The sequence below is a fragment of the Falco biarmicus genome, chromosome 4 (assembly GCF_023638135.1).
Source record: "Falco biarmicus isolate bFalBia1 chromosome 4, bFalBia1.pri, whole genome shotgun sequence".
NCBI classification, from domain to species: domain Eukaryota; kingdom Metazoa; phylum Chordata; class Aves; order Falconiformes; family Falconidae; genus Falco; species Falco biarmicus.
In genome coordinates, this window is record NC_079291.1 from 12,433,233 (window position 1) to 12,504,926 (window position 71,694).

The window sequence follows — 71,694 nt, forward strand, 5'->3', positions numbered from 1 at the left end:
TGCCCCACTTCCCCAGCCATTGTCCCTAAAGGAGACGAGTCAGAGTCCCTCACATAAAGAAAATGCTGGATGTGGGCGATTTCTTTCAATGCATTGTGTGTGGGAGCAGACTCTTGTGCCTCAGGTTTTCCTCATTGTTCACATGGAAATAAGCCCACCCAGGTCACTTACAGAATGCACTGAGTTTTCGCAAATACGCTGAAGAAGCAGCACACCCCCAGGTTGATAATTAGAGTAAATTAATGCTGCCAGGATGCTTTTGTCACCATTTGTCTGACTCAAGACAAAAGGCAGGGGGTCACATCCTGAAGGGAGAGAAATTCTTTGTAAGCAGCATTTAAGATGACGGAGAAAACAGTAACATCTGCAGAGGAACTATACGTTCCCTGAGTGTGCAGGCTTTATGCCTCCCACAAATACCTATTGTATCCTCCTTGCTATCATGACTCAAACAAGTATACGGAGGAAGGGACAAGGAGTTATTAAGTCCTGCAGAGGTGATTACTCATTCCTCTAGCTTATATTTGAGATAAATGCTAGAAACTCTGAATAGCTTGTCAGGCTGCACTATTGTTTTTGCAGGACATGAACTGTGATAATTCAAATGAGTTAGGGTTTTCTTTACTTTTTTTCATTTCTCAGGGCTATTTTTAAAGCTCTCCCATCTTCAGCCCGAAATAGTTCTTACCACCTCTGTCCTGTGTCCAACACATTTAATGAGTTATTGAAGAAGCAACTATTTGCTAGCCTGCTCCCTCAGAAAAGGCAGCTTTTGTTACCACTCTGCGTCGCCAAGGGTCTGTCAGCCTCCATCCTCCACCAGCTTTTGGAAACGACTGAACTTCAGCCCTGTGTGAAAGCAGACAGCTGCTGAGAGCCTGCCTATGTCACGACGACCCAAGCCCATGGGAAAGGGCAAGCCTGCCCAGGGTGGCATGACACGGGTGCCCCATAGGACACCCGTTCCTCTGGGTTCCCTCGCTCCCAGCAGCTGGTACAGCAACTTGAACTTCAACACTGAGTTTCTACCTGTATCTCACCCTAGACATCTCTGTCCTCACAGTCTGTCCTTCCTGAGGCAGATCCCCCTGTCTCAATACAAGCCTTACCTTTTCTTCCTCTCTCTTTCTCCTTCCTAGATACAAACCCCAGTACCCAGATGAATCGGAAACACCATTTTCTTGGACAGTTACCATGTAAATCAAGGGATTCAGATTTCTGTTATTTACTATCCCACTAATCCTGCACCATCTGCAAACTTTACTAGCAAATAAATGCATGCGTCTGTGTATCCTCAGCTCAGTCATTGTTTAAAAATACTGGATGTTGGATGAAGAACAATTCCAGCCCACAGCGTAAAAAACCTTTAGCACTGATGTCTCATTTTGGGTTCTGTTGTTGAAACAGTTTCTCATCTGATATGTAACGCAGTCCTAATCAAAATGGCATATGGTGCTGCGCCCGTTGCCTTGGAGACACCCAAATGTGCCCTGCCAGCACAGATGCCATGGTCTCCTCAGGAAGGGAACAAATTTGTCTGACTATGAAACCATGTTAGCTGGTGATCGTTACACTCTCTGCTCCTCGCTCCTTCTTGGCAAAGACTTTGTTTAGCCACTCACCCATGCTTCAACACTCACAGAAACTGGCTAGGAAAAACCACAGACAAGCCTCAGAAAAGTCCACTGGAAACTGTGCGTAGCATCACAGGAAAAAAAAAGTCCTGAATAGTTGTAAAACTCTGCTCATGGCTCAAATGACTCAGGCTTAGAGGGGCTAAGAACGAGCACCGAAGGTTCAGAGAGCTGCTTGGCTCATCCCCTCGGCCACTTGAGCAGGAGTCGACCAAGCTCATCTTAGCTGGGAGGTGCTTTGGGAGAGGCGAGGAGCCGTGGTGGGGCTCTGCAGGGGACAGCCCAGCTCCTCCCCACCCGCTTTCACACCTCGTAGGCAGGACCAGGGTGAACGCAGCTTTTCCTGCGCCATCCCCAGCTCTGCGTGTGCCCTGAAACTGCAGCTGGATGACTTCTGGGAAGCACAGTGGGTGCCAGGCAGGAGCATGGAGCTGCACTGCCTGCGATTCACGTTAGCACAACTGGTGCAGTCAGCATGGGTGCAGCACGCCCCAGAGAGCACGATTGTGCTCTGAGACCTTTCCCGAGACAGAAAGCTTGTTTCCTACCTCTGTGTGTGAACAAGCCAGACGCTGAGGGCAGAGTCTCCTGGATTCACTGCAGATGTGCCAGTGTCCAAGCGCAGGGGGCATCAAGCTAAAACGAGGCTTCATTTCCCTCAAAACATCTCAGCAAACCTCTAGCTCTAACCCGCAGGATCAGACAGAAACAAGGGAAAAATGAACACAAGCTGATGCAAAGAACATTTCCCTCTCCCCCCCTGCCCTAAAAAAAAAAAAACAAAACAAAAAAAAAAGAGAGAAAAAGCAACAATCTGTTTCTTTTCCTGGAAGGAGTTACTAGCATATGCTTGACTCAGATCCACGAAGACACTGTATTGTCTGTGCATATACCTTTGCATTAGGGAAAGTCCTCTGTCACCATGATGGTAGGATGGGAGAAAACGTGTGTGTTAACACATGGAGTAATCAGGGAGTATTTAATCTGAAGCTTTGAATTGTGGCTGCAGAAAATAGGGCCTGACCAACATATGGGCTCATGAATCTTTCCTGACAGCCCTGCAGTTACAGAAGCAAGAAGTGAAGCCTCTTCGTTATAAACTGGTCATGAATAAGTTTAGGCTGACAGTTAGAAAGTTTCTAATGATCAGATTAATTAAGTTCAGGGAGCTTTCAGACAGGAGGAAGGGAACCCTCTGTTGCACCCCAGTAGAGCAGTGTAAGAGAGGGGAATCTTGAAAGCTTGGAGCATTCGCCCTGTCCATGCCCCCAGGGATTGTTTTGTATCATCTCCTAAAGACAATACATCATCATAAGATGATACAAAGCAATAGTCCTGGAGCCAAGCTCCTCGCAGGCTTTGAGTAGTACGGTCAGAAAGAAAGGTCAGATTGTCAGGAGCTGCCTTGCTCCAAGCTGTAGGTCCTCTTCCAAGGGCCGTAAGGACACCAAATTTCCTGCCTGAGCAGCGATCCAGGGTTGTTGGCAGTGCCTGTGACCTTGGGCACTCTCATTCTATGGCATGGCTCTGGGACTTCCTTCTGCCCACAATCTCCGATTTGCTATAGGATGCTAGAATGTGTTTTGCACCATGCAGCGTGTGGATGCTTTTAAGTGTCATACTGGAATAATTGTCCTATGACACAATTGCCCACACTGACGCTTAAGTGCAACTCAGATGGTCCTTCAAATACCAAGTCATGGCACTCTGAATGAGGACTCAATGTAACTCAGCCCCTTTCCATGGACTCCTCTGTGAATTAAGATTTTCTCACCTTCACCTCCAAGCTTACACCTGTTAAGGATGTCACATGGTGTCACAGTGCTTAATAGTAGCTCCTGTCTCAAGCACTGGTTAGTCCTCACAGTAGGAGACTGGTTTGAAACACTAAATAGAGCAGTTTTCTATCCAGCAGCAGTGATTTTCGGGAATTTGTTAGTAAAAGGTTGTGGAGGAAGGTGGCATGAGCAGAGTCAAAACGCTGAACAAATGCACAGACAGTAGAACAAAAAAGAGACACTAAGAGGAACGGACAGGCATGTCTCCTCTAGCACCCTAATCCCGCCACTGTAGATGCTGGGGAATTGCAAGAGGAGGGACTAAACTCACATCCTCTCCCTACACATCATCTCCCATCGGCAGCATCAGAGACCCAGACAGGGGTTAGACGGGTTGCTGGTCTGACCCAGCAGAGCACCACTTGTGCTCCCAGCAGGGCTGCCGGCAAAGTCTAGTGCAGTTTGGTGCCGATGAGAAAGGTTAGCGCAGCCACAACCAAGCAGTCATTGCTACCTGCCAACTGATTTATGCATGCCTTTGCTTTCTGAAGAGCAACCAACACTATCTGGTGAGCAGGGGGGACCAAGGAGAACAAAGGGAGCCAGAGGACCACATCACTGAGGGACCGTGCCCCACTTCTTGTGAAGCTATGGGTTGAAGAAGCACACCAACCCCCACATTTCCTGGTGTCCATCCCTTGTGCCCCAACACCTGCCTCTCACTCAAACAGAACCGTGGCACTGTCAGCAGAGGCCAGGCACACCCACTGCACCAACATCTCCCCTTCCAAGGTCACGTTCAGGTGGCTGGGAGTTGAGGAAGCCTGCTCACATCTGGGGTGAGGACCTGCATGCATCGCCAGCAGCAGCAGCTTGCCAGCCTCCCCCTGGACCCTGAAAAATGCTTCAAGCAACCAGAGAAAAAATGATGCCACTTTCAGCTAGTCAGATTTAATTTACTTCATTATGCCATAAAGTCTCTGATTTTTTTCCATTCTCTGCAGAGGCTTCCAGGATGAGCTAAGACTCACATGTGCAATGTGTATGAGAGGAGCAGCAGAAATAAAACAATAACAAACAAACAAATCCCTTTAAAGTTATTCAGGGGCTCCAGAGAGAAAAAGAAGGAAGAATTAAAAAGTCCACAAGCCTATTTCCTATTCTTTCTTTAAATCACCTTTATATAGCATCTGACTGCAGTAACACAGCTAGCAAGGGTCTGTTCTTTTGTTTGATGGCTTTTGTAAATATGAGGTTCAAATAGTGCTTCTAAAAAGTCTTGGCTGCTGAGTTACCATGAAAAACATTCAGATGTTGTGCCCTCCCACTGTGTGTCCTTAGGTAAAGCTTCAGCTGATCTCAAAAGATAATATTCTTTCATGCTATTTAAATATGAACATTATTACTCTTTCAAATAATTTTCATCAAAGCACAGCTTCCTGATGAGATCCAGCCATATAAAACTTTTTATCAGCAGCACAGTTCCCTGAAACATCACCTGCGCTCCACAAGCAGCCCAAAGCGACACAAGGGAAGAACTCGAGCTCTGCTGAGGGCCATGATAAGCACCAGGTCAGGGTCTTCCTCACAATAGGTAAGGAGAGATGCTCCCAGTTACAGAACAAAATATCCTGAAAAATACCCTCATACCAGGAGACCACTGGGAAAATGTTAAAAAAATACTTCCTCTGCAATAAGAACTGGGTCAATGCATCTCACAAAGGAGCAAGTAGCTCTGTGCTGGTGGTAATGGCATAATTTTTAGGCTGGTGATCAGCACAAATAGCTGACTGTAGGCAGAAGCCTTCTCTAATTCAGATGCACATAGTGGTCTGAAAGCTTTTGGGGGAGGAGGGAGAATTTGCTACAAAAACGTACCTGGAAACCACTCAGACTAGCTTAAGATTGCTGAAAGAGACATGAGGAAAAAATGACCAAGTCTTCATTTACTTAAAACAAGAATATGACACAGGGGTGACCTGCACAAAGTGAAGATTGAGTCAAATTCCCACTTAAGGACACCATGAACTGCAGGTTGCACAGCATCCTTGCAAGAGTGAAGCCTGTTACGAGTTTAGGGAAAAGGAGAGGGTGTGGGTACATCACCAGCATCCACAGGACCACTGCCTGTGTCAAAGCAGGGACGGGGACTGTGGTACTTCAGCACAACTAGGGATGCCGCACTTCAAACAGGTAAAAGCAGGTCCTTCTGCTCCAGAGAAGGAAATCCCAGTTTGAACTCAAAAGTACCTGAGTATGATATACAACAGTATACGCAACTTCAAGCTCGAAACATTAAAAACTACTTCCAAATTATAAAAAAATATATATATGAAGAACCAAAAGCTGAAGACCTGAAACGAGCAGAACCCACCACATAGCCAACCCTGCAATTTGCTCCACTTACCACTTCTTGCTTGTAAGCTGTACTTACTCATGTACCCATAATGCTGTGAACAGAAATTTGCACCTTTTCATCTTGACGAAAGGCAGGCACAGGCATCTGTTATTTTCAGATGCACCTTAACAACATGAGTAGGGGGAAGGAGAGAAACATACAGGGCTGGAAACATTTAAGGGGCACTACAAGTGAGGTGAGACAGAATAGAGCAAATCCAGCTGTAAACCAGACCAGATTTGCCACAAGTCCATGGTCAGCATCAGTGGCACAGAAGTTCAGAACACTGTGTTATCTACTACTAAGACCTAGGTAACTACAAAATCAAGTGACTTGAAAATGTCATGGTCACCAAGCAAACCTCGACTGCAGGACAGTCTGAATACTAACTAGCATTTGAAAACCAGGATGATCAGTAAATCCAGAGGTTCCTCTTTCAGGTCTATTACATCTCAAAAAAATAATTTAAACACATTCAGATGCCAAACACCGCAACAGACATGTTGAGACAAGCACCAGAAGTACGTAAATATAGATCTTTTTCGAACAAGAAAAACCAGGCATCACCAGCAAACCACTTGGCCCAGAACAGCAGCTGGTTCACAGTAACAGCAGATTTAATGCCTTTTAACTACAGATTATGCTAAGAGGCCCAATCCTACTCCTAGAATTGCTCTCATCTCCTAGACTTTGCAGCACAGAGACTCAAACTGGGTTTGCCGACTATTGTTATCGATTTAGGGAGTATGGCAATTATCTGCTAAGCTCAGCAGTAAACCAGGTACATTTCCCCTCTCTGCCCCCAGTAAGTGCCCTATATGTTCTGCATGAAATAAACTGAGAAAAATGCTGGGACTTCACATTAAGCTTTTCCAAACAGCAGGTCCTATTTCTTTACACACTGCTCCACAAAGCAAATTAAAGAAGCATATCCTCAGTTCAGCAAAGCACACCTTGGTCAACTATAAAGGCAAAAAAGTGGGTAAGTCTGTCCATTCCCTTTGTTTGCCACTGTTCCTTGCATGGAAAGGCAGCTCAGCAGCTTTCGTGGTTTGGCTAAGCCTTAGGAACAACCTTGTGAAGTGCTAACGTTGCCATCGTGTGGTAACCTTCAGGAACAAAACTGTACTTCCATAAATTTTCTGTATCCCCATAGCTTTAAAAAGAAAGGACGAATCAGCACAGATGGTCCAACACTCGGGGACTGAAAGGACAGCAGACTACCAACCATACAGAGCTGCCGAAGGTTTCAGAGGTTTCACGAGTAACTAGAAAGGGCACCAGATGCTCCCAACGTGGAACACGCTGCCAGAATGACACAGCACAGGTACCAAAGATGGCTGTTATTGTTTTTCTTCTCCCCTTTCCTCCAAACTAATATGGTACCTACACAGAAGCACTTGATAGCAGACATGGCATTACAGAACCAAGTTTTTTTCTAAGGCACATAAAGCCCTCTCCCCCAAACGGTGCCCACCCCCTTCCAGGGTGCAGTGCCAGGGCGGCCACTGCCGGCCACAGGCTGGCAGCCCTCCCACCAGGCACCTTTTGTTCCTGTGTTCAGGCAAGTGGCAGCTGCCAGGCAGGTTACAGCGCACTTCGTACAGGGGAAAAGCTTCACAGACCTCCGTAGGTGCCAAGCGGTACTGGTGGGAATGAACGCTGGATAAACTGCCGGTCAAAGCCAAAGTTATTCTTTGGAAGCAAGTACCTTCAATCCCAAGCAAGTAACATAGAAAAAGCATTATGATTAAGGCACATCTATTCTCTACGGGCACCTTTACCAATTTTCCTCCAGTCTTATGTAACCGAGCTTAACAGAAGTACATAAAAACCCCAAATAACCCTAAGGAACACATCTTTCACCTTAGAGGACCTCAAGGTCGATACACCTTTCAAGTTACAAGTTTCAGAGTAGGTGGATTTAATCACTTTAAAATCAAATTTAGTATCAAGATCTCCAGATGCTTGAACATGGGTTTTAATCCCAATTTGCATCATTGCAGACTTTTTTTTCCTGAGCTGCTATATTCACTTGTATAAACCTTGTGCTTGAAATCAATTATAAATAGCTCAAGACAACATTATATAGTTTTAAGCGTTTGAGCATGAAGATGCTCAGTTCTGGCTAAAATAAGCAACACTAGCCACGACGTAACAGCACACATTTGTAAAAGCACGTGCTTACCAATACACTTGACAATATGCACAAGTATATATTGTATATATAGATTAAAAATATATGTATTTAATTATATATTTAAAGGTCTTACAACCTTAGTTTTTTAAAACACATTCTCCCTCCTCCACTTTGTATTTGACTGTAAAAATAATTTGCTTTTCCATTACCAGATCTCAGACTTCCAGTTTCTTCATTCAGTATGAAGAAAATACATCCCCTGCCAACAAGCTACACGGGGGAAAACAGAAAAAGATGGATGCTGACATTAAGATATGTAAACATTATTTTATAGTGCAAAAACTAAATTGAGCACTTCAGTGTTTCAGATGGATTGAATAATTTTTAGGTCACACCCCCTTTTACTTAATGGCACTTTTATGCTGCATAATTTAAGGAATTGTAATTAGGCTCAGGTCTTGACATAAACCCTGAACTTTAAACATGTTGAAAAGCAAGCATGCCTAACACAAGTCACCATTTCCAGCTTGTTAGTATGTTGTAACCACACCTACAGGACAACTGTGGTGTTAGACATCTGAAGTAGACAAGTATTCCAAAGGTCACTACTTAAAGAACAGTGTAAGTTTTTTTAGAAAATATGGAGTAATTTAAAGCATTTGAACAACAAATCTGTCACTCTTAAATACTTGACGTTATTTATATTCTAACCAGAATACACACTTTGTTTATGCCTTAATTCATAAGAGAAAAATTAAGTGTAACTATTTATCTTTCACGCTCAAGACTGTGCAAATAATTTTGTACATTCCCAACCACTTCAATGGACTGCTTTAAAATGTCAGGATCCGACCTGTTTCAAATTACTGAGTATAAAAACATTTCAATCAGCACTAGGTACAGAATACTGAGCATATATGGTCTTCTTCACAGAATGCAACAACAAACACTTCCACATGTTCCTGAGAAACACTAGAACCCAACACTTGGATGTTAATAAATGAGACAGACAACAATTCTTGGTCAGAAACAAAAGTGAACTTATGATTACAATTTAAATCAGATGTTTAACCATTTGTTAATTTTAAAGAATCAGAACAAGGACACAGTCATACATAACAAGAAGTTCACTTTATTTCTGCGGCTTCTGCGCCTTCTCCGGCTTCTGCGCCTTCTCCGGCTTCTGCGCCTTCTCCGGCTTCTGCGCCTTCTCCGGCTTCTGCGCCTTCTCCGGCTTCTGCGCCTTCTCCGGCTTCTTGCCTTTTTTAGAAGACAATTTCTGGAGCTTCTTCATTTCATGCTTGATGATCCTGTTTCTCTGTAAAGAAGGAAAATGTTTATTATTCATCAGAATGAAAATAGCAATAGCTCAAATATTATGCCTTAATGTAAATTCTAAGATTTCAGATTTTTCCCTTTTTGATAACTACCCCTTGCTAATCAATTATATTTATATTATACAGTCAAAAGATTTATCACGTATTGCATTTAAAATGTCAAATTCCACCTAATACTGTTCTGATCTACCAAGTGGACATCATTTTGGCTGGTGACTTGGGCACCCCAGTATTTCATATGTACTAACTTTCATTATAGTATGAAATACTAACAGCAACCCATCAAGAATATCTGATTTCATCAGTGGGCAATTCCCTTCTCAGCTATAACCTGGAGGACTGACACACAGATCACACTGATTCAAGTTTGATCAACTACTGAACAGAAAGTGGTGGTCAAAGCAGCATGAAAAATTCAAGGCATTCACATACTTTGTGTAACACCATAACCCAAACCAGCTATAAAACTAAGGCTACTAAAATCTGTATGCGACTGTGAAGTGACATCTACAGGCATTAAAACCATAAGAAGACAACACTCAAACACTTACCATTTTCTTTGCTTTCATAACCTTGTAGCGATCAAAGTCGGTCATTTTGGCTTTCTGTTTGAAAAGAATCAGTCATGAAGTTCTAATATATACTTATAATATGCAAGCAGTAAAACTCAAGTGTTTCAAAGCATTCCACAAGTAACTCTGACCATCTCCAAACTAGGTTTAGCTGCACATCGGGAACTAGTGCACTATTTAAGGCCTTTGCTGGGAAGTGATGGTGCAGAAAAAACCAGGCCGTTATAGAAATGACTGAACAAAACCACATTTACTGTTAAAACCCAAGAAGTTGAAGCTGATAGGCAATGTATGCCTTGTCTATCTTTAATCTTAGCCTGCAATTGAAAACTCATAGTTTATTAGATTGCACCTAATTCTAATAAGCAGAGGCAGTACAACGTGTGTTACTCATACAGTGAAAGCTGTACCTTTTCTCGGGCTTCAATCTTCTTTGCCCATCTTGTTGCTGCCCATTTTTCATTTATATTTTCCTTCTCCCAGGCAAGTCGCACACACTTCTGACGAGCACTGCATTGTAACAGTCACAAAATTATATTCACTGTCCTTATAAAAAAAAGGTCTCTCCAACATTAGCCCGTCAAACTTCATACAGGGGAAAGTCACCCTTCTACATTACTTCAGACACTTTTAAGTCAATGCTACATACATCTCTGTAGCCTAATTAAAATTTTGTTGCATAAATGCTTTGCTGGGACTGACAGACAAGCAACTCCAAAAGGCACATTTGCATACTATTCCTTGCACTGCTTCAGAACCAGAAATGCAGTAATTTGTTTCTAAATTACATAAACTCATATAGTAACTAAGCTGAAGAGAACAGAGTGAGTTCAGCCTCCTGCAATTCCAGGGTAGTTCTGTAGGCAGGGAACATATTTAATGTCTGAAGGTGACCTAAGCAGTGGCAAAAGTGAAGCTGGACAGTATTTGCTGCAACTGCTTCCTCCAGCACCATCCATCCCACAACTATATGCAACTTGCCTAGGCCAATGTGCTGTTGGCTTTGCTCATTAGCAGCGGCCATCAACCAATGCTGGTAATGAAAATATATGCAACTGTGATAATACAGATTTTTACTGTGCACACATTAATCCACTGACTTCGTGTTGTACAAATTTTCTGGATTTAGCAAGCATCAGATCACATAATTCAGCCATCAAGTGACAGCACATTTTTTTTTTACCCTGGTCAACGAAAGTGCCAATGACTCACCTGTGTGGGAATTTGAGAACAAAGTCTGTCAGCTGCATGCACTTGAAGGGCATAGCCTGCCTTCTGACACCACTGCAGGGGCCATCAACTAGTGCCTGAAAAAGGAAAACAAATGTGGGGGCTTCCTAACAGTTTTCCTATCATACAGTTAGACAACAGCTACTTAGTAATATATGAACAGTGTCTTGACAACAACGGTCCAAAATTGAAATAAGCATTATGCAGACAAAACCCAAGCATTAAGTCTTGCACACACAACCCAAGCTCTACAGAAGGAATTTTAAAGGCTCATCTTTGTCTTTGGCAAAAAAAAAAAAGACCCCAAACTGAACTTTAATAAAGCACTGAGAACTAAGATGAAATACGTATCTTTTTTTCCCCAGGTTCTTTACCAATATTAAGCAAAAAGAGTCTCCTAGCGCAAAAATTTGTTTTGAACATACATTAATTCCATTCCATTCATAAGTTTTAGACTCCAACTGACATCACTTGTCCACTTCTACTCCTAGGAAACATAGCAGAGAGGGGAATACATCGTTTGCCAGTGACAAAAGCTCGCTACTCAAAGTTTCAAATACAACAACAGCTGTTAAATCCCACCTTTTTGTCAACTACTTATTTCTTTGAAAGTCCTATTCACAGAAAATTTCCTTTAAAATCGATACACTCTTGCCTTAGCATACAAGCTTCTGTTAAGGCAGAAAACGGCAAACGGCACTCATAGCTTACCCTGTTTTGGTCAATAACATCCACAATGGCCACCAGCTTGCCAGCATGCGGCCCAAAGGAAATAAAGGCAACTCTGCCGATCTCGACGAAGCGTTTGAACACCTGGGAGCAGTAGGAATTGACAGGAATTAGGCGACAACGTACCTACGGCCATCGCTAGACTCAAGGCTGCCTCACAGCCTTTAAAACTGCTTCCAAAGCTTTCCAGCTGCTCAGAAACCCTCCGCTGGGGCCGAAGCCCCGAAGCCCCACGGTAACGCTCCCAACGCCTTTCTGCCGGCGCCGAGCATAAGCACCGAGCCCCGCGGGCCGCGAAGCGCCGGGGCGGCCGCGCCGGCCCCGAGCGCTCCAGGCCCCGTCCCCCGGCCGCGGCCCTGCTCGCCCGCCCGGTGCCGCACGCGGGGCCGGGGCCAGGCCGCAGCCCAGCGCGGGGGAGGCGGGCCAGCGACCCCCCGCCGCCCGGCTCCCCCCCGCCGCCCGGCTCCCCCCCGCCGCCCGGCTCCCCCCCGCCGCCCGGCCCGGCGCTGGGAGGCAGCCGCGGGACGGCACGGGCCGGGGGGGGCAGGGAAGCGGGACGCGAGGAGACCCCCGGGGCGGGGAGGCCCGGCCGCCCGCACGTACCATGATGGCCGCCCGCGAGCAGAAAGGGAGGGGCGCTGCCGGCGGCGGCCGGAAACCGCCTCTGAGCCGCGACTGCGCATGTGCGGAGGCGGGGCCCGCGCTGCGCCCCTTCCACGTGCGGCGGCCACGCGGGACCTGGCGCGCGGCGCGGCCGGAGGGGCGGTGCTCGCCGGGGTTCGCGCCGCGCGCGTGCGTGCGAGCAGTGTCTTGCTCGGTTGCTATTGGCACTTGAACGGCATTTCCCGGAGTGAAGCTGCAGCGTGAGCAGTCTGCAGTGCATGTGGAACCGACCTGTCCGACCTAGAGCAGAGCTGCAGAGGTGGCATGCGGCATGGAGAGACATTCCGCGGGGTGACTCGCCGAAGGGCACCCTCACAGTGGTGCAGGATCCCAGCCAAGGCGTTTTACACGGAGCTCCCTGCAGCTCTCGCTGGTCTTGCTACTCTGCCAAGCAGCACTGCTGCTGAGGGAAGGCAGGCGGTTAGGGCCCCGTGGACCATCAGGGCACGGCAGAAAAGCTCCGTGGGTGTATGTCAGCTCACTGGCTGGCTTTAATATACGTGCATCAAGATACTGATGTGTGTGCGGATCGCATTTTGCAGGATTTTCACTCGCATAAACGTCAGCCAAAACACTTGCAATGAGAAGAGGGGCTTTGAGGGTAGCAAAGTGTAAGCAAAATGTACTGCGGAGCACTGCCAGCACACAGCTCTGGCCTTCATTCTTCTGGCTCTTCTGTCAACAGTGGAACAAAACAACCCAATTTACCTGTCTAAAGCATGGTGTTTATTGTTTGTACGGGTTTGCTTTTCTAATAAAAGACAGCAAATTAAAAATGCACTTCAGCAACTTTAAATGGTGTCGATATTTTATGCAAGTGCCCAGGGGATGGATCATTACAATGGTAATGAGCACTGCATCAAGTATCTTTGAAACATCCAGAATACCATTATAGCAATATTATTTTACTGTACTTTACAACAGTAATATAGTAATACATCTATTAAACCAGTTATTTTTAAACAACATGTTCTAGGTCAAGTCAGTAGAAGGTGATGGCTTTTGGATTCTTCCATTGCAGTGATTTGGAAAAAACCTATTTTTTGTTTTCCTCCTTTGATTTAATGCTACTTCCCATTACTACTTAAGAGGAAGGAAGGGAAGTTACCCAAAATCTTGGTCTTTTTAATGACCTTTACACATTGTATGACAGATGTACTTAAATGTCACTAGCAACTAAACTGATGACTTACTGAATATGTGAGGGTTGCATGTGTTCTCCTTAACTATAATTTGCATGCATGCATTTCTGCATCTGTTAAGAACATAAACAATTGGAAGAGACATCATAAAAAAAACATCAAACACACTTTGTCTTAACATCAAATGCTGAAAGCCGTTCAGGAATTTGAGCTTAAAAACATTTTCTCCCACGAATACACTTTTGAAAACATACAGTCAGCCTGCAGAAATGTTGCTGAGCAGGAAACTAGATACTACCTTCCTCTTACTACACAGAAACACTCATAAATTAAGTATAGGTGAGCACTTTTTGCAATACACAGTCTTCATTGCCATCCAAGTGAACATACATTGTTCCTCAAACAGTAACTGAATTTAAAAACTGAATAAAACTTCCCTTATTGGGGTATGATTGACTATCATGCTCAGTGTTGTTTACTTTTCTGTCCTCTTCACTCATCTTATCAATGCTGAATTATGCCACAGAGTACGGCTTACTGCTTTCTTCGGCCATGTTTGCATATGGTTTATAGTTTGTCACTTTTGCCTGCCCCCCCCACCCCCACCCCCCCAAAAAAAATACCCGTATGCATTTCATTTCTCTTTCTTATGGGCAATTAATTTATTGCTGCTTCTCTTTTTAAGGTGGGGTTTCTTCTAACTTGGAACTGCTGCTGCTCTTCAGCTGCTAAGTTTTCAGATCTACATTATGATGGTGAACTTGAAAGAAGCCCTAGCAAGTGTCCCTGAATGAAATGTTAATAGCATCTACAAGTTGTTTGTGTGTATGTATGTAACACACACACACAAAATAAATCAGAAGAGTAACTTGGTTTTAACCACGAGGGTTACCTTGCTGAGAATATGGATTCTGGAGACAATGAGCACTGTTCACTCCAGAACTTCAGTTGTGCAGTTTGCAAATTTCTGTTGTCCAAAGCATTTCAGACAAGTTATTCTTATTAGAGGGATAGCAGATCTCTATCAGGATGAAAATAGTGGTTTAGGGGAAGAAAACCCAACACAAAGTAAAAAGTACACTTGCTTAGCTTTTCACAATTTTATTAATCTTCATAAGCAGGCAGTAAAGAGTATAAAAAAATAAATAATCTATAGTTTGCACACATTCCCAAATGCTGTTAACATCACTGGCTCTCCAGAGATCTTAACATTACACCCACTGATCTGGTTCCGACTTGAACTTGGTGGAGGATTTAGCGGTGGTTACTGAAGCCATAACCATCCCCATTGCCTCACCTCCCCTTCAGAAGCGCCCACTACAGCCAAGGGTAGCCAAGCTGGCTGCATGTCCGAGCCATGTTTGTTTACTGTAACACTGAACTGCAGCCACGGCGCTAGCCTGGAAGAAGCTGTATGCTATGGCAGTGCAGCTGCCTGGCTGGAAGTTCAATAGCTTTCAGCTTGCTCAGCTGAAGCTGACAGCAGAGATAAGACCAAGCAGGTGGGTATCCTGGTGATACGGGAGGGAGATTATATACATAGGGAGAAGAGGGAACTACTGAAAAAGGAAAACAGAAGGTGATTCATGGAGGGAAGGCATTCTTTGAACAGGTACTGGCTCTATCCAAGTCCATCTGGAAGTCCAAATGATTTTTGAACAAATTTACTTTCTTTAGCTGCCAACTCTAAGGAGACTAGCATCCAAGCATTCCATTTGTGCAAACCCACATCTGAATGGCCCTGCCATTCACAAACAAAGGAAAGCAAGGGTTTTGTGAGGCAAGTAAATATTCCAGAATACCATTTCCCACATAAATTTGGCAACTGAAGAGAATATTTTAATGCTTTCATCCAACTGCCTTTTTTTTCCTTACCCTTAATGCAGTTCCAGATACCCACACAAAAGACAGAAGCTTTATCTCATGCCAACCTCTGTAATGTCCATGCATTATGAAGTAAATTTTATCAGATGTCACTTGGGTGCTACACAGCACTTCATCATCGTTTAATACCTTCTGCCTTGATAATGCTACTCCAGTAAGACTGACAGGACATAGTAATATACCAACAGAGAAGAAACAAAGCCCTCACTGCTGATCCTCTTGAAAAATCACTAGCTTTCCCCCCACACACACACATTTAAAAAGATATTTCTTTCCCTTCAAATCACCTATCAGCCTTTGAAAAGCAGAAGAAAATAAAACTCCAACCCCACAATCAAACCTGAAAGTAAGAAGGTGACATAGAAACAAAAGACATAAATTGAAAATGTTATTCATGGATAAAAATACTGGCCATTGTTCTTCTATCTCATAACCTAATCAATACATGGAATAGATGAAGTTGAGATAAAAACACATTATGTGCCATTGGGATTCATAACTCAATGTTAGTTTGACTTCTCAGTGTATGCATCAACAAGCAGATCTCTTAGATGCAACACGTGTGCAGAAACCACTACTCACATGGCCTCACAGACTTTAGCGCTTGTTAGCAGTGGGGGTTGAATATGGTGATCTCCCTTTTCGTTTTTACTTTCTCACACTGAAAAGCTCCATGCATGAAATTGATAACCATGCCTTCAGAGAGGAAAGATGCAAGCAAGGGATACAGAAGGAAGGAATCCTGAGAAGACAGAGAGGGAGGAACATACAAAAAAGTGTTCAGTGGCAGCTATTTGTAGGATGTTTGGGGAGATATGGAGCTCCACGTAGGTAATCTGGGCGAGAGGAGATGGTAGAAGGGGAGAAGTGAAGCAGAGATGCTCTTTTCTTCTCTTGCAGCCCTGAAGAGTACAGCGATCCCTTCTTTCTGCTAACTCTAAGGCTCTTCAGATATATCCCCTTGCAGCTTCGCAGACCATGTTATGGTGGAATTAACAGAAACAGTGTACAAAGGGAAGAAGAGATGGCAGATGATGGGGCAGGAGGCTTTTTCAAAGGTTATTTCAGAAGCCAGGTGAAGACCACCAAAACCATACAAAAGACAGGCAGGTAAAAGGGGTGGGCACTGACCATGAAGAACTCCAAGCAGCAGGTAAAACTGCAGTCTTACAATTTAAGGGAATGAGAGGTTTGGTGAAGAATGCCTGGGATTTCAAGGCTGTAATCTCTCTGCAGCAGGAAGGCAGCAGCACTTCCAGGACAGCTCTGGAGATAATGTGTTTAACAGAAGCATCTGCTAGGTAGGTCCCAGTGCTGTTGAAGGAACACTGAGGTCAGGACAGTGGAAAGGCCAATCAAGGCACCACAGCCATGACTGCAGCTCCAGCAATGTGTTCCCCAATCCCCTACAGAACAGGTGTTCTGCTGGCCTGCAGCCTGGCTCCTATTCCTCTTGGCCTTGAATGAAGAGCTTAATAAGTTAATGCTTCAGAAGGTCCTAGGTCTGAGACTTTATCCAGACAGTTAAAATAATGTATGTACATGACAAGTCAGCACTGACTGCAACCACCTGAGATGAGCAGTATGTGGGGAATACAGGTCAGTGCTTGAGAACCTACAAAAAGTATTTATGTGAAAGTTAGAGAAAAGGACACTGAAAACTCTAGTGGCTTCTGGAGGTAGCTGTGATTTAGGTTCAGTTACTAAAGCATGAAAGCATTTTGTTCCATCTTCAAAGCAAATCTTATGTACCATAGTAGAGGCATCCAGAGATCTCCATGATACCAGAAAATACAGCTGAGTTTTAAGACAAGCTTGAAAGTCCTGTCAGGTGTTGGCAGTTTATTACACCTTTATGTAGTGGGGATCAAACAGTTTGGAACAGCAGTAAAACCAGTTCTATCCCAGCTGTTTCTTTCAGTTCCCGTCATTAGCCAGTGCTTGTTCCAGTTTCAGTAATTAGATTATTTGAGGGCTTTTAGTGTCAGCACTGCACACAAGAATAGCTATCATGTTCCTGCCTCCCACAATTCCTATTGACTTGTTTAATTTTATCTTAAACAACTGCCACCGTGATCTAATGCATCAGCACTTAAGTTTATCCGTTAGTTAACAAACAAAAAAAAAAATACATACCTGACAGGAAAAGGCTATTAATCCCTTATCAAGCAAAGTGATGTATCTGCCAATGCTTTCTCTGCCACACGCTGGACAAATTAGTTTTACAGCAACAATTGCCAAAATATTTCAAAAGCACTCCACCACACCACAGATTCCTTTGTGTCCCTTCCCTGTTTACGCTTCTGGTCCTGAAGTCTTCTTGATTTCGCCCTCCATTTTTCAAAAATAAAGTCCTACTTAATAGCACTATAAAATTCTTGGTTTGTCTTCAGTAAAGTTCATTCATTGTGGAATAAATACATGTTCAACATGACAGATATGCTTCCGATTACGTGACACAATACACAAGTAAACAAGGAAGAGAAGACACAACAGTGCCGTAGCTGTGAGGAAGACGAGGAGCCCAGCAAACAAAGGAGGTTTCAGAGGTAATTGAATCAGCTTGCCTTCTGCTGGAATCATGTTCGTGAGGCTTAACATGTAACCAAGTGACCACGCTATACTGCTGTTACCAACCTGAAATAAAGACAGAAGAGTCCTATTCCTGTGGACTTTTCAAAGAACAGAGGTTCCAAAAGCTCAACTGCTGATGCTGACAACCACCTTTTTAAGTTAGCAAGGAGAACACTTTTGTGGAGTATACAAAGAAGATACAGAATTATTTTAAATTACCCGTTTTTTGTAGTTGCAGAGGATGCTAATAAAATTGGTCACTGGGCTAAAGAAATGAGACACAGGTATTAGATGGATGGATACAAGGACTGTCATACAGATGAGACACGCAGTTAGGGGATTTTCAGTGCAAAAACCATGCTTTAAAAAGTCAACACTACTGTGCTAATTCCTAGAATTAGCCCCTCATCTCAGCCGAATTCTAGGATGTTATTTAGTTCAAGCAAACAAAAAAACCCCACAAAGAGTCCCACTGACATGGACAAAGGAGGCCAGGGTAAAGTCCCCAGAGCAGGAACTCTATCACAAACCAGCACTAGGCTTCTCCATTTAAAAAATAAGCATAAGTGGAAAACTACTTTGGAACAGGTGAAACAAAAGCAAGGGGGGTAGGTTTGTATTTGCTCCATGGTCCTGCTTTACAGTCTTTCCCCACTTCTAACATGAGCAACACAGTTTATCAATTTTCCACTGTCTTTTTCATTAAACCATCATCCTGCCACTTGATAAGCACAGGATCGAAGGGTGAAGGTAGAGTGTCCCTTGCCATCCTCCCAGACGCCCAGACACCAATACTGGTTTGCCTATTTATATAAAACATAAGTACACATCACTGCCTCCTACAAATCAAATGACAACTTAAAAAAAACCAACAACCTATTGTTAAACAGCATGCAAAAATATGGGAGGTAAGCATTTCAAGATAAATTGTTGGAACTCATTAAACAAGAGCTAGCCTAGAGGGCTAGCTGCAAGATACATATTTGGTTTACACTCTAGCATAGGTTGCTTTCTTTCTCAAAGGGCCCGCACCACCTTCAGATCACTCCAGGTAGGTCGTCTAGGGTATACAACAGGACAAACAAAGCTGAAGTTGCATTGTCCTACAACCAGCCATCCCTCCCAAACTCATTTGGCTTTCCATCTTTATTACAGGTCATCTCACCCTGCAACAACAGAGATGAGTTTGCCTGAATGGCTGCCCCTAAAGTGGTTTGTTTAAAATTTGCAAAAGCAAATTTTGGAAACCAGCCTCTTTGGTTATTCTTGTATAAAAAGCATCATGATGAAGTTGAGGGATAAACTTTAACAAATTATTTAATGTCTTTAATGAACAGTTTCAAGCAGTCACCTACTGGTTGTAGGAGATCACAAGAGCTTACAATATTTGGTCCTTTTTGTAGTTGCACATATCCCAATACCTTTTGTTTAACTGATAAAAAGCAAGCTACAGCAACAGGAACTGGAACATGACAGATGAACAAAGGGGTAAGATGGATCAAGGTGTTTTTTCATTGCTAAGCAATGGCAAAAACTCTCAATATGAAATTTAGAACTTTTGCAAATCATCTAGCTCTAGATCTCACCCAGATCTTAGCATTGGGTTAAGGTTTTTTTTCATTGGTTATGTTCTTTAATTAAAAGGAAATATAGTAAAAACCCCTATATTTTTGCATAGGCAAAAACCCCCACCTTCTACTCTTGGAAAACCTGTGTTGTTATCTCTGGGGTAGCTTAGTTGATCAGTCAACATTTAATTAGGGGCAGATCTAATTAAAAGAATGTAGTTTTTCCTTTTGGAGTTTCATGATTACTGTAGTACAAAATCGAGGTAACAAAGTTGTTCATTTCAATTAATTCTTTTGCATTTTTATTTTGCTCACTATTTTTATAGTTTTGGCTAAATAGAGAAAAATATTGCTTGTTTTTGGCTGCTCCCATCTGCTGGGGACAATACAAGATATTTAAATATCAAGACAAATCCACCCGCACCAGGTCCAGATTAAGATCCCAAAGTAAGATCTACACTGATTTCCTGGCAGAAGGACTAAATTCTGGATGCTCCTCCAGAGCTGCTAATGGTTGTCCACCAGAGGACAAAATAAGGCAAAAAAAATCCTACTTGATATTGCACCAGTAATAGATATGACTGCTCAGAAAACATTGCTTGTAATTTCTTATGCACAGCTTGCCAGCATAGCCTGCATTTAAGAATACTCCATAAAGATCTACAACCTATTCTCTTGTTGGTTTTGCATGCAAGTGCTGAAGCATTTCCAAACTGTACAATGATTAAGAGTCAGTCTGGGACAAAGTTTTAGAATAAGGCTCTGTACAGTAGCAGAGAGGAAAGGATGGAGTCAGAGTGTGCTGTGGGGACCACAGTTCTTCATGTCACAGTTCGGCTTCTATAGCGGCCATGCCTTCTGATTTGGAAGCAAAGATTTCTTAGCAGTAGCTTTAGAATGGATATAACGTTTGTTCCAAGTACTCCGTTCTTTATCAGAAAAACTGAGGTCAGGGGAGAGAGAAATGCAGCTATTAAACATTGTAAGCTTTCTCTCTCTGCCAACTGAAAGCCAGTATCCCAATACAGATTCTTATTCCAGAGAACTTGATTATGGCACAGATGGATATGCCAGCTGAGGATGAAAACTCTCCTATTTGCTTCATCACCACTTGCTCACTACAGACCAACTCTCCTACTTCCACCAAGGCTCTGCCAGCAGACAGAAAAGCAGTTCTCCAGCTCAGCAGGGTTCAGGCAGATCACTGCCTAGAGCAAGCCACCACTTCAACAAACTGGGGCAAGGTTTAAAACACTATTAATTTGATCCTTTCTTAAAGCTCCTTAAAAGAATCTAGGCAGCATCTCCAAATAATGCTGCAACCCCTGGAAACAGGCTGAAATTGCTACTGAAGCTTAAACAGTGTCTGACTTACACCAAACATTTGATAATCACTTACAAAGGCTGTTTACCATCACTGTATTTTTGTAGAATGCTGCATCTCCCATCTCCTTCTAAACTTCTTTGGATTAAAATAACAGTAAGAGAAAATGATTATTACTTACCTCCTTTTGAAAACGTATCTGTGGCCAAGTTTCTGTATCAAAGTTGTAACCGTGTACAAGCAAGTAATAAATGAAATGGGCTGAAAAACAGTAGGATCTAGCATATACTTCTTCAAATTTAGGCAACATAAACTGGAGCTGAAAGCAAAAGCATTTTTTAAAACATGTATATTATAAAAACCCAAAGCATTTGCCTCTCATAACTAGAGAAAACTTTGAATTCTAATTAGAATTTATTAGCATTTTTCAGAAACACAAAGTGAAGTTGTGGATAACTAGATACAGACATTTAGTAAAAGAAGGACCCTGACAGCTTATGTGGAAAAAACTGAAAATAAACATAAAACTGCACATAAAAGATGGAGATGTTATGGTTCCTAAATTTTCCACATCACCTTTACAGCATGGTTAAAACAGTGAAATGAAATTTAAAAACCTAGTCCAAGTTTCAGGCATGCTATAAATACTACGTGGTTTGATGTACAGTGGGAAAATAAATGTTAAGGTTGATAGAGACCTTCTGGATACTTGTCCAGTCCATATTCTTGTCACATCTCCCTTTTACAGATAAAAAAGGGGGGGAAAACCAAACAAAAAAACCAACCCAAAACCCCACTTACCTGTGCCCAGCTCTGTGAACAGAAAAACCACATACTTGAATTGAAGTCAGCTAGGGAAAAATGCCCAGATAAATTCAAAGCATTAATTGTATAGTAGAATCCTGAGAAAGCCTATAGAAAGGAGTAGATGACAAGCCTGTTACTTTCAGAACTACAGAAATGAAAAGCAAACAAGCTCAGAAAGAAATGCTGTGTTTGCAAACCTACCACAAAATTCCCTTTAACTTTTGGCTGATGCATTCCATCAAATGGACAGTCTTCTCTGTCTCTGCAAGCAGTGAAGTTAAACAATAAAGAAACCATCTCCTGGCACAGACCTGGATCTCCTGTTCCACGAAATTTCACAAGCTGGTTTGGGTAATAATTTGCTGGTCTCAGAGACTGTGTACAAAGGCTGCTAGAGAAGTACTTCATCGTTAATGCAGTATTATAATTCAGAGGGTAACATGGGTTATCCACATTAGAACTGTTGTTTGATTTCTGGAAAAACAAACAAACAAAAACCCCAGTCAATGAAGGCTACTCAAAAGCAAGAAAGACCTAATTTGACATTAACTATGAGAATCTTTTTAAACCACGTATGCATGTATTTTCATTCTTTTCTCTATCATGATCAATACAACATCGCTGATCATTAAAATGCATAGAAACTCCTTCCTCCAAAATTCATTGGCAAGATCAGCAAAACACAGGACTAGCTGGGCCTTTTTGTCAAATGGTACAAAACTCTCACCAATTTTTAACAAAGATCTTTGTATGAAACCTAAGCGCATTTGTCCACAACTAAGCACAAAAGAGCTCTTACTCTAGCCTCCAAACTCCACCAAAGGAAGGCAAACACAAGCCTGAGAACCTGCTCGGACAACTACTGAACACCTGCAAGAGCAACATAGCAAAGGATTTTAAACAGACCTGGAACAGCAACACTAAAAGCCTTTTCTCAGCTTCATCTCTCCCATAGCACTGGAAGCTATGAGTGTAGACATTGTAGTTGTAACCATACAACTTCACTTGCAAGGTGCTGTTGAAATTCTTCTGAGAGTCCTCTGGGATAAATGAAATTTGAGTGGAAGCTCCTCCAAGATCCAGTGCACCCATAGTCTCTTTTCTGTAAGGATGGACCCATGTCCTCCAAAGATTTCTCTACATGTAAAAATAAAAGCAAGGCTAATTAGAAATACCATCTGCTTGTTGTTCCTTCAAGGTTTTCTACTCTTTACTTAACTTTTTGAGATTTTCCCCCGTCTTTGTCCTCCACACTTAACAAAAAAATCTTTATCTCTAAGGAAAACATGCAAATGCTTTTTTACATATGAGGGATATACATTCACAGAGTGAAATGATCTTTAAAGATGGAAAAAGGAATGCAACGTAGCTTTCAACTCAGAGGACAGCACAATGATCAAAGCACAGGACTAGCCAGATCAAGTATCTGTACTAAGTCCAGATACCCATGAGATCTTGAACAACTCTGGATGGAAACAGCATGAGTTGCTTGTTTCAAGGCAAGACGAATTATTAAAGGAACAGAATATTAAGAGATCACACAGGAAAAGATCGTGAAAATAGAAACCCAGAAAAGTCAAATGAAAGCTCATCAAAGTCAAAAGAACAAGGACCCCTAATCTGCACATTTCCTTCACTGAAGCTGCAGGGGCAATAAATCTGATCCATTCAGCTGGCATTTCTCCCTATTACCAAAAACATCCCCTAAATTCTGTATTTTATCTACACAGTCCCAGTGCAGACTATAGATTTTGTGTGATTATCTATCTCAATATTTACTATTATTTACTGAGCATGATATGAATGTATAAATAAGAAGGGGACAAACTTTATGGGGTAACAAATACACTCCCAAGAAAATTCTACAGTGAAAGATTCCCATTAACAGCCCCTAGCAGAACTTGACTCCTAGCCTATTGTCACAAGAACGGTAAAAATTTCTCTCTCCTACTAGTGATATTCCACACAAGTTTTCACAAAACTCACTATACTAAACTGGCTTCACAACATCTTGCAGTCCCTTCAGTAGTCCTTATGAATCTGCCATATGCAATTTGATGTTTGGATTATTAAAATTCATGTGGTAGAAGATTGACAGCACCCTGAAGTTCATGACATCATTTTTGTTGCCTGCAATGAGAAAAGCTTTTCCAGAACGTGTGATTTCAATACTGTTTTTCTTAACTCTGCAAGAGTCAACATATTCACTGCAAGTTATCACTCAAGACCACCAACCACTAATTCCTGCTTATTAATTGCCATGATCTACCAGGAACTGTCCAACAGGACAGCTAACAATACTCAGGGGTTTGGCTGAAAGCAAGACTATCTGGAAGAAGTGCAGGTAATGCTAAAGGAGTACACTGCTGCCACGAATACAGATGAGCACTTGATGATCATCTTGTACAGCTTTTACTGGGACTGAAATGATGCTGAATATCTTTATATAAAAAGGGACCTTCCAACACATTTGATTCCCTCTCTGCTATGAGGCTCCTGCCTGACCCTATTCTGAGTTCAACGACAGCAGAAGTATCTTTGTATTGCTATCACTTTGCCTGGACAAGACAGTATCACAGATCACTGCTCATAGCCTGCAGCTTCTCAGCAGTATTGGAATGAACTGTATGCGAGTGATTTCTGGTTCAGCTGAGGCATATTTGGCCACATCAACTTAACCACCTTCACAGTTTCAAACAGTCTTGTCTGCTTAAAACAAGTGAGCCAACACTGCCAAATAATTTGTTGACACCTAAGCTGTGCAGATCCTTCACCAGTAATGCTGCAGGGACAGCAACCACCTGAGGAATGCACAGAAAAGTAGAACATCTTAGTTGGCACCACTGTCAAGACAATATCTGTCACACTTCACATAGCAATGCATTTAAAAGCAACGCAACTTCTGCTTCTAGGTAAGGCATCTGATGTTATTTAGGGAAGAGTCTGTTTTGTGGGTTAACAATTTTACCTTTGCCATATCACATTCCTGTAACATCATATTCTTTGATTTGTGTTTGCTTTGTTCTATTACTGCCACAGAAAGACCCTGTTATATATTTCAGTGCAAAATGGAAGTTATAGCTATGTTTTTAACAGGCATGTCCTCTCAAACATCTCATTTATAAGAGAGAAACAGCAAGAAGAAAAGCATGCAGTTTTTCCACACACCTCTAAGAAATTGCCCATTAAATAGTTGGCTGTTATCCATCCATACAGCCCTTCCTCTGGCCCAGTTATGATTTGTGCACCCCTAAATTCAAAAGGTTGTGTTCTGAAGTAGTTTTGAATGCTTGCAAGGACTTCATTGGCTGCCGTTTCATTTTGCAACCTAAGCAATTCACAAAACATGAGACACTGAGCATCTGGAAAGGCAATTTCATGTTTATTGTTCACTGACTAGCAATTCAAGAAAACTCCTACAATCACCTAATTAGAAAAAACAGACATTGTTTCCCTAAAGGAGAAGCCTATGATAGGGAACAACCAAGTATCCAGCATAATTTCAGCAAGCAACTCCCCCACTACGTACAAGGTTCATTCTTTATCGTACAGGTCCATTGGTGTTTTGTTTCTTATATAAATTCTTTTTAGTGAACTGAGTGCTGATATGACAGCTTCTGGTTAAAACAGTCCTGGAGCCTTTCTTCCCACTCCGTTTAGCAATGGACCAAATATAAAAAGCCAGTTTGTGCCAGGGCTAAAGCCACAGACAGGCCCCAAAAGCCACATTACACCACATTCACACTCAGAAAACTTTGCAGTGTCTAGCTTTAACCTGCCTTTGCTGCCCACGGGTATGCACAAACATTATCTGTTTATGTAACACTGAATTTTAAGACAGATATGGAAAGGAAAATTAAACTCTTGCCTTCTCCAGAATAAAGCAAGCATTTTTTTCAATATGGCATAACAGGATTTTTATACAGCCCTGCTTCTCCTATCAAAAAAGCTAATTAAATTAAATTGGCTGGGCTCCATTTCCTTTTGAGACAGCCAATTTCCAATAGATAAAAATGCATCCAATACATTTTTCAAATTCTGTTTTCACAGACTTCTGTGTTAGTACACATACAGAGAAGTTCAAGTTTCTGCCATACCTCAGTAGTCTCATGCCAGCTGTAGCCCCCAGATAAACAGAAGTATTTTTATGCAGATGAACTGGTATTCTCTCCTTGACTTTATTCAGACAGTCATCAAAGGGTTTGGCAAGAGCTCCAGGGTTACTCTCATAGCTGGATATACCAGGACCTAAAAGAGAACAAGTAAATTGATTTCATTCTGCTTTGCCAACTACAAATTAGCCCAATTAACAAACAGGTGTCAAGAGAAAGAGATTCCCTCTTCCCTCCTGTAATTGCAAACAAGGATAGGATGGTTGAAAACTGAGTGCTTAAGGAATAAACAGTGTAGCAACTGTCTCAGCTGTGTGAGACAAGAGAAGATACTTGCAAACTGCTCGCCTGTGTTTCTGTATGTACACATATACACCCATAGTACCATACCTAGCGTAGATATACAGTGTAACCATATAACAACACAATGACAGCAGTGCTATAATTGATGAGGAAAACAGGTTTACTTATAGCAGACACTGTAGGAAATAGTATGTCTAACGGATGCAAAATTTCTCCAATCTGCTCAAGTACAGAAAATCCCTACTTCCACAACCTATGACAAAAATTTCCTAATCTGGTTTGCCACAACTGTCATTGACACCATGGCACCTCTACAGCTCACTGCTCTTGACTGAAAATAGAATAAAGAAGCTCCGCAAGGCATTGCTGGTGAAATTTCAAGATGCACACAAACGGCTCTTGAATTCATAGAGGTCCAAGTCTAGGCTGGTACATGAACTACCAAGTATTTCACAGCTTTCCAATTTCCAAAGCCTCCAAATAACAGGAATGAAAATTATGCCATGTTGCATAAGGCATAACTATTTGAATAATTAACATCAAACCCTTTCTTCCCTTGCTTAACACTCCAAGGACCAGCAGGACCTCAACTTGTTCAGGCTCAACTTGGGTGTGCATAAAAATTTTCCTTACTAAATTCCCTAGCTAAGGAAGTTGCACAGGGATCCAGGCATTCCTACAAAGCCACTGTCCCACAGAGAAATCTGCCAGAACTCCACCTAGTTCTCCTGTAACAGCCATCTCTCTCACAACCCGATCCCAAGTTAAGCAAAAGGTGAACCACACATGTTCAGCCACACTGCATTAATAAAAGCAGAAGAAAAAATATGTAAGACTTTACAGACTCTACACTCTACCACTCCCTTTTTCACAGTATGAACTTAAACATTACCATGTCATCATTAGATGTTCACAGCCCTGGTTTGGACTAAGACTTTCTAGAAGTCTTAAATCTAGCATAGCCAGGCCTGGAGCTGAAAGGAAAGCTGTTACCAGAGGAAAATGGCAGCAACTGCTGTTTTATATCCCCAGCAGCTGCTGTTGCCTCACACTCCTTTGGTGGCAGCAACCTCCATCTCCCAGTGTTCACAGAGAGCAGGTCACAAGGAAGTGATCATTTTGTCCTGGACAACGGCCTGCTTTGCCAATGCTTAGAGCCTGACCAGGACAGATTAACTGCAATATACAGAAAGGATTTTGAACTGGGGCTGGCTTCCACACACAGGGGCAGCGGTACCTAATAAAGGCAGAAATGAAATCATAAAACCACCATGGAACTTACAGAGTAATTGGTCATTTGACTTTCAAGTTCAGTAAGTATGTGAAGGTCTGCCTCCCAGTATGCCCACAACCACCCCCTAATTTAAGTGCTTAAGGTTATGGTTAGAGGGTCCCTAAAGAAATATGGACAGATGTGTTCGCCGCTGCCCCCCACATAGCTTAGTCGGGGACCTCTTCCATAGGCTTTCCGTCCCCTCCAGTGCAGAGTCACCCGAGACTGGAGCAGTGAACCCTTGCAATTTTGGGTGCTGGAGGATGAGGAGTACTTTGGTTGACCATGGTTAAGGCCCCTCTGGACCTGAACACTTCACAGCAATTCAGATTCCTCCATTTTGCAATTTTTTGTATTCTCCAGAGGTAAAACAAGATCTAAACCAATTAAATTCATAAAGTACTTCTGTGTCATTTTTTGAGCAGAATAATGCAATTTCTCTGTGCATTTTTCTCACACCAGAATTCTTAAAGGCAACATTCCTGATGAGTCAAGACATGAGCTAGCACAGCGTATCTCCCACCCTGGCAGGCTGGCTGCCATTCCTGCAGTCTTCAAGGACATACCATCAAGCACATGATAGTGCATTACTTCTGTGCACATTACACTTGCTTTTCTTTCCCTGTTCTAAAACTGATAAGAATGTCCATACATATATTTAACGCTGAAGATAGAAATGTTGGTGCTGTTAAGAAAGCATTGCCTTTTACTCATCTCCTAGTTACTCATGGATCTCTATGGCTACGTCTCCAGCATCTATTTCCTGACACAAAGAGCGATGCAGGATTTTGCATGATCATGACTAACGGAGAAGGAAAGAGAAAAATTTGCTTTGAACACCACAGTCATTACCAGAGATCAACAAAACTTGTGCTGAGACTTCCTGAGTTGCCCCACCTTCTCCTCTTACCTAACTTGCACACACAAACCAGTACACTAAACAAAGCAGTACTGCTGATGTCAGTATCTTAGAGGATAATCTAAAGCTCATTTAATTCAGCATAGCAGAATTTAGGAAGTTTGGCTTCCTGCAGAAATCCCTTATGGATTAGCTACTGGTTAATAATGTGGATTTCTCTCCCCTGCCTGGCCACCTGTCTTCATAAGACGTGTGGAATTTTGGTATCTTTGAAAGCTTAGTCAAATGTCACTGGAGTTGACTAAGAGATTCAAAAGCTGTTATAAAGGAGCAAAACAAGCTATTAGAACATATACTTAACCATACCAAAGTGTGAACAAAAGTCAGTCTAGTCTAGCATCCTCCCTCTGGGAGGAAGCAATGAAAAACCTCAGACTAAAACAAGGCAGGCAGCCAGTAGTACTTGTTGTGGAACACCTTCCAGCAGGGCACAACTGCAGGTCTTCCTGAGCCAAAGGCCAGACCTGCATATTTGATACAACTGTGACATCCTGCCAGAAACAGTTCTGCAATTCCGGTATTTTACTTGATAGTTTTATTAGATGCTTCCTAGTTCTGCAGCATGGAGAAGCTCCTCCTGTTCACCTTCTGCATGCCTTTAATAATTTCCCATTGTTTGCCTCCCTCCAAGTAATTACAGAACAATTCCAGATGAATTGCATAAACCTTGTTTCTCTAGGAAACCTGACTCAAAACAGCAGAGTGGGGTTTTTTTAAACATCACTCAGATTTCTGGAAAATATGAACCAATTTGTCAAACTTCTATAGCATAGCTGACACCCATTTTTTCCCCTGTCAAAATGAATAGCCAACACCTAACAAGGGCTCAATCCTCACTTTTCTAAACAATCTTTTATTTCAAGCTATTTTAAAATATATTTTATAGTTTCCTTTTAAAAGAAATTATTTCAGTGCACAAGGACTAAACATTTACAGGGCCTGATTTTCTGTAGATTGAATTCTATCTGCACCAATAATACACTGCAATGGAGTAAATCAAGTTTAGCTACAATTTCCTCTCTCCATTGCAGATTTGAGCACCCTGCTGTATCAGTAGGGCTGACACTGACAGATACAGACAGAGTCTTAACAGTTCTTGTTCCCCAGCACTGAAAAGGGAACACAACCAAAAAAAGCAGTCTTAAGTTTCCAGATAACCTCTTCTTGGAGACTAGAAAGAAGAAACTTCCATCTGAGCTTACCTTTCACACTGCATTTGAAGGTTTGGCTTACAACTCCTGTGTCATTTTCTTTTTCTGCTGGCCATTCATAGACGTAGACTGTAGTCCGAGAGGATCCAGCATCAAGGACTATTCCATACTGGGGAGAAAAAAAAATAAGACATTAGATCAAGAAACAAACAGTGACAGCTTAAAGGCCCATATGCAGCTGTACTTCTTTGCACCATCAAACACTTTAGGAAATGTATGCACAGCATATTAACAAGAAAGATTAATTCTAGTGTTAGGCACTTAGGCATGAGACCAACAGCCAAGCACAGAATGAATCTGGCTGCAAAACAAAGAACATATGACATATCCTCAATAATTAATTCAGTGGGGATGGAGAATGCTCATCTTTCAGCATCAGGTTCAAAATCCACAATGACACACAGATAACACTGTGTTAGGGCCTGATTTTGCAGAAAGTTCATTTCCCACTATCCCAGCTACACTCCCTGGACACTGAAGGGTTTGATGCCTAAGCACAGGCTTTAGATTCAAGGATGCACAAGGGATCCATAAAGCTATGAGCAAAGAGGTAAAGTACATAATAGTCCACAGTGAGAATGATGTGACAAGTCTGGTTCTTTTCTAATTGCCCCATAAACCTCTCCCTTTCAGTGGTTTAGGCAGTCCACCTGAGAGTTTGCCACTGAAAACAGGCTGTGCCAGCGTGTGAGGCAACAAAGAGGGAAAGAGAATCAATATTACTACATGTTTATTTATGAAGTAAAAGAGAAACATTTACGTGACTTGCCCCAGGTCACTTTGTCTGTGGGATTAAAGCACAGGTTTATCCATCCCATTCTACTACTCTACCAAATCAGTCATCCCCCCTTTCCCATCTTTTATGGCAGCAGACAACAGTAGCAACTGAAGGCAAACTGCATAAAGGGAAGAAAACTACAATTCTGCTTAACGGCTTTATGATCCCTGAAAGGACGTTTAGCTGCCCCCCTCTTCCAAAGTGATCTAATCGGTAGGAATCACACAGTGTAGGGTTCATTTCTCTGTCAACCTTTTTTCTTTTAAAAAAGACAGATGCCCAGGAGCCTGACAATACTGAAAAATGAGAGCATCCATCTGGCTGCAAAGCAGTAAGTGCCCTTGCAGCAGGCCAAGAAATTTCATCCCACTCCCTCCCTGGGGAGCTTCAAGTCTGACCAATAAAGATCAGTTCTTCAGGTGGCAAACCATTCAGCTTCCACACCTCATTAGTTCCCAGCTTCCACTGTAATTCTGCAGACCCCTGGCCCTCAAAGAACTACCAGCAATACCAGTCTAGTCTGTTTCCTAGAGGACTGCTAGATAATGAAAATTCCATTTATACTTACCCAGATTATATTTACTCTGATAACCAAAAGGTGAAAGGCTTCCCAGATACTATCAAACCACTATGTCATCAGGTTCCATTCAAGTAACTACTTGAGCAAAGATACTTTGAGTATATTTCCCCCTCCTTGAAAGAGAGATGAGCACTCTAGTTACACATAATACAGTAATGGTTAATCTGCTCAATAGCTATTAATTAAATCTGGTCTCAGTCAGCCTGAAGTGCCACCCATAAGCTTTTAACTTAGCTACTCTTTGAGCTAACTATCATGTTCAAGTAGAGCTGATAGATAAATTAAGTATTGTTACCTCAGCTAAGCATGGGGCTTTTTGACCTACTTCCATCCTCCTCTGAATTTCCCAGCTTCCTTCCTGAAAGTAATAGATTTCCATCCCAAAGAGTAATCTGAACCAATGTGTGACTGACAATTTTACTTTCTTCCTCCTCCTCCTCTTTTTCCTACACAGCCTCTTGTTTGCTTTCAAAGAGATGTTTTTGAAAACTTAAGGGTGACTCTGGAAGCTCCTCAGAACTTGGGTGAGGTCACGCTGTGTAACTGGCCCATGCAGCCTCATGAAGTGGTGGTGATCGGTGAGAAGTATACCAGGTGTTAAGACTAAGATTAATCTTTAAAAGAAATTAGGGAAGATGTAGCATTTTAAGAGGGTGAAAGAATTCTACATGCCTTGTCTCAGCTTGCTGCCCAAGACAAACTGGTTGAATTAAAATTCTCTGGTGACATTACATTTCTGTGGAAGTTGCAAGTCAGATCACCTTTGGCTGCCTTTTAAGGACAAGCAGTGCCTCTCTGCTTTCAAATGCACTGCATGGGACTGGAGCACAGGCAACCCCTTATCCTGGGCTAGCAGCTATTAAAGAACAGAACGACTTTTTCTGCTTCCTTTCCCCTCTATTTCAACTTTCCCTCTGAGGATTTCTATGTCTCTATTCAAACACTAATGGAGAAAGCTAAAGGCCTGGGAATTCCCCAATATCCAAGAACTTCACCATCTAGTCAATGGACTAGATTAGTCAGACAAGACAGGGAGACAACATTAACCCTGGAAAGCTTCACAGTTCTGGTTTCTAAGGGAAAAGGGAACAGGGAGGAAGAACAAAGTGACTTAAAAGAAAATGCTTATTTTTGGGTTTACTCATGCCCAATGTATCTCTAACACAGAGGTGACCATGCTGCCTACAGCATGAAATAAATGTGACACTTCACTTCTTGGGTCTGGCAGAATGACTACTGTACGCACTTACCAGAAGCTGAATAAAAACCAAGGTAACAATAAATCACTTTGTGTCTCTAAAGGCGCACTCACCTATCTTTTTTTTTGGCTGCAGCTGGGCTGACTAAAGAGACAACTACCCCTTCCCCTATCAACTGTCCTTCCCTTGCAAGAGGGTACTCCTTGCTCACACAGCTACCTGTGTGAGTGACAACTACCTATACTATTTCAGAGACAGTTTCATGCTATTCACTCAACCAATCTGGTTGTGGCCCAAACAGGTAAGGGATATTCATATGAATGGCTTTGCAAGTACATCCTGAAGAGTAATAATCCCAACGGGGAAGCAAGAACAAGCCCCAGGATTAATCACCTTTTCAGACTGAATACCATTCCCATAGAAGGATGTACAAATGCACAAACCCTTAAAGCAGGCACTGTTATGATGGCTGAATCCGCCTTCCAATCACTTTGGAAAACTGCCACAGGAAGCTAATAAGCTAAACCAGTGAAAGGGAAAATCGAGGCCACAAAAGTGGGATCTATGCTAGAAGCACACTTCAGCTACATAGGTTTGAACTACTTCTAATGAAGTATAGCATCCACAAACAAAGCAAAACACTTCCTAAGAGCCAAAAGAGGTATGCAAAATTTAGGTGTAGAAAACTGTACCACCTGGAAAGACAAATTAAAGAAACACAATAACCAAGGGAGGGTTTTTTTCTCTTCAGGTCTCACAAAGTATCAGCAGACAAACACAAATTTCTTTGACTAGCATTGTTTACAATTCTGGACTTCTTCACAAACTATGTTATTAAGGATGTTTGCACTCTCTTTGTCACTCTTCTGACTTCACAGTGTATGCCAATGAGTCCAGTTCTTTCAGGGACTCAGCCTCATGCACATGGGCAGGTCCTTCCTTCACAAATCACTGGCTTAATCTTCAGATAATCCAACCACCAAGGAACCAAAATATTTAATTTTGCAGCAACATTTTAAAACATCAATGGTGTAGCAGATAATTTATCTCTTGTGCCACAGAGGAGTGAACTTGGACACTCTCAACATGTATCCTGGAAATCGGCTATTATGCCACACATAACACAGACTCTAGTTGTCCTTCAGTAGCTGTTTTGGTTTCATGGAGAAGAGCCAGAAGAAGGCGGCGGCAGCCATTTACAAAGAGTAAGTCTGTTTTCACTATGTTATTGCCATATTTAATTTTAATCAACTGCTAATTTCAGGACACTGCCATTTCCAGGCTCCATCATATCAACTGGAGAGTTTCACACTGGCATACCGAGGTCCTCTCTCTGCTCCTGAATAATTACTTCTTGTGAGTGCTAATCATTTGCTAAGGACTCAGCATCTCAGGAATCAAACATAGGGTCCTCCGTATCAGCTGGGATTTTCTGCATTGGCAGGCTTACAGCCCAAAAAGAATTCCAAAGCCTAGGCACCTAGCAAAGGAACCGCCAGTCTATCCTCCAGAATAAGCCATGAAGCCATTGTGATACAGGAAAGCATATCTTCCCACCTAAACTAGGTCCAGATAGTCAAGCTGGGTCTGATGTTTGCTCAAAGAGTAAGGTAGACAATTTTATCGTTCTGAATGTGAAAATTAATTAATGACAAACAGAAGTGATATGTAGGCTTTAGAGAGTGGCTTCAGCATTACACATCAGCCTAGTCTTGCCTTGCAGGAAGTAAGGCTGTTGCAAGCAGAGATTTGGGGCACAACGGGGAGTAAACTTGAGGCACTATGTCACCATAACAGATCCCAGCACACACATCCTGCCATACCACGAATACACATAAAACTGGTATAAGAATACAGTTTTATCCTATTGTCTGACTCATACACCACCAAACAATTCAGACAAAGCCAAAGGTGCTTATAATCCCATGAAGTGTAATGAGACATTAGCCTATCGCTATCAGTATGTGAACTATCCAGTTAGACACATAGGCAGACGGAAAGGTAGAAAGGACTTCAAAGAAGGATCTGATGAGGTTTATATGCTTGTAGCTATTGTGGGGAAAAACAGAGAACTCAAAATGCCAGACTGCACAGCTTCTCTAGAAGGCTAATTTCTACAGCTTTGCCCTCAGTTGTGTACATCTCTCATTGAAGAATCTGCACACATATTCCAGCAGCACAAGGCAAAGCCTGAATTCCAGAGTACTTCAGTTTGTCTTTCCCAGTTTGCTGTGCCCCTCCTCATGAAGCTACTTTGCTTCTGTTAATATCCAGCAAGTACCAATGTGTGGAAAATCATGAAGTGCACTCTCACAGCCCAAATGCTTTTGATACACAGAGGCAGTCTGCAAAGATTTCAGCATAAACTTCCTAGCTGTACCTGGGGGCAGAATTTAAACGCTGGCTATTTCCCAGCGTTTTTATACTTTAAAATTTATTCCAATTATAAAGTATATTTTAAAATTACTTCCAATCTCTAGAAAAAATAAAAAATCAGTGGCATATTCTCCTTGTCTGGCCTTTCAGTCTTGACATTGCATGACAGGCATTGGACAGGGAGTCAAGGAGTGCTTTTCCTGCTTTGCCAGTGACTGTCGTCTAGACCAATCCTCTTTTCTCTCAGTTTCAGTTTTCCCATGACAAAGTTGTGACTAAACTTTATGGCTGTAAGCTCATTTGAATCACCCCATAAAAATTAGTTTAGAAAGGAACATTATTAAATATCAGTTCAAAACATTGTTCTCCTTCCTTAGGTATTCTAAGACTTACCTTAAGCCCTGGGGAAAGGATCTGTTGCCGATTTATCTGAATCACTGCAATAGCAATGACAAGAACTATGCTTAGAAGAAGGAACACTTGGGCAATAACACTTGGGGTTCTGGTCAGCATCCTGAAACAACAAAAAGGGAGACACTTAAATAATGTTATAGGATTCAGTGATTCAGGGTCTGAAGCCCTGAATCAGTTGAGAATCCTCATAAAATCTGATTTTGTCAACTAGATTACACTACATGGAAATTCTGTGTTCTTGTCAAGAACTGCTGGGTCTTTTGCTAGCCCTTTTTATTGTCTAGAAGGGGTGTGTCTATATTGTCATGCTAATAATGCCAGATTTCACCCTCAGGTGCTAGTCTGCTCATTTCCCCCAGTGCCTACATGTAGACACATGCTCACCATCTCCCACTGCCTCAGGAGATGAGAGTACTGGGCAGGCTGAGGCTAGTGCACACTCAACGATCCCATGTACGCCTACAACTAGACACAACCACAGCCATGTACACACAATGCTGGCAGCTGCAGAGCAGAGTTGGATACTTCTGCCAGAGACACAAGGTTGGTGTCTATAATAGATACAGGCTGCTTCAGTAAGAAACAAAGGAGGTTTTAAAAATGTTAGTCATCCTTCTTCTAGCTGCTGATGTGCTCATGAAGTATGTTTGTGTGTGTGTGCATATTAATACAGAGCCTATTACTCTGCACTACATATAAAACATAAAATACACAGTTTAACTCACAGATTTTGTGATGAAAAGTTACTCTAGATCAACATGTAGTTACATTAAGCAAACCCAAAGGTGACATGAAACATGCATATTGACTATAAGGCTGTTTCTATGTTCATATCCTCTAGAAAGGCTTTCTAGGACTCAAAAGTGGCTTAGGTTTCCTGTAATTTCTTTTCATCCTTTATTTTTGCATGTCCCTGGCCAGACAACTCTTCACCCCAAAAAGCTTTTCAGTACCTCCAAGTACTGACAACCCCCATGTTAAAAATTCTTATGCTCCACAGGGCTTGAGGACAAAAGAGGTGGCTGGTGGGAGATGGCAAGCTTAGAAATGTCAGAGGAACACAAAAGGAGAACTTTCCTGACTTTCCATTTTCAGAAACCAGTTATGTTGGCAGAGAAATATCAAGTTAGCCTGGCATGTTCTATCCTGACTCCCATCTCCTAATTCTTCCATACTGATGGTGGAGTATATCAGTGGCTCTTCAGGGCTGCCCTGCTGTTTCAGCAATTGCCAGTGCCAATCTGTACTGAGGACAGGAGCTAAAAAGGTAGTCTACAGTTCACAGCCACAATGCACTGGGTCAGCCCCATTGTACCTGCAACTAACTCATGGTCTTCTCCTTAGCTCCAACCAGAGCCAGAGGGCTGAGGGACAAGTCAGAATAAATGCTTCACACAATTTCCATATTCTAAACCCCATGGGTTCTTCAGCCTGTTTACTTGCGGTCCAACATCTGTGTTCATATTCAAAAGAGAAGCAAGTTATTTGATTTGCTCTGGGACTAGCTTCACTCTGAGTGTTGCCCGCTGCTGCTGCTTTCCTTCCTTGTCTTCTGATTTCTGCTGTGAAATCTCAGATTGGCTTTCAGAAACTTTTCATTTCAGCCTGACACATCTCACTTCCAGAACGTCATTTTTTACACTCATTAACCCCCTTCTCTAAATCCAAAGAGGCTCATACGGTTTTAAAACATACGGTTAAAAAACAAGGTTTACTGCCAATCTGCTCTTCCAATACTTTCTTTTCTTGGCTTCGTAATAGCTTTATCTTAATCATCAGCCAGTTTTAACAGAAAATTAACCAGCCACATTGATGATTTATTTACTGCTGTCCATTGCTTTACTATTGTGAGGCATTCAAACATCATGTACACATTGCATAAATGACAGAATGAAATCTTATTTTTACTGTTAGAAAATAAGTTAACACTTAAGATGAATTCTCACTGTAACCTGTGGATGATGTCAGGGCATGCTAATTAGAAACATTTAAACAGATCGATTCATTTTTGAAGACACAGCAGACTTTAACTATAAATTTATGAATAACCATCTGGATAAAATACTTGTCTTTAGAGGGAGAAAAGATCTTTTTCTTCAGCTTTCAACTGTCCATGGAGTTATCTATAACTGTAAAGTGACTGAAGGAGAACTATCTTCTTGCAAACTAATATATACCAGTCACTCCTGGATCAAAGCACTGATGTTCAGCGCTGGAAAAAATAAGTCATTATCAAAGGAAAAAACTCAGGGCAAATGACTCTTTGAAAAACTAAAGCATTACTAAAGGGCAAAGCAATTACCACTATTATACTATTAACACTGAAGAACATCCATGATGACTGCTGAAGTATTTTCTGCTGCATCCATTTGTAAAGGGGAAATCGAAATCTTGGTTTGTTGAATTTCTTACATGCTTCCTGGGTACTGGGATTTGTCTTCATCAGAGATTATTTCTCTTTTTAAAATATTTTTTGAAAGGGAGCATATTAGGTAAGGGAACACCTCTTAAGATGAATACTCCTCATACAACCTTATCCCACTGGCAATCAGAACAATTTAATCAGAGAATGATCTCTAAATCCTGATTTAAGCAACAGCCTCTGTGTCAGAAGGACACCTTACACGCCATGCCCACTTGAAGTTGTCACACAGTTGACATCTTTGCTATCTGGATTGTGCAAGATGCTGCAGGATTTCATATAACTAGATCAGAAGCACGGGGTCATATTTACTTTTAGCTACACTCAACTGTCTCACAGACATATCAGGCAATACAATCATACTTGTCTGTTCAAGAAAGTCTGTAGAGATACCAGAGAAGAGTTCATTCACTCCACAGTTTAAACAGAATTGTAATGCAAGTAACTCTTGCTAACATTGGACACTTGTTGGCAAAAAGCCAAATAAAAGATTTTAATGAATTATCAAAAAGCAGTTGCATTCCATTATTAAAATGTCATCCTGAAGCGAGAAACAGCATAAATACATATTTTCCACACCCAACTAAGTACACTGGGCCACACAGGAGCATATTAGAAGGATCACTTTCTACATCTTACTTCAAGCAAAAAGAACTGCTACCTGCAAAGGCAAATGGACTAAACTTCTTCATGCCACCAACATTTTGAGTTTAACTAGGTTAAATACACATTTGTATAAATGACAGTGCATATCATATGCTGGAAATCCTTTTTCCAAGTTACTTGAAACATCAAACCCCACTTTTTTGAGGTACTGACCTGCTTGTTCATAGGGTGGGTAAGCAAGCACCATAAATATCTTTCTTCACACTATAACCGGAGAGATAAAAAAACCAGTAGCATTTATTTGAGGCGTGGTCTACAGGTAAATGTTTTTCAACAGCCGAAAAAAAAATTCAAAACGCCAAAAACCTCAACACCCACAGCATTTCAAAACTCACAGTGAAAACCTGTGAGGAGGTATCACAGGCCTTCCTTCGGAGGAGAAGAAATCAAGTAAAAACAGCACGCTGACCCAACATTAGCAGCTGAACTTAGCTTTCCCTCAGCCCACCGTCGTCCCGGGTGAGAAAGCTTCACACAACGATTGTGACTTGCGAGAAAGCACAAAGTTCTCCCCCCGAAAAAACCGTGGAGAGACAGAGACACGCTGCCCCCCGCCGCCCGCGGAGGGATAGAGTGAGGCTCCCGCCCGCCGCCTCACCTCAGCGGGGCGGCCGCTGGGCGGGAAACCGCCCCTCAGCCTGGCCCTCCCCGCCCCGGGATCCCCGGCCCCCGCCCGCCTCTCCCGCATCCCGACCCGCCTGCGCCAGCCGCGGCTGCCCCGTCCGTCGCGGGCTGAGGAGAACGGGCACCGGGGGCACCCGGGCAGCGGCGGCTGCCGGACCCCCTCGCACCCAGGGGGCTTGCGGAGTCACTCGCTGGTGGCTCGCCCTCTACTCCCTTATTTCCAAATAGGTTTAAAGGGAAAAAAACCAAACACACTTGCAGGTAGAAACTCCGGATGAATCGATTCAAGGGGAGGAGGATGATCTGCGGCGAGTCGGCGTATCTGGAGCGTTACTGCACCCAGAGCCGTGGCGGCGAGCCGCAGGGGTGCGGAGCGAGGCTGTGCCTAGCGGGGAGCGCCGCCGCCGGGCGAGAGGAGCCCGGGAAGGGGGGCCCGGGGTGCGGCCCATTCCTGTCAGCCTGGCTCATGCCCTGCCGCTGTTGGACCGGCTCCAACGGGGGGGCAGCCCGTGCCGTGCCGAGGCCGACCGGCCGCCTGCCGAAACTCACTGCCGCAGCACGGCCGTGCCGCCCGCCCCGGAGCCCCGAGCACGGCCGTGCCGCCCCACCCCACCCCCGGAGCCCCGAGCACGGCCGTGCCGGCCCCCGCCCCAGCTGCTCCTCTTTGCGGCAACGCAGCCCTGGCGCTGGCGGCAGCTGATGCGGCAGGGTGTCGCTGGCTGTCCCTAACGCACATTCCTCACTCCCCTCCCAAAGCAAAGACACAAAAAGGGTTGCGTCTAGAGATGACACTGTGGGTGGCAGAATGGTAAGTCCTTGCCTCTTCTGAAAGGATCAAGTGCCTTCCCAGGAGGGCTTTCCTCGGCCCTCGGAAATTGGGCTACCTTTCCATTCAGGTTCAGGCATACTGGCACTACTTGTTCTGGAGTTTTGCTGCCATTTTCCCAGCCTTCGCCAAGCCTGTAGCATACCTCTCCTCCCCATCATTTCCTTTGCTGCACCACCTGTTTCTTCTCCCCTTCCAAGCATCCTTGGTTGAATGTATTCAGTGTAGCTAACTGCATTGATTTGTTTTGCTCAGAATCTGCCCCAGGTGTCCATTTAAAAATGACAAATGAGCTGGACTGCTGACAGATCCAAGAAAAAGAAGTATTGCTTTTGCTGCCATTGAGCATGAGTATGTGGAGTTAAAAGACGATTGATACTGGCAGGTTCATACATGAATACCAGTTGCAATGATCAATTAGCAAATCTCTAGAAACAAAAATATTACAGACATGAATAAAGTGTTTGTTACAGATGCATTGTAACATAAATGTATTACCACTGCAATGCATTTATGATATCACATTTACACAGATTACACAGCAGATACTGCTCCATTTCCCTATAGACTGACAGCAGCAACATCAGGAGAAGGGATGAATGATTATACATCTCAAGAGATGACAGAACTGCATATGCTTCTTGTGTAATGCGCATACAGCACTTGATGCTGGAATATTAAGAAGCCTCAAAATATCCTCTGAAGAGACAGCAATAGGGTGAAACGGAGAGGAATGTTAAAATAAAAACGGAGGTAAGAAGACACTGGCGGTTGCAATCAGTCTGTTTTCTTGCATGGTACTTTGCCATCTCACAGGAGCAAGACCCGTCCCCCATTTCTGTGCATTCTTTGCAAAGTGCAGTAAACAGAGGGCTTCTCCTGTTGCTCCTACGCTTTCACTGCCTTTTTCACCACTAGTGTTCATATCAGCAGATGGGTGTGATGCCCTTTAGCTCAGGTCATCATTTCCATCAATATTCTTGAACACTTTCTTCCTGGGACTTTTCATCAGGGTTAACAAAGACCCTTCACTCATTAGGTTTCTGCTCCCAAAGACCTCCTGTCTTCATGTTCACCTCTTTACCTTGGGATCAACTGTGAGAACTGCCAATGCAGGCAGAGCTGTCTAAAGAATTTCGGACCCTCTGCACCAGCAGGAGCCAGGACATTTTTATTAATTTATTGATTAATTTAAATTAAGTTTCTAGGCCATTTTTGCGAGCAACATTTTGTTCCAAATCAAAATGCACTTTTTCCATTTGTTTCAGACAAACCTTCTACATATTATGTGTCCAAAGAAGAGCAATGAAGCTGGTGAAGGGTCTAGAGAACAAGTCTGATGAGAAGCAGTTGAGGAAACTGGGGGTGTTTAGCCTGGAGAGAAGGAGGCTGAGGGGAGACCTGATCACTCTATAGCTACCTGAAAGGAGGTTGTAGCAATATGGGAGTCGGTCTCTTCTCCCAAGTAACAAGCAATAGGATAAGAGCAAACGACCTCAAGTTGCACCAGGGGAGGTTTAGATTGGATATTAGAAAAAATTTCTTTACTGAAAGGGTTGTTAAGCACTGGAACAGGCTGCCCAGGAAAGTGGTTGGGTCACCATCCCTTGAGGTATTTTGGACTCAATGATTTTAAGGGTCTTTTCCAACCTAAATGCTTGTATGATTCTATGAGTCTATGATTATCGCAGCATACCTTGTTAATTGCCAGATTTAGGAAGATGGTTCCCTAGGTTTTCAAGCAAGTAAGTCACAAACTGCATCTGAAATCTACATTTAGAAGAATGGCAGATGTGATTCTTCTCAGAGATCAAGAATGCATTTTTTTTCTTTTACACAGTTGCAAAATTAATTTTTAATAATCTTTAAAAGCATCTTCTGGTATATAGTTTTTTTTATCATCACTGACAAAAAACCCATAAAGCAAATTCACAGCTATGTCATGAGAAATCCAGTTTGTCCCTCTTTGTTTTGAATAATGGCTGGCTATAGACATTGCCTTTTCTCTTTCGGAGTTTCATTGATGGCTTCTTTGAAATACCTCAAGACAGCTGCTTGTTGGTTTATTTTTTTAATCCTTTACTGCAGCATTAAATCTAATGATGTGTCTTAGATTCATCACAATCACAGAAAATTCTGAATCTTCTGCCTCACACATATGACTCTGTGGTAACAAGTTTTCTGGTCTACATATTCTTCTTGTGAGGCCTTGAAACAAATAAGAAATTCATTCTGAAGCTGAACGAAAATACTTTCTAATCTATTTATTTCCCTTCCTGAGACTTAAAGCTTTATAACTTGCATAGCTCGTCCAAAGAATCAAGAGCTGCTTTAATCAATTTAAAACCTTCAGGGACAGCCTTGATCACATGGTTATGAGCCAGCACAAGTTGTAGGCATGGGCACAATAAGCACGTAATTAGGGCAGCAGATTGCTGGTACAGCAGAAAAAGGCAGTTCTTTGTCTATTTTGCTATGCCAGAGTTTTAGAAAGCCAAACTAGCTGCTGCAGCAGGAGCGGGTGTGGGTCTGCCATGCTACACTGCTGGAAGGAGAGGAGCTCTCCGCTCCCATGCCTTTTGCTCCCTGGCGCTAAGGTGCAAGCCAAACTCAAGAGTTTTACAGCAAACTTGTTCCATTTTTCGTTAAGCCATGCCTGCAAACATATATTATGTCCTGACATACATATTCCATTGTCATAAAACTGACCACAGGAATCTGACAAAGAAATGCCATTCTTTTACAAGAAATTCACTGTTGTACTCAAAGAAATGCACCATCTCCCGTGAATGGGGATAAATTCCAGAAACTACTCCTTGGGACTTAATCCTTTAAAAATTGCTATATGAAAAACTGCTCGACACGGAATATTGCTGTGAGGCTGACGACTCTTAAGTGAATAGTGTTTCACTTTTCATGGTTCAGAAGTAATTACTGATAAATTGCTAGCTCAGGAGAAGAGATTCATGCCCTATGTTTTCAAAAAAGTATGAAGTAGTCCTTGTAGCAACATTTCTATCACCTTTTTGTGCTTTTCCAGGAATGGACCAGATTGGCTGAGCAATTCTAAAATTCTTAGATAAAATCCTTTCCCTTGCAATTCCATGCAGGTCAGGTTACCTCCTTGAGTACAAGATCTGTGGATGATAGAAGTTCTGTTACAACTCTTCCCAAGTCCACCTGCCAGCATTGTTATTCACTGTCTTTTTTTTTTTTTTTAAGGTATTGCTTTGCTAACTCTCAGTCAATGTAACAAGTTATTTTTGCTGCTTTCTATGCACTAATATTAAACTGTAATTCTTTGGGATTGTTCATAGTTTGGAGTTTCATTGATGGCTTCTTTGAAATACCTCAAGACAGCTGCTTGTTGGTTTATTTTTTTAATCCTTTACTGCAGCATTAAATCTAATGATGTGTCTTAGATTCATCACAATCACAGAAGATTCTGAATCTTCTGCCTCACACATGGCTCAGAAATGTGATTATACACATTAAAGTCAGTTGTACAGCACAAGAAGCCTGTGGGAGAAAACAACCAGTGCACAAAGGGGAAGAATGATCCCTGCAATAGCAATTATAACAACCATTTCTAATTTACAGACTCACCTTTATGCAGTTCCTGCTTGAAACAGCCTGCTTTAAATAGCTTTTGGTCACCAACTGAATAAATATAGAGAGACTTAGTAAAATCACAGTTTTGATTCTAACAGATTGAAAAGCTTTTTCTTACGCAGTATGGGGGAAGAGAACTTCTTGCTAACTGGAGTGCAAAGCTGGGTCTGGTGGAGGGTGAGGTGTCCATTGATTGGGATGTTCCTACAATCTTTGCTGTCTCTCATCATCTTCATTCTACCTTTGCAGTCACAAGCACTGTGCCATCTCTTCAGTTCATTATAGTAATGGTAAATAATACCACTGATGTGAAAAATGCATCCAGTTGTGGCATATCTATGATTTTTCCTTTTGTTCTTTCCTTTTGTTGCCATTTTGGTATCCTGAATATTTATGACCTGCATAAGGGCACATCACACACACTGTTTTAGTTTATGAGTTTATGAACCCTCTCAAGGCAGTGCCTCTGGCTTATGTCAGGCAGGTTAGTGCTCTGAGTCTGCCCTGGGTGTGAGTGCCAGAAGCAAAATAAAATCTAAGTGACAGAGATCCTGTCTGCAACTTGAATCTGTTATGTTCGTCCTAAGCAACAGGCTCTGTCAACCATAGGATAGGTTGTACATGCACAGTAAAGCCAGACATGTTAAAGGCAGCCGACGTATGGACTGGCCACACCCAAGTGCTGTCTCTCAAACACTCCAGTTACTTGCTGGGCCATATCAGCAGTATAAGCACAAAATAAGAAGGGTGGTAATTTCATATGAACACTTTGAAAGCTCGTGTCAGGCTGTCTAGGTATCCGTTTCTTCCTCTGTCTCCCCAAGTCAGGTATCCTAATGGTATCCTGTTGTTCCTCCAAAGCCAAATCTACTTTTTGCCCCACTCAGCATAACAGTAATTCTGCATCTTCTTCCCTGTCTTGCTTTGCTCCTCACTCAGCCTTCAGCTCTTCCTGCTGGTTGTGCTGTTGTGGTGAAATGGTTTTCTGCCTGAACAACTCACACATACAAGGCCTCTCTCCAAAATGTTTCCATCTACCAGTGGTGGCAGATTCTTTTAAATAAATTCAGGACAAAAAAAAAATCTTCTCCTTAAAAAACTCTATGTGTGCATTGAATACTCTGTGACAACAAACAGGATACTGTCCTCTGATCTCTTCCCAATCATGGTCTATCCTGTGAGCTCTCTGAGGAAGGGATTATCTCTGAAGAGGCATGGTGCCAAGAACAGTGGAGCCCTCATTTGGCCAGGGTACAGGACAGAACCATGACAAAAGACATTAATCACCACAAACCTGAAACAAGGCTCCATGAAGTCGTACATGCTTATAGGCCAGCTGACTTTGATTAAGATCCATGAGCACAAAAGCTGACCTCCCCGGGGTCCCTTCATATCAGTACAAACAATTATCACCCACAGGAAAACAAATCACTTCTCTACAGTTTCCAAGCTATTTTATTTGCCAAGAACAAATCAGCTTCATCTTGAGCTGTATATATACAGCTTTTTACATAAGCCTGTGTATGCAAGGTTTCACATGTGAGAGGCTGCCAGACAGGCATTTTCATTTTGACTTCTGTCTGCTGAGCAAGGTCAACCACATTTTGGAAACATGCCTATGCATACTTCAATATTGTGCTTTTCAGTTTGCTTCTCTTTCTTCATCTCAATAATTCAACCCTGCTTTCCCATGACTAATACAAAAGAACTAACAGACATACTAGATCAGACAGAAGGTGGATTATCTTCTCTTATAACATCACTAAGAGCAGATGTCTATGAGAAGGCTGTCGGGACTAAGCTGCCACACATGGGCAATTCCTCTGAAATACCCTCTCAGCTGCTGCCATCTCAGGCCTTAGAGACTTCTGGAGCCAGATGTCGTATCTGCTCTAATAGCTCCTGATGGACCTCTCTGCTCCTCAATGTATTTGATGGCTTTTCGAGCACATGCATGTGCAGCAGGTAAATCCACACAGTGCCTGTTTGTTTTCTTGTAAGTTCAAGAGCAGCCTGAATGCCAGAAGCAGTCTGGTTTAATCAGCTTGGCTCTCTCAGTAAATTCCAGACTTGCACAGAGAAACCTTGTTCAAAACCATCTTTTTTTAGTTCTCTGAGACATGCTTAATTCTTTATAAACCCAGGTATATTTATCCACTGTTATAACTGTTGGGATTTTTTTAGGGCATATTTATGCTTGCTACTGCTTATGATTAGGTTATTAGTTTTAGTATAATGATGAAAAATGAAATCATGAAATGCTCTAATATTCCTGCCTCAAATTCCTAAGTCTGCATGTGTAAGCTCAAATAGGACTAGAAAAGCCTGGGCAGTAATAATGGTAATAATAACAATTATTAAATTTATAGGCAGCCAGCCTTTCATCCTGTTTTGCACCAAGAGGAGCAGATATATTTTGGTAATAGTAGAAAAGGCACACAGACTCTGTAAAATGTCATTTAAAATGCTATTTATTATAGCTAACTCAATAAGGAGAGAGTAGTATAGATAATCATAGAATCACAGAATGGTTTGGGTTGGAAGGGACCTTAAAGATCATCCAGTTCCAATCCCCCTGCCATGGGCAGGGACACCTTCCACTAGACCAGGTTGCTCAAAGCCCCATCCAGCCTGGCCTGGAACACTGCCAGGGATGGGGCATCCACAGCTTCTCTGGGAAACCTGTTCCAGTGCGCTGCCACCCTCACAGGAAAGAATTTCTTCCCAATATCTAATCTAAATCTACCTTCTTTTAGATAAAAACCATTACTCCTTGCTGTATTGCTACATGGCCTTGTAAAACAAGGCCCTGCACCTTTCTTGTAACCCCCGTTTTGGTACTGGAAGGCTGATATAAGGTCTCCCCACAGCCTTCTCATCTCCAGGCTGAACAACCCCAAGTCTCTCAGTCTGTCTTCATAGGAGAGATGCTCCAGCCCTCTGGTCATCTTTGTGGCCCTCCTCTAGACTTGCTCCAACAGGTCCATGTCCTTCTTATGCTGGGGGCTCCAGAGCTGAATATGGTACTCCAGCTGTGGTCTCACAAGAGCAGAGGAGAATCACCTCCCTCAACCTGCTGGCCACGCCTTTTGATGCAGCCCAGGGTACAGCTGACTTTCTGGGCTGCAAGTGCACATTGTTGGGACATGTTGAGCTTTTCATGCACTAGCACCCCCAAGTCCTCCTCAGGACTGCTCTCAGTCCATTCTGAACCCAGCCTGTATTAATATTGTGTTCTGTTAGCTGGTGGGAACCACAGGTGGTGTAGCATCAAATGGGCCTCCAACCCACGCGCAGCCTGTTGGGCAGACACCAGCAGAGGAGATGTTCTCCCCAATTCAGTCATTAAGAGATACTACAGGATTTTCTTGCAACAACTCTATTAATCATTTCCATTGCCAAACAGAAAGAAAGGATGTTCACATGAGAACTTGCTGCTGCACACCTAGATAATGGCAAGGACGTGCAGGAGGCCTAATCACCCATGCCGAGGGGGAGCTGCCTGCAGGCTCCTCCACTACAATCAACTGCAAAGTTTATCCTGTGGCCAAAGGATTTGTGTCACACAACTGCTGTGTGCATACAGCAAAGCGCAGCACCAAACAGGCTGGGCAACTGGGGACATGCAGCATGATGACAGTGGATCATGCAGAGACCAGGAATCAGATTTGTATTGTGATTCCAATGCATATTACTGTTGCGATACCATGCTTGTGTTGTGCCTTCAGTACATTGCTACTATCACTCTTCTAAATCAAAATCATGTGCAAAGCCAAATATATCAAAGAAGTCAATTTGATATTAAACATTAAACTCTCCTTGTGGAATATCTGAAGGAGCCAGGTCAGAGAATATTGGACTCTGACAGCATCATAGACAAAATCTCAATGTGTATATACGTTCTTTGCTGTAGGTGAAGTGTCTTCATGGGGTGCACACAGCAGTCAAAAGAGCTTAATGGCAGCATAATGGGGATGGTACAGAGGCTTTTTTCTGGCTCCCTGCACAAACTGAATTTCATCACTACTAAACTGTCTCATAATCAGCATATTTACACATATCACTTTTACAGCCAAGCCTTGGAAGGGCTTTCTGACCCAGATGTGAATTTGAAATTTCACATCTTTTTAGCAAGCTGTCAACCCATGGGCCACCTCCTGCAGGCCTCTCTGGACACTCCATCATGTTTCTAGCAGACCTTTAATACACACTAGGTATAACTTTGCAAGGCTTCTTGACAAACACATGAGGAAACTACGTGAATTAGGAGCTTTCAGGGTCAGAATTTAACAACTAACAAGAGTTAAAGACCAACCTATACACTCTGAGAAATGTAAGATTCACTTTTGCATTAATTTGTATCCATTTGCATGACTCTGCATAGATTTCTAGAATAATGTGACCTTATGAGGGAATTGCACCCATTCCTGCACATAGTCACAGGAAAAGTCCAGCAGAAGAATCATAGAATCATTTAGCTTGGAAAAGATCTTTAAGATCATGGAGTCTAATTGTTAACGCAGCACTGCCAAGCCCACCACTAAACCATGTTCCTTAGCGCCACATCTACACGTTTTTTAAATACTTCCAGGGATGGTGACTCAACCACTTCCCTGGGCAGCCTGTTCCAGCGCTTGACAACCCTTTTGGCAAAGAATTTTTTCCTAATATCCAATCTAAACCTCCCCTGGTGCAACTTGAGGCTATTTCCTCTTGTCCTGTTGCTTGTTACTTGGGAGAAGAGACTGACTCCCACGTTGCTACAACTTCCTTTCAGGTAGCTGTAGAGAGTGATCAGGTTCCCCCTCAGCCTCCTCCTCTCCAGGCTAAACACCCCCAGTTTCCTCAGCCACTCCTCATCAGACTTGTTTTCTAGACCCTTCACCAGCTTCATTGCCCATCTCTGGACACGCTCCACCACCCCAATGTCTTTCTTGTAGTGAGGGGCCCAAAATTTAACACAGTATATTTGAGGTGCAGCCTCACCAGTTAGTGCCACCTCATCCTAATTACAAACCCAAAAAATAATTAGAGCGAAAGTTCAAAGATTCAAGCAAAACCACAATGATTCCATTCTGGTCTCTTTCAAAAAAGGGGCCGCCTGCTGTCATTTTGGAAGGGTCAAAAATTAACAAACATTATACCTACTGCTGTCATGTCTGCCCACAGGAGTTATCCATGTTCCTGCTGCTAATCACCACAGATGACAGACTGGAAATTAAGGAACCACTCAAATGAAAAGTGCTCTCCTGAATTGCCAGGCTCCTCAGTGAGCTGTATTAAGACAGACACAAGGCAGCTTTCAGAAATGAGGCCAGCGGCAGTTCTCTATAGCTGACAAAATATGTATGTTTATTGAAGAAACAAGTGGGAATAGAAGAAGTACAGCATGCCCAGGGCAAAGAAAAGCATATTTCTGCTCAGCACAAGAGAGGGGTTACCAAAGAATTGTTCTGTGTGAACGTGACCTCTGTACTGCTGCCAAGGGCATTGAAACATGGTATTATGAGAAGCAGCTTTCGTTAAGCACCTCATATTTCTAAGATAAAAACAATAGAGTATATACAGCAAATTTGTTGCACTGAGTTATTTTGTCCCTTTGCCCTCCTATGTGTCATCTCATCTCTTTTACCTGGAGACATCCCAATACACTTTCTAAGTCAGAGGGGCAATGTTGCCTAATTCAGAGCTGGGTACATTCGCCCCACAATGAAACAGAAAATTCAGGTATAGAAAAATAAAATAAGAAAGTAATCTTTTTTTAAAATATAAGAAAATAATATTTTTTAAAAGCTTCTGCTAGAGTTTAAAGTTATTTTTGTTTTCCAGAACAAATGAAGTTGAATTTAGGAACTGACAGCCTGCTAACTGGTCTATTGAGGCCATAAGAGATACTTATTCTTTTGAGCTCAAATTCTCTGTTGGCTCAACTCCCCTGATTTAATTGAATTTTGCAGTAATAAATTTTGCAAAGCTAAACTTCACAGAAAAAATTAAAATTCACTCATTCTTTGCAGAATTTTTTCAAACATTGAAGCTAACAATGTGAACTGATTACTTCATGCAACAAATTCAAGTAACTTTTTCTTCAGTGATAGTTAAGGTTACTACAAAATACATTCTCTCATTCTACGCCTGCAAGTGAGACACAAAGGGAGAGTCTCATACATTCTTCACATCACTTGTAACATAAATAACGCACTGGGACTCTCCATAACTTGAAAATTTAGTTACTGACTAGGAAACCATTTTCTGCAGAGACTTCTAAAACCCTCCCCAACTAGAAGTGTTTTTAAAAATCAGTCTGCTGCTAGAAGATGAAAATTTGGCAACAGAATGGGTATTTTTGATCAAAATTTTCATTCCAAAGCAAAAATATCCATTTCAGCGCCAAATGACATTAAATCAGTCAACGGACACCATGGTGTAAATGTGAAAATGGGCTCAGGTCAACAGGAGAGACCAAAAATATTCCCTCAGCCTTTCCCTCACAGTAGTTTATTATCTGTTGGTCCCAACATGATTGCAGGAAACAGGAAATGTGTATGTGAATCCTGACTGGAGGAAGCATGAACTGGATCTGGGACTCTGATGTCATGGAAAGGAGCTTTTAACAGACCTTATTACTGGCAAAAAGGATAAAAGACCTTCCATTTGCTTATCTTCCAAAGGTGATTTTCCTCTGCCAGTTCCCAAAAAGGACCTTGACACCCACTTGCAGGAAAGAAGGACAAACTGCTCATCCTGAGTGGAACAAGGTGCTTCTCTGTGACATCAGGTAAGGCTATTCCCTCCCAAACACAAACAGGAATGAAGATTTACTCCACAGCATTTTCTCCTCCATTACTTGTGCCTGACATTTCTGAGAAGGATGTCATGAATCCCATTTGGAGGCACTTCTCTGCTTCCACGCACAACCTAGAGAGCCATAGGGACTAACTGACAGCTGCACACTTCACCAGGAGACAAATGCGTGGCAGATACCTCTATTCTCTACTGGGTCTGGACTTGTAACCTTAACCACCGACTGAGCAAGGACAGTAAATGTTGGCACACAGTATGCCCTCTCTGGATACATGTGGTAAGGAAATATCTACGGTAAAACCTCATTTCCTTCCCAGGGCAGGGCTTGTGGTCTAGGCTCTTGGGTTAGACTGGTTTTGCCAGCTAGTCCCATCCTGATAAGCAAGATAACATGGTCTGAGCAAAGAGGAAAAAACACCTATTTTTAAATAAGTGAAAAAGATTTTGTCTCCAGACAAATACTTGCCTTGTAAGCACTTATTCCCAGAGACTTTTTGTGAATGCCTTAGTTTTATATCTAGACTTTCAATAGAAGAGAAAAGTAGAAGGAAAAGAGAAGCACCCATGGGTTTTTCCTCTGCTCTAGTTCTCATTCCCTGTGCTTTTTAGATCCCATTCACCATATCTCTGTCTCCACACTCATCTCTCTGACCTGTGGCAGGGGGTCCTCCAGTGTGCCAGTTCGCTTATGAGGATTTAACTTTCATTCTCACTGCTATCTGGAAAACAGAGGGAGCAGTGCCCATGACATGCCAGCAGGTACTAAGAAGACCGGGAATAATATATGCAAAAGCTTGAAAAAGGAAGCAGATCGTACTTTGCAGTGGTCAACTAGCACAACAGAGGAATTGATCCAATTTAAAGATCCTTTTTTTTTTACCCTGCTGGAAAAACAGGGCAAAGAAAGCTACAGAAAGCAAAGAAGTAAAGTTAGAAAACACAACTAGAAGACAGAACAAAGGAAAAGAAGAAATATCTCTACTTGCAATGAAAGGTCTTAATAGAGAATTGCAGTCATTAGCTATCATGGAGCTCCTAGCAATGCCTCCTAGAAGTAAATTCTGCATTGGACTTATACGCAAAACTCTCAATTGATATTAAGCAACAGAGCAATCAGCAACTTCAGACCAGCACAGGCTCTGCCCCACATGGATCACAGACTGACTTTGAGAAATCATGTGCCACTCCAGGAAAGAGGCATTTTCCTTTGCATCAGTTGTGTGTTCCACCTAGAACCTTGTGTGCTCCTTGGACTTTGGGAGAGAGCTCCCTGCTGTCTGCTGAACTGTCAGAGCACAGCAGCAATGTTCAGGTCTAGCAAAGCACGGTGAATCAGTGGATCAGCCCTCTTTGCCTATGTTTATTTTTGCAATGTCTCATCTCTGCATTTTTGCAATATCTCAACTGTATTTGTGCGCTCATATCAGCACTGCAACCTCCTCTTAGCATAAGACCATATCAGATACAAAAAGCATCCCACAAGCTCTTGGAAGCTTCTGCTAACCTCATGCCAGTGGCACTTCAAAATATAAAACAAACCTACCCCTTCCAGGAAGCAAAAGGAGATTTAAATCAGAACAATAGCTGTGATGGGAGACAACATTGCATTATCACAGAGACAACTACTTAAGGTTTGGCAGCTTCTGATTAATACCAAGATTAGTCTACCTCCCAAGGAAGATATTTTCAAATTGACTTCTATAGGGTTTGGCTGAGGCCCACACAGCACATGCTGCAGACTATTCCTCTCATCCTTGGCTCTCAAAAGTACTAAAGAAATAGGAATGAAGTTAGAAGAAGGAAGAAAGGTCCCAGTTTTGCCCTCTTTTTGCATGGACAGGTTTAATAGGACTTTCAGAGGGTCAACTATCTGTTGTCTTTTAATTTGATGTCTTTTTTTACAGTTTTGATATTAGTATCAAGGTATAATTGCAACATCCATTCTCTCAAGCCTAACTGGCATGGTAATCATAAATAACAACATTGTTCCATTGAGAAGCAGTAAAAACATACAAAAGCTGCAATTTCTCTGATCACACACCCCTACTGTTAAAATACTGAAAAGACCAAAATCTGCTGCAGGGAAAAAAAAAAAATAATCTAGGTTTTCTGTATTGCTGCTGCTCACTGAAATTGCCTTCTGACACCAGTTCAATGCTAACAGCATTGAGCAATATGCTCCACAGGAAAAGGTAACAAAGAAATGATGTCTAAGCAATTTCAGGATCATCTCTGAATTTGATGTCCAGCTGATTATTTTATATCATAATGATTCCTCAGTCCTATTTTAAGCATCTTTGAGATGAACACTTTGTAACCCAGTTAAAATGCTTCCTCATCAGACAGAAATCAATATCCAACAAGACAGCAATGACCTCTCAAATTTTGTTATGCTCACTACAGGAGTGCTTAAAATATTAATCCCAGGGAACCTACTGCAAAACTGAACAGGTTTTAAATAATCCAGCACAGTAAAAGGAGCTTCTAACAATTCATCCAGACAAGAGAAGATTCTCTGCTCCTGAGAAGAGCCTGGGAAGAGAAGATAGCCTGTGCCTCCTTCCTTCACTGAGACTGACCAGGTCTGGGTGGCTGTGCCTATTTTACTTGATCTTGAGACAAGGCAACCCCCAATACCTGTGTGTCATGGACAGAGGGAAGGCAAACCACTCTTGAGAGCATATTTCCTGTGTGTCAATGCTACATAGTTTGGGATAGAAGGGATGAGGGAGTTCATTGCTCCATTGCCTTTAATTCTCCATAGTCCCTTTGACTTTCATGCAATTTGTTCTTGAAAATATGACAGAAAAGCTCATATATATCTGATACATATATATATGCGCATACATACATACACACACACACTTTTACATGTATGTATATTCTTCATATATATATATTCTTGTGTGCACTGGGTCTCTTCACCTGTGTTTCTGCAGTAGGGCTTACAAGACAGTGTTGTGCTGGATGCCACGTATGGCACATAGGCTTGAATCTTTGCTGTACTGGCTAGACATATTATTAATAGTTACAATAATATTAATACATACAGTCCAAGCTATCCAATTACTGCCCACTCCTATTAATTCTCGAGCTAAAATCATTATGCGCAGGCTTCCTGGTGTTCAGACCTTTCTCTGTTGTTAATGCTCTCTCTTTCCATGCTCTCCTGGGTCCTAGGGTTGACTGCGCCAGTCTTAAGAGGGAAGGTTCAAAGTGAGTCACCAGTGTGCCAAGTTTTTTCTTGGGAGGTACCTGCTCAATGTGTTCATGTGGGCAGGGGCACCTGTTCCTCCTTGGTTTGGTGTCCACTTAGCATTACTTTTACATGCTCTTCATTTTTTTGTGGTCATTCATTCTTCCCTCACTAGCTCACAAGTTAGTTACAATAACCCCTTAGTTTTGTTAAACTTCTGCTTAGTTTTGTTAGACTTCTGTCACAAATGGCCAAACCATACCACTGTAGAATCAGCATTAAGCTGTAGCAGAAGATGGTGTAATGGCACCTGATGCTTTCCTGATTCTTGAGCAATGTTTTGCAGTTAGAGCTGAACAGGTTCATAACCGCCCACAAAACTCCCGACAGGCTCAGAAGCCCAAGCTGTGATGTTAGAAGAAAACCCGTGGCCTGCTGCTAGCAATGGCCACTCCATAGTTACTGTGATTCAGAGGAACGTCTCTTGATCTCCTTGCCAGAGAGCCCTCCCAAGGCAAGGTAAGCTCTTGACCTTATGAAATAAGGTGTAAGTGTGAATGACATGTACAGTCTGTGCAATGCTTTCTTCCTCCTTTATGTCTACTCCCTTGACAAGGACCAAGGGTAAGAGTCAGAAGTATCATTATGCAGAGCTTGGATATGTAGCCATCTACAATGTAATATGAACGGCTACATCATCACAATGAAGGTTTCTGACAGAGAAAGAAATCAGCTTGCTAGAAGAGCCATATGGCATGGAGTGCAGTTGTGGATAAAGTTCTTCTATGCAGCCCCAGAAGTAGCACATGCTTACCAGTAAATCAAGACACCTTGAATGATGGCCAATACTAAGAATGAGGTACCAACAAGCAGCGTATCACACAGCTCTCTCAGATTAAATCATCCTTGACTTGATTTCATTCTTCATTATAATAATTTTTCTTAACATTTTGCTAAAGTCCACTCTGCTTCTGCATACAACTTTCTGACCTTCACATTAATGGCCATTTATCAGCTGGGGTTTTTTCAATTCAGAGCAGCTCTAGCTACCTCTGTTACACTCTGCAAATCTGCATTCTAACTTACCTATATTCTTATGTCCCTGGACTTCATTCGATACATGCCTCTTGCCTAGCTATATGTAAGAGTAGCTGGACCTAGAAAACTGTAGTGAAGTTGTGCTCCTACCTTCTGGGACCTTGTCTATAATACTGCAAAACACAATGTGTTCAGCCACTCAGAAAATTCCTCACTTTCCTTTTCTAATGCACCTGAATGGGGCACCAGCTGGCTATCAGATAATTTCCCAGTCCTAGCAAAAGCCAATATAGGAAAGAAAAATGAAGGCAAACTGGAATAGAGGGATCTGGTCTGAGTCAGGCATAAAGAAGCTTACAACAACTTGAAGAAGAATGCAAGAAATTACCTGCTTTGTTGATTTAATAGGTCAAAAATTATTAATCTGGAATGGTGTTTGCACAGGAAAGTGTTCACAAGGGGAACATTTCTCATACCCTCTCCCTCTCTAAACCAGAATGGATTGGCACACTCTCCTGCAAACACTGCAGGAACAAAAATGGGGTTCTCCTGTCCTGATCAGTCAAGAATACTTTATCTGTGGCAGCAGAACAAAATGAGTGCTGGAGAAAGTATCACACAAACTAGGACTTACGGGGCTTCACAATCACTCTAGTTTAGTACTGATTGTTTTAAATGATACATTGGATCACTACTGGAATACACTACACATCACTGATGGAATGGGGAATTCAAATGATGGTTAGCTCACTTGTCTGAGAGATAACAGGTACATAGATTCACCTATTTGGTATTCCAGGACAGGCACTGAGAAATTCTGTACTGCTTAAATTAGAAACAGACTCTGGTCTTTTTTCCTCAGTTGCAAGGGTGATTAAATTCTGAGCTAATTAAACTGGATAGTAATTACTTTGCTTGTTTTAACATGCCCTTTAGAAATTGTACCATTGTAGTCATCAGACTGGTGAGCGCTTATAAAATCCTTCTCTTTTTTTTGCTGTCGGTGGTCAGAGGGAACTCCTGGGGACTCCAACATTTGCATCCATCACTGCTCAGACCCACTCTGTCAGGAGCCAGATGTTCCTGGGCAAGACAGAAACAAAAAGCACCAGACATTCAGGAACAGAGAAACTGCAAGGAAATCTGAAGAGAAGGAAGGCCAGTGACCAAATAAAATTATCCTGTTCAGCTGGTGAATCTGGAATTAGCAAGACAAGAATATTGTCTCCAGGAGAAGGCAAGTATGCAAGTCCTGGTGTAAACTCAGCTTGTGGCTTCAACTGCCTGGCCCATGCAACTGCAGGGCTCACATGGGATTATTTGGATGGCACCGCTGGCCTTTGTACGTGCCTGGAGCAGGTGCCCAAGCAGGGGAGGATCATGGCTTGCCCCTGTCCTCCTCCTTGCCATCTCTGACCCAACTGATGACTGCAGTGATGGGAGGGCAGAGCGGGAGGATGCCAGCCACCTCCAGCGCATCACCCTCTTGCTCCTCTCGCAGGGACGCGAGTAATACTGCTTTCACACTCTCCCCAGCTTATACTTTGGCTTGTGCTTCCTCTGCAAGCCATCCCACACAAACCCAGCCTTTCCTCAGGTAACACCACTCTGCCTTCAGTGGGAGTTTGAGTGGAAATGGAGTAACAATCCGGATTTGGGTTATAGCTTGTGGGAAAACAATTTCATCCGCATGAGAGTTTGGTTATAAATGCATTTTCATATTAGCAAACTATTTAAAGCATAAGAGAAAACATCTCTCTTCTGCTCAGCTCTGGTATCTTAGTCTGTGTTCCAGCCAAGGAGTGCCTGATAAAGACTCAGTATTGTTCCATTAATTAAGATGCTTTAATTAGTTAGGACAGCTAATTTAAATTAGCTCTAGGAATAGTTATAGCCCTCAAGAGCAAAAGAAAATGACTGCACTTAACACAGAAGAGTCTGAGGGAAAGTTCTGCTTTAGGAAAGGCATTCAATCAGGTAGACCAAGGCATCATTGGATGCACAGCTGGTCATTTAAATGCATCTGTTTGTTTGGGGCTTTTTGGTGGGGTTTTTTGAGTCAGTGCTTGGTCTTTTCTGGAGTTACAGTCACAGGTATTTTCCCCCAGTGATGTGACCCCAGCTGGACTTTTGCCTGGACAAAAAGATACTTGTGAGAACCCTGTATTATCTTCATGCAACATGAGAACCAGCAAGAACACCCCCGCTGTGTCTTTCCAGTAATGGGTGTACTTCATTTCCTCTTGCCCTGACACAGTCGGGCAATTGGCAGTTCTTTCCATTACTGCCTTTCTTTCACCACACTGAGGGAGCACACCATGTGAAAAAACAACAAGCTGAGGGCATGTACCAGGGTTGGCTCACTCAACTTGTTAGCGTGTAAGAGCCGGGGTGGAAGATGAGATCAGAAGCCTACAAAGGAGCAGGAGATCCAAGGCTGATGCTGTAGATCACCTGGTTCCTGATTCAGAAATGGGCAAAGAGCCTTTCCAAGGAGGCAAGCTGGACTAGGGGTGCAGAAAACAAACAGATTGTATTTCTTGTTTGTACAAGCTCACTTCTATCCACAGAGGGAAATGGGGAAAACAAGGTGCAAATTTTGATCAGCCATTGTGATTATTCTAATAATAGCTTTGCATTTTAAACTCCCTGATGTGTTTATCACTGCAGGAAGAACTTGTTCTGCAGAACAGGTAGGATTCTCTGCAGGTGCAGGCAAATCTACAGGTTATTGGTCTCTATATTGAAATGTGGCAGTAGGCAGGCTTGTAGAAGGATTTTGACACTAGACATGGAAAAAAGAGTGAAATGTTCTAGCTAAACAAAACCTGCCAGAGCCAGGATAGAGTCCTTATCACTGGCACAGACATGCTGGTAACAGCTGCCTCCAAACCCAACAAAATGCATCAATTTTAGAAACAGCAGCAACTTCTCATCCTTGTACAAACAGCTGCAACCAGACATTATTGGAAAAGCCACAGCACATTTGCTTTTCCCCCATGCTGACATGAATCCTTCACATCAGATGTGAAGCAGAATCCCAAGCCAGCAACTTGGACTTCTTGAGACTATGCTTCTTTTTTCTCAGGAAACACCACTTTGAGCTTAACAAACGCATCACCCTGTCTTAACAGAAGCACAGGTTCCACAGGACATGCATGTAAAACGTAAAACAGCAGATTAAATTTTATTCTGCAGATCAGCTGATCCAATTTCCTTCAGGGAACACATCAAAACAGCGACATGAAAATACCCTTGCAAAAGTCTCCATGGGGTAACCACCCTACATTCAAATAAGGGTGTTGCATTTCCCACTCTCCACCCTGTCAAACATTGTAAATCCCTGTCAGCCCTATATGAGGTACCTCACTCACCACTTGAAGAACCCCAAAGAGCTGGCCAGCATCGATGCAAGGCTGACATTTCTCAACAGATTTTTCAGTTCATCATTTTTCCAGGAAATTTGGATTTGCTTGGGGGGTTCTGTGTTGGTTTTGGTGAGGGTTTTTTCCCCCCTCTCTTTTGTTTTAAAATTGTAATCCGTTGAAAAACCCAATTGCTACTAAATATACCAGGAAGGTCTCTTCAAGCAAACAATTAAACAATTACAATGGAAGATATTAAAATGAGGTTTCTGTGATATGATGGGATTGATTTAAGAGGCATACAAGAAGCTAGTCTGCTGTTCTGTGACAAATGGTTTCCCTGAGAAAACCCAGCAAGTGAAACATAATCACATAATGGAATTGGTCTTGAAATATCACTGGCTCCAGGGTGTGGAAATCAGCAAGCTCCCAGCGACCTTGTATTTAACATCTTTATTCATGATCTAGGAAAAGATAAGGTAAACAGCATAAAGGATAAACTAGTAGACACAAAGGGCCTTCAACTGAAGCAGAGGCTGGCAAGGTCAGGCTTGTTTAGTCCACAGGGAACTCAAATGGAAAGAGATCTGATTAGAGAACTCAAGTGGGTTGTTACAGGCTATAGCAAAAAAGTCTGAGTCATTTAAGGGCAGGACAAAATGGAGTGCTGCGGAAAGGAAGAGCAAGGGAAGCAGAAGCAGAGGAAAAACTGAGCTTATTCATGCAATTTAGGGTCACATGAGAAGTACACGTGGTGCCCACCTGACCATAAGATGTCTAGAAGCCCTTTGCTTCTCAAAACACTGTTGCACTCAAAAATCAGCCCAGATCACCACGATCAGAAAAGCAAGAGTAGAAGTGCAGACTGTGCCTTCCCACCCCCTTCACCTTGAAAAATAAGAACAGTTACTGCACCCCACCACGAGCTGTCCCCCAGGGCCACTGGTAACACCAGTCAGCCTTCAGGGCAACTCTTGTGGCAAGCATGTAGGAAAGCCCACTTCTCTCCAAGAAAACCGAAGTGTTCTTGGGGCCCCAGAGAGTCTGGCAGTGACTGTGGCTCCGGAAGGGATTGATTTCATTCACAAGTGAACATGAGGACCAAGAAATGCTGGGACTCTGTTCCCTAGGACACAGAAAATTGTGCCCAGAAGATGAGCAAAACCAGCGAGGCCATGTTGTGGAAAAACTTAGGCTTGAATTCCACGGCCAGAACTGAAGAGGTAACTTGTGCTTAAAGCAACTACAAAATCTGTTTGGTGCTAAATAACACCACAGGGTGTCCAGCCCTCCTGGAGGCGATGTGGGCTGGAGGAAGCACCCAACTTTTCCCATGTACAGCAGAATGAGGAGATGGTGAAGGAGGTCACAGCCTTATCAAGCAGCAGCTTTCCACCTACAGCCCTCCCTCCCTGCACAGAAACACTGCCAGCAAACCGAAACTTAGAACAGGGTAAGCGGTACCCACGATCTTCCAGCGTCGGGGGGGTTCCAAATGTCCCCCTTACTGGAGGGTGGGGAGCAGCTACTCTCCCAGCTAAAGCCAGTAGGAAATTGCAGCGATGGACAAAATGAGTGATGGCTGCCTGTTTGGGCTTCTCCGGCAAACAATGCCCGGCCTTAGAACTGCCCCGTATTCCCCGTGGAGCGAGAGTGGCACCTGGTGGTCACACCCCCCTTGCACTAGCCACAAACCGATTTTTCATTACTATTTTTTTGAATGCTTGGTACAGTGGAAATGACGGGGGAACACTTTGTATAAAGCAGTCCTGATTAACTAGCTCAGTGACAACTGCTGGCTGCAATTATTCCTGTAACTCACTATTTTTCGATGACTCTCATCATGCAAGTAGCATCAATTCACAATCTATCATTGCAGTGCACCAGCCTCCCTACCCACTCATTATGCTCCTGCGACTGGGAAGGAAGGAATTAAGACCTCTCCTAGCTTGCTAAAAACATGTTGGGTTTTTTTCCCGACTGCTTCAAAAAAAAATAAAAAAAAATCAGGGCTTCCTATGCAGGCATAAATAAAATAAGCCTATTTCCAATCAGCTACTAACTGTGCATCTCTAGAGATGCTTAGGGCCACATGTACCTTGGAAGAAAAAGGTTGTTATTCTCCTCCTGTCTGAGACATTCTGTGCCTCGGCAGGACACAACTTCTGTAACTCCCTGCACTCTGCAAACCCTGTGAATAATAGATGCGCTATGAGGCAGACCTTCTGTCAGGGGTGCTCCTCACATCACTGACTTGTCTGGCAAGCTGAATTTTTGGTGCAGAGGGGCTCTTTCTGAGACATGAACAGAAAAACAAGCCCACACAAAGCACTGAACCTGATACAGCCTGTTTTCATTGAATTCAGATCTTGTCGCTGAGTGACTTCCATATGGCTGGAGTGTGTTTCACTAGAGATCAGAGACTGAGGGGCTGTCTGTCCCCTTACTTCTGACAAACATAAACTCCTACTGGATCTTTTTCTGCAGCTAGGACACTGTCTTGCTCCTGGGCAGGGTCTTTTCTAAAAGCAGCTGTACTCAGACTGCTCCCTTTTTGCTTAGATGCGCCCTTTCCTAAAACTCAAAGGAATGTATGGTCTCGGAGACTGGTACCCCTCTGCAGGCTTGGTTCCAGGAGCTGCCCAGCATGTTCAGCAGTCCCTAGGATGGGCAGTGAAGGATGTACACACAGTGGCACTGGCACACAATGTGATAGCACAAAATGTGCTTCCTTAGGAAAACAGACTACAAAATCTGGGGCTGCATGAAACAAAATCCAGCTCTCCACAGCTGTTGTTCTGCAAAGAAATTATGAGAGTGAAGATGAAGCAATTATACAGCAACTGCCACAATGCAAAATCCATCAGGGCTGGCTTTCCTATGTGCCAGGCTCACCTTCCCAAGCACCACAGCTGCACTCAGAGAGGGGTATCTCCCTGTTTGGCGTTGCACCAGCACAGGAAGTAACTGAAGAAAGGGTGACTTTAATGTGAGCACTGCAATCAATTTTAATGAAGACTGGAATCTGCAGGTACAGCCTGAAGACAGCTTCTCTGGCTTTTTTAACCAAGAAACCCTCCAGGTAACAGAAATGTGATAGTACATGATGCATCTCTGATGTATCCTGGAAGGTTCATCTGGTGAAGAAAGCAAAGAAGTGCCAGCACCCTTCCCACTGGCAAGTTTTTTCTCCTGTCGTGCTCCAAGGGTTGCAACCCTGATGCAATGGCAGTGACTGTAGAAGAAAGATTGTGGATGAGGGGAGAGAGATTGCAGGCAGAGCATTCCATCAATGGGAACAAGTGCTAAGAATACAGTCATTCAAAGACTGCAATGTAGGAGTGCAAGATGGAAAGAGAAACAGCTTTGAGGGACAAAGGATTTACTCTTCCTTGTTTCTCCTTGAGATGTGCCTGTAGATGGCATAGGAGCATTAATATTCTTGCCCTATCTTCTCTGGAGATACAGAGCTTGCCCTCAGCCTGCTCTCTTCCCTTCCTGGTTTTGCATCACACAGCCAGAGTGAGGAAGACACTGCCAACCCCTTAACCACAGGCAAGTATCATGCAGCTGTGCTGGACCAGGTTTTGTTGCTGGTTCAAAGATCTGCTTACACAGAAGAGCAGAGCAATGGTAAGCCACAGTGTGAGCTCAATCTGCTGTTGTCACAAGAAGCAATGCTTGAGGGTCAGCCTCTCTTTCTGATACACAGGGATTTTTCTGGTTTAGCTTATGTCGTGCTGAAATGAGTTTAAAACAAGTGAAAAAACAGTGCCATTTTTCCTCTACAACAAAAACATCCACACAGGCCACCAGCCTAGTGGAAGGATTGAATTAAATTTACTCATAACTGCTACAGCATTTCTGCCCAAAATCACTCAGTAGGGATTCATACCGTGTTTTGCAAGGTCTGTGCAGAACCAAGAGGAGCAGTACAGCCAGGGCCTGTTTTAGCATCCATGTCACATGCTTCTGCAACAATTCTAGCACTGCTTATGCAAACAGAGGAATGCTACTGCCTTTCTCCATCCCAACACCTCCCAGGCCATAGCTTCCCTCAGAGCTCAAGAAGGGCAATGGTGCTGCTTCTGGGAAAGCATGTGGCTGTGAGGAATGTTCCTGTGTGGTGGCTGGAGCTATGCGATGTCTTCCACAGGCTGAAGGTTAGCAGCACAGAAATGGCTACAGACATGGCAGTGCAAAAGAAGTACCAACCTACTTCATGTGAAATACACTGCAGGGTTCAAATGTAAAGCCATATGGTTAATAAGACAACTGGAAAATACCATCTGGAACTGAATTTATACAATACATTTCCTGTGTTGAAAGAGAACAAAGGGTGAAAGAAAACAAGAGTGCTCTCAGCATATGGAAGGTAAAAGGATGGGAAGAAAGCAAAGGAACATTAAACTGTAAATAATAATAAAAATTAAATATAATAAAAAAATAAGAAATAGGTTGTAAAATGCACACTACATAGCAGAGCTGCCTATAGACAGCAAGATACAGCCTTTTCATCTGCCAGTCTACATTCAATAGTCATAACTTTCATGGGGAAAAAAATTCTCAAGTACCCGACAGGCCCAAGAGACAACCTGCTTGGTATTTGGAGAGTCACAAGTCCCTGCCAGAGGTGGATGGCAATGCAAACTGGTCCTGTGAAAGAAGCAATCACTTCTGCGGTGGGAGATGCTAATGCACCTTGAGCCAACAGGCCACCGAAACGTCACACTGACAAACTCCTCTTGACACAGCAAACTAAAAGGTTTCAGTAACAAGGTAAACTATTTCAACAAAATCTCCTGTAACTGTTTGCTTTGTATAACTAGAGAATTGCTGTAATTCAGAAGAGCTTTACAATGAGGGAAGTAAAACACTAGGTCATAGGAAAGAAGTCAGATTTTGAACGTACTTACACAAAGACGAGCAGAAATCCAACATTAAGTTGTTCCCACTGCACATTCATATACAAGACAAAATACTGGGCCCCGAGTACAGCCTGCGCAGTATAACCCAGAATTCCTCCTTTGAAAATTGATGTAATATTTGGCAAGATTTTCAAACGAGTTGCTGAAGTCACACCTGCAAGTACTTGTAGGTCTGTGAGCAGAGCAGATGCCCTCACAAGCCAAACCTAAAGCCAGCTGCATGCCAGGACTGCAAGCACCAGGATCTGTTTGCGAAAGCTCTCTCCCACTTTTCAAGTGTCCAGATTTCATGTGCATCAAATTTTTAGCATTTTTTACAAATAGATCCTATATGTTTTTCCCTCCAAGAGTTAGAAAGAGCTCAGGCAGCAAGAAGCTCGTCATGGTCTGTCTGTACAGAACTGGGCTCTAGGAAGTGCAAGCAAAAGCACAACACACTTTCCTCCTTCCGATATCTGATCTGGAAGGGGGATTCACGTGGCTGGCTGTCCCTTCCCTTTGTCCTTTTCTCCACCCCAAATGGCACAGACCATGAAGTGACATCTCAGGACTACATTGAGTGCACAACAGCCAGGGAAAGCTTGGGGATGCCTCAAGAAGGGCCCAAAACTTGCTTTGGCATTGGACAAAGCCATAAAAAAAGGCAAGTGAATACATGCACAGGACACAGCCACTTTAATAGTTCACCTCTTCTAAATGATCACCCACGCTATTTGTGGAAACATGTAAAAACAGAACTGCAAAATGAACGATGGATATTGCTCCTGGTCAGCTGGGTTATGAGCCCTGTGTGTCGGTGGCTGTTCTGTCAGGAAGGGCAGGCAAGGAGGCTGGGTTTCTGCAGGACATTGTAGTCCCTGTTTTGTAGGGAAGGAACAAGCACAGCAACATCAGGACACCTTGTAAAATCATTTGCATTCATTTGCATGAACATGAAATCTCTGCAGACCCACAGACCTTGCACACTGTATTAAGACGCTATCACCAGCTGTAACCATCTTGCAGCAAAAAAGGTTTCATTTCAACGAAATACTAATTGCAAAGGACATCCTGCTAGGGCTCCTCAGGGAGGAGAGAAAAGCAGCGGGGAGGACTGCACACACGGTTCATTTGCATTAGTCGCCCTTATTATTCCTCCAGGTTCTCTTTTTTTTAAAAAATAAAATCAATTAAAGCTCACGCTGTGACAATCATGGGATGGAGAGGGAGTGATGGGGAGGCACACTGAGTGACTGGCAGACATTTCAGCAGGTTTAACTTACCCCACTACATCTTATTTTTTCCTAATTTCCTTTTTTCCCCCTCCTAAAAACTTAAGTAGGATATGCTGAGGACTATATTGCATCTAGGGATAAAAACCTGATGGAAACAAATTCCTGCTTTCTTTGCATAAATAACGCTGTTGATCTCCTCTGCAGACAATGCACAAATAGCTGTGGATATCCAGAGCTTTCCCCCATGTTTGGGAAGCTCCCAAAGAGAAGGCGTATTCCTGACTGCTTACTCTGCACAGGTTTTGTAGTTATATCCAAGGGGAACAATGCTGCCAAATTGTTTGGGGCTTCAAACTGGTTAACATAGGTCTCATGTCAGCAGCTCTGAAGATAGCTTTTGACTCCAGAACAGATTTAATTTTTAAAAAACAGGGTTTCATTTAACAAACTCCTCTCCAGGAGGGTTGATTTTCACCTGAAAAGGTCATGAACCAGTAGAAGTGTGAAATCTAGTAGCACCACCAAAGCTCTGCAGGTTTCTACTCAAATTGCCAGAGGAACCCCTCTTTTTCAATTGGAAACTTGGTTTCAAAGCATGGTCTGCCCATAGTGCCCAAGTATTTTCCTATGCACATACAGCCATTTGGCCGTGACTTGGAGATACATCAGCGGAAAGACATCCAAAGCTTTCCCTCTAGACCAAACTCACTTCCGTGCTGCCTCACCATCAGACTGGCCACACTGCACTACTGGCACCAGGGAGACCCAAGCTGGGGCCCCTCCTAGGGTCATACCTGCAGCATGCCTCAGCAGACCTACCCAGGGCTTTCTGTCCCTTTTCTGGCTCATAGCAGAAGTATTCTTCTTCCATCTCAGGCCTGAGAGTATGAAAACAAACAGCTGTGCCACCTCACAGTGCTGTGGTGAGAAGCTACAGACAATTCAGAAGCTGATTTCTAGTGAGCATGAACACTGGCCTTTGCACCTTTTTAGCAATAAAAAACTATTTTTTTCTTCTGACAGGTTTCAGAGTTAACATTTCTGCTTTAAAGTTTGCTTTGCATGCTCTGTAGGCTCAGGAGACCTCACCTCTATAAGCTGTTCAGTGCTCTCCAGAAGATATCGACCATCTCAATGCCGACTGGCTCAGAGCATGCAGTGCAAATTTGGGTGGTCTAATCAATTACAGCTTTAAGATTTTGTTAAAGAAGGGCTTAATAAAATATATTTTCCAGATAGTTTAAAGCCAAAGCTTACTGTGACACTGACTCACACCAGCAGTGTCAGCCCTTCCAATTCAGCTCTCATGTCTGTCACCCTCATGAATAGCTGAGAGGCTCAATGTGCTGTTTCTAAATTGCCATGGGCTGTGCTGGGGAAGAAATGGGCTGCAGAAGTGCAAAGTGATTGACTCAGTTCAATTAAAAAGTAATCTAAACACTATAAATCTAGGTCTTACCCCAACAGCATGTGATTTAGCATCATGCTGTATCTAGAATAAGCAAGACCAACTTACACTACGCACACCAAAACTACACTCCTAGAAATACTGGCTACTGCTCCTGGGTCATAGAATAGGCTTGGTATTCAGTACAGGCTATAAAAAATAGAAATGTCAACACATTTTAATTTGAAAATGCTTTTTGGAGGGATTAAATACTTAGCCTTGCAAGTGACAGTGTTTTAAACTGACTCTCCTTCCATAAATTTGACTGTAATTTAGCTGACTACCTTTGCTAATGAAGGTTTTCACGTGCACAAGCCCAGCCGTGAGATCAGGGTCTTGGTCTTCTCATTTGTCAACCAACTGACTCTGTAATATTTAAGTAAGTCTTGCATGAAAAGGGACACAAGTTTTAGGAGAAAACTGCTTCTCTTTGTTCAAAATATACATGCTTTTTGAATGAAAAATCATCACAGTAATTCTTGAAACTCTGTTGAGAAAAACTGGCATATTTTGTGCAGAATGTTTTCAGTGATTTTAGAAGTGTTATGAAAGACTGGGTTGATTGGTTTTTTTAGAAGGTTGTTTTGAGATCGAAAAGTAGCAATTGCTACGGGCTTCCCTACAATTCCTACAAAAGATTTTTTTCTTTAGAAAGAAATATTCACCTCTGCTCACAAGGGGTAGCTTGCAGCAAACCCAAATGGGTAGCACAGCATGCACCAACATGCCTCTCCTGTGGTATCCCTGCTGCCTCACAGCCATCTCTGCCTCTTTTCTTCAGACCAGCGGAAACTTAGCTTTGAAACCTCTTTTTCCGGTTGAAATTAGCCCATGGTACAGAAGCTGCTGGAAGAGGAGAGACACTTCTGGTGGCGTCCACGTTTCCTCAGGGAAAGGGGATGAAAAGCATACACAGAAGCAGATTTTCAAAAGGTATGTTCAGCTACTAGTTGCTGTAAGGACTGAGAAAGTCTTGCTATATAATCCTATGACCTGTGTAACAAGTGAACACGACCCTTCCCTCTCACCCTAAAATATTTAGTCCTATGTAAGAAACCCCCTAAAAATGGAAAATTGCTAGTCAGGAAGGATCAGAACAACATTTATCACTTTATGTGTTTTATGATGAATCTGACTTTGCCCACATCTGCATTGGGAAAACTAAAGCAGGGACTGAAATGGAGCACTGCACACATCATGAAAGGAAGGTGCTGCTTCAGCTCACCTGCTTGTTGCTCTGCCCTCTGTACTGCATGGGTGATGATGTGCCCAGAGAGGCCAGCGCTGCACTGCCAAGGATCCTGTGTGGAATCCTGCACGAGCTGCCTCCCTTCAGGAAGCCAACATGGGCTAAGGGCTACTTTAACTGCATTAATGAACAGTGCCTCACCATTAATTGCTACACTATTCTTAACTCTGCCTTCCGTGGCTGTTTTACTGTATCATATGTATCTATACATTGCTTCAAGAGCGAGCGCATGGGGCAGCCAGCAGCAAGGCCTCCTCCTGCCCCATTCGAGCACCACCATGCCGGGGAGCAGGGGCACCGCCTTCACGCACAGCTGTGCCACCCTGCCAGCCCAATCTTCCCTACGCTCCCGGCCAGGGCAAGCTGCGCTATTTCACTCTCTTGGGACATATTTACAATTTGCCGCTGTTCACACTTCTCCCGGAGCCGGGCAAGATGCTCTGCAGCAAAATACACTGGCTGGAAGCCAGCAGGGCCCGCCCCCCTCGCCACCGCGCACACGGGGCCGCGGGCTCTGCTCGCTGGCGGCACCTCCCACCACGCCCCGGAGGCCAGCCCGGGGCGGCGGCTCCGCTCCCCGCCGCGAAACGCTCGCCCTGCGCGGCCGAACTGCGCGCGGCCCCGCTGCCGCCTCAGCACCCCGCTCTGCGTCGCACCCGCGTGACGCAGAGCCGCCCCGCCCCCCACGACACAGCACCACCGCAGCCCGCCTCCACGTGCGGCGGAAGTCGCGGAGGGGGCGCGGCGCGGGCACCGGCCAGTGGCGGGCGGCCCCACCCAGGCAGCCGCCGGCGGGCGTTAAAGCGGCGGCGGGGCCGGGCCGCGCTGTGCCGGTTGCGGGTCGATGGAGCCAGACGGCGGCTGCTTCCTGTACTATGGGTACGGCAGCAACTTGCTGCGGGAGCGGCTGCTGCTGAGCAACCCCTCGGCGGCGCTCTGCGCCGTGGCGCGCCTGCAGGTGCGTGTGGGGAGCGGGGCCTGTGGAAGGGCGCTTGCCCCGGTGCGGGGCCGCGCCTGGGCCGGGCTGTGCTGCCTGCGGCCGGTGCTGCAGGCCGACCCGTCCTCCTTACCGGTAGCGGGGGCGGCCGCAGCACGGATCAGGTGGGGGGGGTGCCGTCGTCCTTAACGCCGCGGCGTGTGCCGTGATGCCTCGGGCTGCCAGCACTCGGGGCCTGCCGCCGCAGGCGGGGCTGCCTTAGTCCCGGCGCGGCGGGTTTTCCCTTACTGGGCTTAACCAAGCCTGTACGGCTGCCAGCCAGCACCCCACGCGTGGCGCGTTATGAGCCTGGCGTTACGAGCGGGTGCTCAGTCGAGCTTACAGGACAAGTTTCTGGTAGTTCTAAAGGCACGGTGCTTCCCTAAAAATCAAAATTCCTCCTTCCCTTCTGCCACACTGGTTGCAAGCGAGGAGCCTTCCCCGTGCCGTGTGTCAGGCGGGATGCAGGGCACAACTGCAGCTGGCGCTCCCTGCATCCTGCCAGTTCTTCCCTGGTCTGGGGTTATTAAATGTTATAGTACTTCAACTTGGTCTTGATGCAGGCTTGGAAATATGAGCTTGTGCTCATTAAGCTGTGGACGTACAGATCGGTACAACTGCTCCTTGGAGGAGCAAAGCATAGACTGATGCCGCTTAAGGATGATGTGAAAGTTCTCTTGGGGTAACTGGCAGGAAAGGATTTACCATACAGTGTATGAAGAAGTTCCAAAAGCTTGTCATTAATAACCTCCCTATAGCCAGATACTTGGTGTCTCTTGGGACTATAAGTCTGGCAGCTGAAGCCTGCTCCTGTAAAGTGTGAGGCACTTACAGGTACCACTGAGGAGCTGAACATGCTGAGAGCATGGCACCTTGCAGGATCGGACCTTGGAGGCAAGGAGGAAAGCAGCAGTACTGTGTGCTTCTCTTTCAATAAAAGAAAGCCCTATGCTTCAGCTTTCCTTCTGGGCTTCAGGTAGATTTTCAGGTTTCACTGTAAACTTCTTTTGTCACGCTGCAGGTTCAAGAGCTGGCAGTCAGGCGCTAGGTTTTCTAGCTGGCCTTTGACTGGGCGCTGTGCTTCCCCCAACAGTGGCTGGCTTCACTCTCTTGCTTCAAGCTGGAAAATCACTGATGCATGGGAGTGAAGAGCACAAAGGCTGGAGCTGTTTTCTGTTAATTGCTCTATGGTAGTACCACGTTGGCTTAAAAAAGGAAAAATAGCTTGTAAGCAGAGTACTTTGGATGCTGAACTAGAGTATTAAATTAACCTCCCTCTGTTTTTACTTTTTTAAAGCTTTGTTAATATTTAGCCAAAAGCTGTGAGAAATGGGATGTGTAACAAGCATAGGAAGGCTATTACGCTGGTACTTAGAAGAAGGGCCAAAGGCCAAGCTCTTGAGTCAAGTATCTAGTGTGTTTGTTCCCCCTTCCCTGCAGTGCCTGCTGCAGTTGCTCACATTGCTTAGCATTGGGTTTCCTCCATCCAGAATTGGAGTTAACAGCACTATTTCTGTGCTGTCTCTTGCCCTTTCTGGGTGGTACCTGATGGTTTTATACACCTCCTTGCAGGTATTCAGTGCGAGTCAGGTCCAAGAAAATGTAACTGGAGCAGTAAAATAAAAACTGGTGCTTTTTTTTTCCCCTCTGCTAGCACTTGTCTACATCTGTAACCTCAGTCTGTAACTTGACTGGTCTGTTTACTTGTGTGCTAATTACTCAGGCTTGACTGTCTGCAGGGTCTAGTCCAGAGTCATCCTCATACAGTAATCCAGTAACTCTAATATTGCAAAGCCATTTTGCAGCAGTTTGATGAATGGTTGATGACTAGTGTGACTAAGTAAATATTTTTCTAGTGAAATTAGTTCAATGGAGGACACTTAATGGGAAAAGAAAATGACTATTGATGGAGTAAACAGTATAGTTTTGCCAGGCTGCTGGTTATCACTTACACATAGACAAAAATATTTGATCAGTGTTCTGATCAGTGCATTTGTTCTGTGTGTTAGCCTCCAACTGCTCAACTTCTGCAACCTTTTTCCTGTATCTGTTAGGTACATGTGTCTCAAAGTGAATATTTTTAATTTAATTAAAAATAAATTATTAATTTATTTTATAAATAAAAATAATAAAATTTTAATTACAAAATAAAAAGTGAAAAGAAGGTCATGTGTCTCAAAGTGAATATTAATAAGTATGCACACATATATATTTCAAATCAAAATTATAGCTTAAAGCAGGTGATCATAAGAAATTAGCAAAGCTGTTGTATAGGTTTGGGGTTTATTTTTTTGTTCTTAATCCTTTTTGCGTTTGCCGGATTTTGTGGTTGTGATTAAGCAGGTAGTCTTCCTTCAAGTTTGTTGGGGTTTTTGTTATTTTTCTTTCCCTTCTCTGCTGCTAGGGAAGAAGCCACAAATTGGCTAACAAGTAGGAAAGGAAACCAAGTGTATGGAGTCAGATGGGAAATTAGACTAGAAAAATGCAAACGCCCATTATTGTCTTTTGCTTATACAGTAATATTTGATGTAACTTGTAAGAAAAGAGATACTTGATTTCTAAACAAATGTTTAAACTTGCAAACACTTGAGTAAGTTCACTCAAGGAGGCATATACCTTGACTTAAAAATACCTAAGAATGTTCCAGTTAAGTGATGAGATGGCAAAAAACACTGGAAAATACGCAGGATGGTATTTTATAATTGGGCAGTTCTATTAGTGCATGAGGACAAGACCCAAAGCTCACTGTTTTGTAGGCTTCTTTACCCTTGCTATTTTCCTGGACTTTGCATGGTAGCATTTAAGTCCTGTAACAGTACCAAGAGCTGCAAAGGAATGGGCACCAGGTAGGCATGTCTTCTGAGGAACAAGAAGATGGCAGTAGTCAGTTCCCTCCTTTGTGGCACACCCCATGCAAGCGCCCTTCAGATTGTCTAATGGGAGGCACATTAGCAATCCTTTCACTGCCAACTTGGACAAAAGTCAAGCTGACGTTTCTTCAGCACTATTGTGTTTATGCAGAATTGGGTATGTGTGCTACCCTTGAAAAAGGGCTACCTCCACTTTCTTCTAGCTACCACCACTAGAAATTGTTAGCTAGTGTTTAGGCCAGACTGATAAGAGGTTTGGATGTTGATCCAGGTCTCTGCAGACCAAGACTCTTCACCAGTAGTGCTCTCTGCTGGACCTCTCTTCCCTTTGTCACAAGGCTGCCATTTCTCATGGGGAGGTGGAGAAGGCTGACTGCAGCCCCTCGTGAGAGAGAAGCTGTATCAGATCCTGCCTATCTGTTCTTCCTCCTGTGGCTCCAACTGACTACTTGCAGACTTTTAGCTGCCCCTTTCATGTCAAGAATAGCCAACAGCTCTTAAGTGGAAATTGATTCTCTGCATTGGTTTCATTTGCAGGATTTTAAGCTCGAATTTGGACATCATCAAGGCAGGACAAGTTCTGTCTGGCATGGAGGTACAGCTACCATTGTTCAGAGTCCTGGAGACGAAGTATGGGGAATAGTATGGAAAATGAACGCTAGCAATTTAAGTTCACTGGATAAGTAGGTGACTTAACTTTTGCTGTCTTCTACTACTTTAGAGAGCAACTGAAAAAGTAGTAGTTAATTTTTGGTAAAGAGCTTTGTGGAAGCTTTGGTGTTGGAATCAAGATGTTTTGGATTTTAATATGTGAATTTCACTTCACAGTATGTGTATTGACTTCTAATGCATTTGTGATTAAAATGTCTTTGTTTTCGAGCTAAAGCTACTTAGGGGTATTTTAATAAGGAGTGGATCTTGATTTGAAGCAGACACATTGGTCAGGCTCCTTTTTTTTAATTCCTGTCCCTTAAATGGCTCTAAACTCTGTATTTGTCCTGTGGCACTTTTCCCATTGCTTTAGGGAGAGTTTCCTTTGAGATTGACCTTGGGTTTGTCACCATACATCTGTAGATTCCAAACGTAGTGGAAAAGGAAGGAATGAGGACAAGACTTTACAGAAGAGAAGATCTTTAATACAGACAAAGGGTCCTTTTGGGGAGGTTATTTTGCATGTTGTCTAAGGATTCAAACTTTTGTGAACTTAAGGTAGATCCAAACAGGGAGCTGGGGTGGTGGTGGTTCTCCCTTTGACTGGGAGAGGCTGCCTGCACCGTTACAATGTATGGTGGAGAATGTTCTCCCTGTGCCTGGTAAGACAAGTCTAAGGCAACCTGAGCAAGTTGTTCCCAGGCTGAAGTCTGGAGGACCACCTAGGTAAACAAACTGAGGAGTAGCATAACTTCTTGCACGGTCTAAGGTAGACCTTAGACTAAGCTCTAAGGACTTAGAACTTAATCTCCAAAACTTTGGCTGGTATCATGTGCTTATTGCAGCTTTTGGGATGTACCT

General features: G+C 43.1%; 3 protein-coding genes across 6 annotated transcripts in view; 1 reads left to right on the forward strand and 2 right to left on the reverse strand.

Moving 5' to 3' along the window:
• Window positions 1–9,062: 9,062 nt before the first annotated feature.
• On the reverse strand, window positions 9,063–12,721 carry RPL14 (ribosomal protein L14). Its single transcript, XM_056337519.1, has 6 exons — window positions 12,422–12,721; window positions 11,801–11,902; window positions 11,072–11,166; window positions 10,270–10,369; window positions 9,839–9,892; window positions 9,063–9,268 (listed from the first exon to the last, which is right to left on the reverse strand). Exons 1-6 carry the CDS (start codon window positions 12,422–12,424, stop codon window positions 9,083–9,085), a joined length of 540 nt encoding a protein of 179 aa, XP_056193494.1. The 5' UTR covers window positions 12,425–12,721; the 3' UTR covers window positions 9,063–9,082.
• A 1,530-nt stretch (window positions 12,722–14,251) lies between these two features.
• ENTPD3 (ectonucleoside triphosphate diphosphohydrolase 3) lies at window positions 14,252–39,218 on the reverse strand. Of its 2 annotated transcripts, none has more exons than XM_056338192.1 (11): window positions 38,913–39,218; window positions 38,187–38,237; window positions 34,925–35,045; window positions 29,590–29,707; window positions 25,878–26,028; window positions 24,949–25,108; window positions 22,687–22,917; window positions 21,982–22,254; window positions 21,775–21,885; window positions 21,155–21,292; window positions 14,252–18,144 (listed from the first exon to the last, which is right to left on the reverse strand). In XM_056338192.1, the coding sequence occupies exons 3-11, from the start codon at window positions 35,042–35,044 to the stop codon at window positions 17,911–17,913; spliced, it is 1,536 nt and encodes a 511-aa protein (XP_056194167.1). In that variant the 5' UTR covers window position 35,045; window positions 38,187–38,237; window positions 38,913–39,218; the 3' UTR covers window positions 14,252–17,910. The 2 variants fall into 2 exon arrangements, with proteins under 2 accessions (XP_056194167.1, XP_056194166.1); XM_056338191.1 differs by lacking the exon at window positions 38,913–39,218 and adding an exon at window positions 38,443–38,641.
• Window positions 39,219–66,672: 27,454 nt separating this feature from the next.
• Window positions 66,673–71,694, forward strand: part of GGCT (gamma-glutamylcyclotransferase) — a 9,089-nt gene continuing 4,067 nt past the window's right edge. The window contains exons 1-2 of one of the 3 annotated variants that reach the window (XM_056335441.1): window positions 66,673–67,294; window positions 68,334–70,713. In XM_056335441.1, the coding sequence (XP_056191416.1) occupies window positions 66,772–67,294; window positions 68,334–68,380 (570 nt within the window). In that variant the 5' untranslated portion in view covers window positions 66,673–66,771 and the 3' untranslated portion in view covers window positions 68,381–70,713. The other 2 variants (XM_056335444.1, XM_056335442.1) reach the window with 2 other exon arrangements.

Coding starts and splice junctions, on each gene's coding strand:
- RPL14 (XM_056337519.1), bottom strand. Junction 11,167..11,800: donor ATGTTATTGACCAAAACAGG/GTAAGCTATGAG, acceptor TTCCTTTTTCAG/GCACTAGTTGATGGCCCCTG. Junction 9,893..10,269: donor AGATTGAAGCCCGAGAAAAG/GTACAGCTTTCA, acceptor CTTTTCAAACAG/AAAGCCAAAATGACCGACTT.
- ENTPD3 (XM_056338192.1), bottom strand. CDS start 35,044: ATGCTGACCAGAACCCCAAGTGTTATTGCCCAAGTGTTCCTTCTTCTA. Junction 22,918..24,948: donor TAATGGGCAATTTCTTAGAG/GTGTGTGGAAAA, acceptor TTTTACATGTAG/AGAAATCTTTGGAGGACATG. Junction 22,255..22,686: donor TTTTAGTGTTGCTGTTCCAG/GTCTGTTTAAAA, acceptor TTGTTTTTCCAG/AAATCAAACAACAGTTCTAA.